Raw genomic sequence first — 72,089 nt, 5'->3', positions numbered from 1 at the left:
GCGGCCGTCCGGTATCGTGCTCCCGCGATTTTTTAATACCTATCATTTTTTTTTTTTCCGAAAATTTCGACTTTTGAGTAGCCGTTCGTGCGGTCTTGACGTGTTTTTCGCGTCCTTGGTGTGCTCTCTTTTTACGCGTTTGTTTTCTCCTGGTCGCGATCGCGTTGACCGATCTCCTGAATACGATTTCACGGCCTTTGAGTTATTTTTTTGAATAATAAATCATGTTTTATCGTTATTATTATTGTTATATATACTATATCGTTAAATACCTACCTAAAACTTAACAAGATATATGTTATATAATTATTTAGATATATAATAATATAATATAATATATATTACCATTGATTATAAATACTATAGATAGCTCACTGCAGTACAAAATACGCTGCGCGCTGAATGGCGAGTAACGCTACGGGGGCTCCGCTCGATATTTAGTTATGGCGTGTACCGCAATAATCGCTAGTATAGTTCATAGGAGTAGGGATTAGTCTTGAATTTTTCACTGTAGAGACAGACGTACATATTGACCTATCTTGGTTTTAATTCTCGGAGCGTCTACTAAGACATTAGACAATACTCGTATAATACTATAATGTAAACTTGGTACCTAACTTGTCGTTACACTGGCGCACTACCAAGGATTACAAAATAATAAATATTAAATACCTATCCATAATAATATAATTCTAGATGGGTGGCCTCCTTTTTGGCCAAAATGTACCCTTTCCATTTCAGCTAGTAGTACAGTTTTCTTTACAATTTACAATTATAACAATAGAACTTAACAATTTAATTAAATATGGTTGTATCCAGAAATGTGATTCTTTGATGAAAATCATTACCTACAACTGCTTGAAAAAAATGATTTAACTTTTGATTATTAACATTGATACTAAATATTAGTATTATTATTACCAAAGTAATTGTCAAAGTAAAAATTAATGTTTGTTTATAGTCTTCACTTTTCAATGTAAGCTGTAAGTTAAACGGTAACACCCCCCCCCCCTCCACCCCATTAAATAGGTTGAATATTTATTTTTAAATTAGTCCCTAATTATTAAAATATATTAATTAGTTATTGTATAGTCATATTTATGGTTATAGTATGCATATTAGTATATTTGTTTGTTAAAACACATTAGTACATTACGCATTTACACATAATATTTACTATATTATAGTCATTGTCATCAATCATCATATATATTTTCTAAATTGAAATATTATTCCATAAATAAAAATATTATTATACCTGCAATAGACTTCACGTTACACTCAATGCGAAGTATTTTCGGCTCTTTTAAATTATACCATTGATTATAAATAGTATCATTAAACTATTTACTATTTATAATCAGTGCTTGTACGCTTGTACAAAATATTGGAATTATATTATATTTATTCTGAGTACACATGCGGAAAACATGCGCATTACGGACGTACAAATTGAACGATACTCGTTGATCATTCAATTTTTTTTGAAGACTTAGTTGTTATATTTATTACTTAAGTATCTCGTAATAACTATAGAATTGTGTTTTGTTATGTTATTTTGAAATCATTTATACGTCATTTCTACTGTGTTGTTCTCAAATAATTACAATGTCTAGTGACAAATGTGCATATTTTAACTGCACAAATACACGTAGAAATACATCAAATATAATATTTCATCCTTTTCCATCAAACGAAGAAAGGTCCAAAATATGGATAATTAATTCTGGTAAGTAGCCAAGTAGGTAATTAACATTCGTAATTTATCTATAATATAGGTAATAAAATCTGCAATAATATGGAAAAACATTTTTTAATTTAGGAAATATTAAACTAGAATCTCAAAGTCCTAAAAAGTTAAAAAAGAAGTTTGTATGTTCATCTCATTTCGAAAAAAATGCCTATTCTAATCCCACAGACCCAAAATCACGACTAAACCGTAATGCAGTACCAAACAAATATATAAGTAAGAAAAAATCATATTTTTGTGTATTTTCATTTGTTTTGACACTTTTATTTATTTTTAGGTGCATACACACAAGTTGATGAAACAATCATAACGACACCAAAAAAATCACGACATCGTCGTCAACAATTTACAGATGAAATGTTTGAAGGTCAGTATAATTTAAATTTATAGTTAATTTTTAGTTGGTACTAAAGAATGACAACAACACGAGTATGATAAAATCTATTTTACCATACTTATATTTTTAATTTTTAAAAATTTGTAAATTTTAGATTCAGAGTGAAGTGATGAATTTATTGATTTTACAGTGATGTGTGTTTTTTAAATTTTTTAAAATATGCAAATTATTTTGAGTTAGAAATTCATAAAATTTTTCCATTAAAATTTAAGATTTTAAAATTGAATACAAGATTCATTGTTAGGTCATCTAGCTTTATCAAAAAAAAAAAAAAAAATGTCTGTATGAAAGTCAAATTAAATTTTACAACATTTGGATATTCACCCGATTTCTCATGTAGCAATTTTCTTAATTTGTTTTAATTCAATGACGAACAACCGTATTAGACACTTGAATTAATTTACACAACATATTATTTATACTATATAATGTTAAATAAATTTTAGTTGTCGTCAAAATTAATATAAGGCTCCTGATATATTGTTACAATAGCAGTTGAAAAATATTAAAAATACATAGGCAAACTTTTTTTTTATAATCATGAATTTTAAAGTTAGAATTTAACAAAATCTCGAAAATTATCAATCATAGTAATTAAAATAAGCAGGTAAGTGGGTGTCGCTCTGCTGTACAGTAGGTTACAAAAATTTAATATCATAAAATATTATGTCTACCTATTAATAGTAATATTATAGGCTGACATACCGTCTTCGCTCAGAATATTTTTTCGTATACAACAATATTATATCATTGAATTCAAATTTAGTTCCATCCATTTCAGTAACCTACTGTACAGCAAAGCGACATCCACTTGCCCACCTTTTTCAATTAAATGTTGTGAAAAAATTTAAATCGTTTGGTTTAATTTTGGAAGAATTATTACAAAGTTTTCGGTAATATTTCTTGTATATATTTTTAATTTGTAAATCATTTTGTTTAAGGGTTGACACCTTCACCATAAACATTGAAAGTAATGACACCAAATCGTAAATATGAAGTTTCCGATTCTTGCTCAAATATTCGAGCACCTGGTTCACTAATTTTTGAAAACAGTCCATCGAGTTCAATAGCTACACCTACAACTAAATCTTGGGTCTCAGCACTAATCGATTATCCCAGCCCTATGCCAAAAATGAGACAAATAAAAAGCCCAAAAAAAAGCGCACTTCAACAAGAGTTAATTAGGATTCGAAAACTTTTAAAAAGAAAACGTTCTATTATTTCGGCATTAAAACAGAAAAAAACAAACAAAAAGCAGAAATCTAATGTGAATGATTTATTTAAAACATTTAATTTTCCATCTAAAAACTCAAGAAGTTTAGTATCAATGCAATTGTTACACAAGAATCGTAAACCTTGGTCAGCTAATGAAAAAAAAGTTGCGCTATCATTATATTATAAGTCACCTTCGACTTATAAATACATGCGAAGGACTGGAATTGTATTGCCGGCTATAAGTACAGTGACACGTTGGCTACGGTCGATTAACTATTCCACTGGATTTTCGGCCAAATATTTAGAACAAATAAGGTTAAAAGTTTTAAATATGGATTATAATGAAAAGAAATGTGTTCTTCTATTAGATGAAGTTTCTATAATGAAAACTTTAGAATATAACAAGATTTTGGACGAAATAGAAGGGTTTGAGGATTTAGGTGATATGGGACGTACTGAAAAACTTGGTTCTCACGCGTTAGTAATTATGGTTCGTGGTCTTTACAAAAATTGGAAATTGCCTTTATCATATTTTTTTACTGGCAGTGGAGTTAAAGGTGATACTTTAGTCGAAATTGTTAAAAATTGCGTCAAAAAAATTGTGGATATTGGTTTATTGCCCACTTGCATTTTATGTGACCAAGGGACACAAAATCGTCGGATGTTTTCGTTGCTAGGTGCATCTCAAAATAATCCTTCAACTGAAATATGTGGCAAAAAATTATTTCTTATTTACGATATGCCACATCTTATCAAGAGTTTAAGAAATAATCTACTATCTGGTGATTTTAAAATTGGCAATAAAGTTGTGTCTATAAATGATATTAAAAAAACGTATGAAATTGACAGCCAAAGTAAAACAGCAAGAGCTATGACCAAAATAACACCAACTCATCTATCTCCTAACCCTTTTCAAAAAATGTCCTGCAAGTTAGCAATCCAACTCTTGAGTAATTCTGTATCTGCAGCTATAAAAACATGTGTGGCTACTGGGCAACTAAAATCGAATACAGCACTACATACTTCAGAATTTATTAATGTCATAAATAATATATTTGATTCGGCAAACAGCAAAAATTTATATGACCGAAATCCAAACAGAAGACCTTTAAGTCCTAAAAATTCAATAGTGTTCGACAACTTGAAAAAAGCACAAGCATTATTTAAAGAAGCGGTAAAAGTATGCCATAAGACAAAAAAAATCAGTACGCCCCCTTGTTTTATTGGAATAATTTGGACGACAACTGCTATTTTAGAACTATACGAACAAGAAAAAGTAGACATGCAAATCTATCGGCCAAATAAAGACAATTTTTTAATGACAAATCGACTAACGCAAGATATATTAGAAAATCTATTTTCAGTGATACGACAAAAAAATGGCTACAACAGAAACCCCACAGCCCGCACGTTTCGCTGTTGTTTTGGGCATATATGTACATATAGTTTGATGAAATGTTTGACAACATGTTGTAATAATTGTGAATCGGATGACGATGAATTTATAACTGTTGAAGTATTGAAGGATGTTCCTGTAGAAAACTTAATTTTATCAGAAAACGGTGAATTGTCAAATGAAAATTATGTTCACGAAACAACCGATTCTGACAATAGTTCAAAGTCAAATGAAGGAATTTATGATGTTGACTTATCACTGGAGACGTGTTCAATAACTTATTTTTCTGGTTATTTAGCAAAAAAATGTTTTGATAAATTTAATTGTGCCAACTGTAATTTAATCAAACCAAATGAACACTTAGCTGACAAAAAAGAACTTTTAATTATACACAAGGTGTTCGATTATGTGCAACAATCACAAGGCTTAAAAGCTCCATCTGATGAGCTAACACAAATAGTGACAATATGTTTAAATATATTTAAAAATACATTTCCTAAAATTAAGAGCTCAAAGCAAATTTTAAAACAACTTTTGCATAAAGCCGAAAGACAAATAAATAATCATTTTTTGGTTTTACAAAATTCGTGTAAAGATCACTATGAATTTATTTTACAGCTGCTGTTTAGGACACGCATTTATAAGGAATGTAAGTGGATTAATGCAAACCTTGGAAAGCGAAGTTATCAAAATGCAGCCAAATTGCGAATATTTAAAAATAAATAAATAAATAGGTAAATTATAATTTTGTAATTAATGTTTTGTTATGTATGCAGTGTACAAAATAAGTAATTTATTATAATATTGTTACATAAACAGATTTGAAATAATAGGTAAATAAAGTTGAAAATAAACTCAATTGTTTTGTTAATTTACAATTCTTCTTGTATTTTTATTATGAAAAAAATATGATATTTTTGCTTGAATTTTATTAGAAGTTAAATTTTAATAAAACAATAAATTGTAAAATACGCTTAGTCACTGGTCACAGGCGTAAGTACGGTGTCACAGTTGGAATATAAGTCAATAACAGTAAAAAAAAATATTTATTTTGCAGGGTAATGATGTATTTATTATTTCCAGTGTACAAATTGCATTAGTCGTAAAATCAAAAAACATTTGAATGAGTTTAATTAGTTTTTTTATTTTTTAAACACTTGATTTTTGAATATGTTGATGAAAATATTTTAGTCATGGTTTAAGAAATCCTTCTAGTTTATTCATTTTGTTATTACTTTTGTGTTATTAGTTTCGACGTATTTCAAAAGTATTTTAAATGTTCACAAGCGAGTAGGAAATCGAATTTCAGATAAAAGCTTTTTATGTGAGCAAATTTCGGGCGAAATTAGCTGGTCTGAACTCGTCGCTGAACGGTTTGTATTCTGATTCCTAGCCGCCAGCGGCGACGACGTCTGTAAATGCAATCGCTGAACTACTGGCTACTGCGGTCTGCGAAGCCGCCGCCGACGATGTTTGACGACGACGCACGACAACAGTTGTCCGCGGTGACGATTACGGCGATTAGAAATAATTATTTTATTTTATTATAGGCCGAATTCCTTAGCGCTCTCTATTGGGAGTAATTACGGCGCAGCGTATTATGTACTGCAGTGAGCTATCTATAGTATTTATAATCAATGATATTACGCTAAATGTGATTAAAAAAATTACGATGTCTCGACGGACGTCGTGGGCGAAGAAATAAAAAAACACGTTTAGAGTCGAATCGTACGGATTTCGTGGGTAAAACGGTGCTAGACGCCCGATTCGTCGCGGCTCGGAAACGGCTCAAGTGCTCGAGATTCGACGTCGGTTTTCAACTCGAACTGTAGTCGATAGGTTTAGGCGTTAGGATAGGATACAGGATTAGGCAGGTTTAACGAGAACGAATCCCGCTCCGGCGGTATTTCCGGCGGCGCTTTGATGGATTAATACGGCCGCCCACATTTTTTGCACTTTTTTTTGATTTTTTTTTTTACGCGATTTTATATCTTAAAATTTCGACATTTTTTTTTTCCGTCATAGATCATTGAATCATTATGATTTAATAATAAATAACCTCATTATATTAGTTTTACGTACGATTTTATTTTACGCGTGTACTCATTGCCGTCGTCGAGAGTCCAGTGATCTGTCGATAGCGGTGTACTAATATATCGGAAGGCTTATTCGTCGGTAAATTTCCTACGACTTTATTATATATCACACATATTTCGTTTTTTGTACGTTATAGTTAAGTCTGTTATATATACATAATAATAAAATATTTAAAAGCACGTTACGTTTAACAATATTAATAGGTTTAACTATATACATATAATTTAATATACGTCCACAATATATAAGTGGGAAATCGTATAAATATATTTGTGCGTGTGTATGTGTGTGTTTGTGTATATAATGTAAAAAAAAATGTGAGTAGGTATAAAATATAATTAAAATAATTAAAAAAAAAAGAATCAAATACATTATTAATTACAATAATAGTAAAATAATTTTAAACATAAATTATATAACTTATATATTTTTTTTTTTATCATAATAATTGTACATAGTTCTGGTGGACTTCAACGTTACAAACATGATATGTTATAACTTATAATTATATTATATGTGTAAAACTCATACTCTCCTCATCTGTACACAAATTATTGTTACACCAATTATGTAATAAACATTAAATAATTAAATAAATTATATTTCTAATGTTTTATATAATATCTACCTAATAAAATACATGCGATTGTATGTAATATTTAAATTTTTTAACACGATACATTGCAAATTTAATCACGTGTATTATATTTAATAATAATATATAATATTAACGAGTGTATTGGCTGATGTTAGTATTTAATATTTAATTTTTAAATACCCATTAGGTATATTATGCTGTAATGGTCGCGATCAGATTGCCTACATAGGCTTTATTATACATAAACTGATTTTCACCGTTGATTGCTGATCACTAAAAGTACTTTGACTTTCTTACGAACAAATCGACATTCTACTATCGACTTCCGAGGGAATTGAAACGGGGGTTAGAGAAAAGTTCTTATTTCACTGATTGCGTCCACGTGTCTGCGATCCGACGAAGTCGGATCGCCTACCTGGTAGGTTTATTTTCGTGTAAACTGATTTTTACCTTTTAAAAACTTTTACTACGCACGATTGTTTTTATTTCAAATACGATAAATTGTCGTAGCGTTGTACACTCAATATTCAATACATATGATTTTCACCCGTGCGCCGACATTGTCTGCGATCCGACATAGGCGGATCGCCTACCTGGCTGGTTTGGTTTCCCTTAAAGCTTTTTGAAAGTTGAGTTCATACAACATTTTGATTTCACTTATTGCGCCGACGGGGTCCGCGATCCGACGCAGTCGGATTGCCTACCTGGTAGGCATAGTTGCATATAAATTTATTTTCACGAGTGATTACTGATTATTCAACGCTCAAACGACGACATTCGACTATAACATTTTTTCCTACTTTCGACGCCAGGAGGTCAGACAATCCGCCGTAGGCGAATTCCGCAGCCGGTTATCGAATTACACCGGTAGAGGGCTGATAGCTAGACACTCAAAAGTCTACGTATCAATCTCGACTTTCAAAAACTTTTCACATTCGAAAGAAGACCGCCGCCAACCATCCACAACACCCACTTTATCATCATCCCGATAGAAGACACGCAGTATTACCAATCAGTGGTACCAACACCGCGGACTTATTACCGCCAAATCTTCCTTTTTTTGAAAACTTTCCGCTTTCAAGCTCTTCCATCCGTCCTAGGGTATTCACTTACAGCGAGTTTCACTCAAAGCGAGGCACACTCACAGCGAGGCACACGGGCAGCTAGTTTTAATGAAAATGATACGTCCGGCGACCGTGGATCATGAAAGACTGACCCGCGCCTTGACCAGTCGCGGGTCGCGCTCTCGCGAACTTAGATAAGCAGTCGCGGTCGTTGCGATAACGACCGCGACAACTTGTATTAAATAGATTTGATAAAAGTAAAGTAACAATTTATCGATAAAAATAAATAAATATAAACCAAGATTTAATCTTAAAATAATTCTGAATTATATTGATTAATGTTTGGTTATAATTAAAGGATTCCAACGTACCTAACGAATAATTTGTTAAAGAGGGGACACTTTTTAACCACTATTATAGGTAGGGGGAAATCCCCCTGCGTCCCCTTTCACCTTAACCCCTGAATATAAATAATCATTACAGGAAGAATTATATTCACAATAATATTATATAATATTTATTTATACTTAATCATTAATTTTACTTTTACCTGAAATTATTTTTTAGATTCTTGATGTAATGATGTACGACGTGTGTGTCTGTAAATTGCACTTTCATTGCAGTAAAAATAATGTTCATACAAATGCGCATTTTTCTCTGAGAATACCAATCTATAGTTACCCATATTTTTGCTTTCCCATAAATTATTTTGTTGCTCAAAATGTTCTTTGCACCTTAACGTTCTTTGTTTGCTAAAAATTATTTACATAGCATTATATAACTTTAAAAAAAAATTTAATATTTTATGTTAAACATATTGATATTATTATAGGTTAATAAACGATACTTAAGATAGTTACTTTAGAACGATACTTTGCGTTCAGCAGAATCAAATTTATGCTGTTAGCTTTAATATTAGAGTCAATTTATCTATTATCAAACTTAAAGGTAATAATATTATCTAGGGCATCTCATAGGCTTTTATTGATAATTTAATTTTCTAAACGAGTTACGAGCAATTTAAAGTTTTAATATTTTACTTAACAATAACTCACTAAAAATTAAGATATCAATAAAAGCCTACGAGATGGCCCAGATAATATTATTTCCTTTAAGTTTGATAATAGATCAATTAACTCTAATATTAAAGCTAACAGCATCAAATTAGTTCTGCTGAACGCAAATTTTCTATGTATTACGTCCGTAAGACAATAACATCACATGCGGGTATAACGCATGGTCCTCTTAAAAACGATTAAATCTAAAAGTACTCTATACTTAATTATTTTTAAAGTTCCGTAGAAAATAAAATTTACTATTAAATTAATTAGGTTATATTAAGATCTTACATAATTAAAATCAAGTACATACATAATTTAAAATATTGTACATATTTAAATAGATAAATATATTTGCCTTTATTTCTTTAAAAATAATTCAGTATTATAAAAAAAATTTCAGAGTTTAAAAATCGTGATAGCTGGTACAAATATAGTATAATGGTAGTGGTGGTTATGGATACACAATTATTAATTAATTTTTGGACTAAGATTATAGTCATAATAGTTGACCGACAAAATGTTCAAAATATACAATTGATTTAACAATTTATTTATGCGTGGTACAATTACTTAAAAATATCAAAGATACAATTTGAGTTATACATTCGTAGAAAATTGTTTAATTGTCTATATAGGAATAAGGTTAACAGCAACATTACATTTTTATATCCAGTTCAATAAATTACCGATGCAATCCAATTAGTTATTACTATGGTATTTTAATATGATCAACATATTGAATAAATAAATAAATGTAAACGAATGGACAATAGTTATCAAACATACTAAACGTTTTTATCAGCATTGATGGTTTGTTGTTGAGTTTTCCATTTATCCTCTCCAGAAACGAATTTTTTTAATGTCTTATTCAATTGCAATAGTTTAAACGTATCAATCAGTAGTTCTCGTTTCACTATTTTATCAATCGAAGTGTCCGTGTGGAAATCTGGCGAATGATTGACCTAAGCACAATACATTAGGATGTTTAAAAATGAAAAATTAATCCATCGCATGGATCAATGATGTAACAATATCTGACTTCCAAGAGATATGGCTTGCAGTTTTCATCTAAAAGTATGTCGAATCCCAGGATTTCAAAACATGCCGGCATGTATTTATGACTGGAGAAACATGTCTGATAGCTGCGGTTGACAAACGGATAGGCCAGGATTATGGTTTTAATAATGACATCATCAATTTCATTCCATATTTTTTTCTCATCGTAGCCTTCTGCGTGTAGCCAATTATTGAGCGTTGTAATTCGGCTAAATTCAACGAATCATATTCTAAAATAAAAACGGATTCTTGTTTACTTTTTTATAATCTCACCGTTTACTTCCAAAAATTTCGTTATCGATGTACATTTTATTGCATTTGTTCACTGAGTAATTAGTTAGGTGCATATACCGATCGTTTACATTGTTGTGCGTAGGCGTTTCATAAGGTTCCGTTGCTAATCTATGAAATCATCATATATGGTATAAGTGAAAGTTAAATTACATTATCAATTGAACTATTATTATGGCATTTGCGCATCGCTAACAAAATTTAAGAAAAATAAATTATTTATTGCATAGTATCACGCATATAACTAATAAGTTAATAAATATAGGGTAATATTTTATACGTTTATAAATACAATAACTTATTAACTCTAAGTGTACCTAATTTTTTACAGCAAGGTTTTAAAAAACTTCCTACATACATTAATAATTATAGAAAAATGCAATCTGCTTGAATAAATATATAGGCTACCAACATCAATTTAAATAAAAATGTTGAATACTGACATTCAAACTATTTAAAACTGAATCGGGTCAAAAATAATCATTCATCGTGAATTTAAAATTTAAAATGTCAACATTAATATTATTTTTCATTGAGATAAGTATCATACTATTATACTTATGAAAGTGTTTAGACTTTACACACATTCAACTATATTATTAGGTACCTACCTATAATCGTAGCTGTTAACGTGTAGTTACAACAACTTTAATAAGTCGAAAAACGATTTTTTTTTTTTTTAACTCTTTCCGGCACGGTGGGATACACGTAATCCCACCAAAAAAATAGCCCGTCCGACACGGTGGGACAAATAGCATACCACCTATAATCTATTTTTTTTCTATTTTTAATTCGTCTGTTGGTTTAATTTAAGATATTTAATATGTTTTCTATAATATATAGCTAATGAATATAAATTCTTAGTAGGCTAACATTATTAAATATAATTTAATTAATTTTCTTAAATTATTATTTTTAAATATTTATTCTTAAAACTTGATGTTTAGTTTTCTCCTTATTGACTCGACCGATTTGCTTGATTATTATTTCATTGAATTCCAAATATAAAATAGATTATTTTGGTTTTGGTTTTAATTAGCTATTCTAAGTATATGGCTTGATATTTGTGTAAAAGTGAGCATCCATTATATGTCCCGCCGTGCAATTACGCGTGAGTATTCATAGTGGACACCACTGGTGGTACGCGTACTGTGCGATTTCGTTTATTGTTGGATTTATTGTTTATTATTCGTCGAAGTGTGCGATTTTATTATTTTTTAATTATTTTATTACAATGGCTAAACGTTATTCAGACCATGAAGTAAATGAAATGTTATTTGAAGATTTACCGTCAGATGACGAAAGTTTATCGTCTATTGATGATACCGATGACGACGAAACATATGTTCCCGAACCTAATAATAATACATTATTAGTTACCGACTCCGATTCAGACAGTGATGAAAATGTAGAGATTTTAAACATAGAAGAAAATGTTACTTATATTCTCCCAAGTCCGCAAAAAAATCGTTCGTCAAATCGTCGAAAAATTCCAAATAAATTCACACCAAATGCTTTCCCTAACTGTCGTGGTCGTGAACTTTTTCCTAGTATTGAAAATTATCAAATAAACGATGAACTTGCTGTACCTTTACTAACACAAAATATGTCAAGGGAAGTACAAACTTTTGACTCAAATTCAAATTTTCAAGACGAGTTTATGGAACCTGTTTGGTCGTCTAATGAAAATATAAATATTGAAATTTCTTCGTTTGATTGTTTGGAAGGACCTACAAATATTGTAGAAACCTTATCTGAAATAACTCCATTTTCAGTTTTTAAACTTTTACTGACAGATGAAGTTATTTCGTATATTACCTTTCACACTAATTTGTATGCAAATCAAAATTACATGCGAAATGGAAAATCATACACGGAAACAAATAATAACGAAATAAATGCATTTATTGGATTAAATCTATTAATGGGGATTAAAAAACAATGTAGTTATAGAGACTATTGGTCATCCGCCCCAGATTTACATGATACATATATAAGTAGTATTATGCCATTAAATCGTTTTAGTTGGATACTGTCTCATTTGCATTTGAACGATAATTCGGTTATTCCAAAAAGAGGTGAAGTAAATTTTGACAAGTTGTATAAAGTAAGACCATACCTAAATTTTATTTTAAAAAATAGTCAGGCATTGTATAATCCTAATCGAATAGTGGCTATTGATGAATCGATGATTAAATTTAAAGGTCGTAATTCATGTAAACAATATATGCCTAAAAAGCCCATAAAAAGAGGTTACAAAGTATGGGCTTTAGCTGACAAGCATGGGTACTTATGGAACTTCGATGTGTACACAGGGAAATCTGGTGACATAACTGAAAAAAACTTGGGTGCTCGAGTGGTTAAACATTTGTCTGCTCCGCTTCAAAATAAAAATTATTTTTTATACTTTGATAATTATTTTACGAGTTATCCACTTATAACTTATTTAAAATCAAATGGTATTTACGCATGTGGAACTGTGAATATGTCAAGAAAACATTTGCCTAAGTTCAAAGATGATAAATTGTTTAAACAAGGAGATTACGATTGGCGTATTGATCAATTTTCAACATCAATCATCAAATGGAAAGACAAACGTATGGTAAGTCTTTTATCAAATTTTCATAACCCAAGAGATACCGAAAATGTGCAAAGGCGAGCTAAAGATGGAACAGTTTCAATAATACCATGTCCAAAAGTTTTGAAAGATTATAATCAAAATATGAACTGCGTGGATAAACTGGATCAAAATAAAAAATCATGTCAAATAGATCGCAAAAGTAAAAAATGGTGGCATAGAATTTTTTTTCATTTTCTTGATATTGCAGTTGTAAATTCGCATATAGTATATACACAAGCTACCGGAAATAAAATGACAATGAAAGATTTTCGTCGAAATATTTCGGGACAACTTCTAAGTACAACAATTGTTAATAAACGTAAATTAAAAAACACAACAAAATCACCAACAGAAATAAAAAAATTCAAGCCATCGGTTCCCGATTACATCAGACTCGAAAAATCCGATCATCAGCCAAAATTGTCGACTAGAAGGAGATGTACTCGATGTAGCACAAAACAAAAAGAAGTTAGAACAGAGTGGATTTGTTCAATATGTGAAATTCCCCTTTGTATTACAAAATCTAGAAATTGTTTTTCAGATCATCATAATGCGTAAAAAATGGTAAATATTTAGAATAAAAATAATTAAAATACAGAAAACTCATTATTTTATATGGTTGTTGTTTCAGTTTTGAAGAATACATACTAGTATCAACGTGGACACAAAAAAAGTATTATAAGGAACGATTTTTTTATAAGTGTATAATTATATTAAAATATTTATAATAAGTATTGTATAAACATTTTTTGCTACTATATTTTGTGCATCAGCAGTTTATATGTTTTATTTTGCAGTTAAGTTTTAATTAGTATTAAGCTATCCTGGTTATTTTTTTAAATTCATTATATAATTTATTTTAATTGTTAATTATATGCATATAGATAATTAAGCAAATTGTCAAATTAAAGTTATATAAATAAATTAATTCGTATGAAATGACAGAAAAGAATAGTTACTCTATGTAGATGTATAAAATATATGAAACGTTTATTGCATGGTGGGATTTACGCTGTCCCACCTTTGGTAACTTCCTAAGTTTTTAAGTATTTTTTGTTTTATTTCTAAAATCTATGTTTAATTATAATTCTAAATACAAAATAGTAACGAAAAAAAAAAAAACATAAAAATTTATATGTCCGTGCAACAAGGGTGTGGAACATACTCAAAATCTCGTGCATTAAAGAGTTAATAGACTGTTACGTTATAGTTGCTCATACAAAATATTGTTGGATTTATGAAGTATTTAACATTAAAACGTTATTTTTACCTGACAAGACCATCATTATAAACGTATATCTTAAGTGGATCACATGATGCTATCAAGGTATACACACGCATGTCAAATTTATAGCCATCTAATAACAATGGCTAAAAAAATATAATATTATATAGTTAAGTTATTATTTTTTTTTATGTTACATTGCTTATAATTTAACAATTCGTTTTTAATTTACTTTGGAAATATAAAGCTGACAAATCATATTTTTATATTGATTAATTTTTTTGGGAGATTTTGTTATATATATCCCGGTTCCTCGACTTCCTGTTGTTGGTTTTAAAATATATGTTGAACTTTTATGTTGACTCATATAATTTTGAAATTTTATATAACTAAAATTAAATCAGTTCTATTTATTGTAAGTTGATTATTTATTAGAAAAAATCTTACTCTGATGGTAAATACCATGTCATAGGATAAAAGTTATAATCGTCTCGAAAACTAGTAGCCATTGTGTCGAGGTTGCGAGCTAATGAATCCTTACGACAAATTTCTGACATACCCAGAAAATGATTCGTCTTCTGAAAATTATAAACTTTATAATCGTAAACCGGTTTAATTTATTGTTTCGTTTTAATATTTTACAGGGTTTAGTACTAGGTACTCGGTGTCCAGCGAGAAAATATATCGATTTATATATTGCTACTAAATCTACACATTGACCAATTAAAATTAGATTTATATACAAATAATATTAAGTTAAGACTTCAAAATACATAAATCAAAACGATGGAATGATTGGTTTTATTAATAACCCAAAGACACAAGTAATTGACTTAAATAAAGTCTAGTTTAGAAATTAATTTTAAAAAGGAGATTCAAACAGTTTATGGAATTTATAGATCACCACAAGTTGATATTAATTAATTTTTAGATGAATTTAGAAAAACTATCCTACGAAGATCTAAAACAAAAAATATATACTATAATAAAATGTGATATAAATATAGATATAATAAACACAAATTTAGACTGTAATAACTATCTTAATTTAATTAACGAATATGGATTTATTAATCTCATTAACTGTAATACTATATCAAAATAAATAGGATATTTAGATCATGTACTTTTAAACCCTTATAACATATTAACAAATATAAAAATAATCTGCTATAAATAAATTCATAGACATTTAAAAAAGAAGAAGAAAATAACTGTTATTAAAAAAAATTAAACCTTAGGTACAACTATAATTATTTTATCAATTCGTCAAAAAGATAAATTACACTTAACAGTAAATAAACATCCATTAAATGAAAAACTTAAATAATACTATTTAAAATATAGGAACATCTTAAGAGATGTTAGCGCGCTTTTTGTTTACTCTCTCTGGCCCACGCCCAACATAGATAAAACGCATTTACGCAGAATCATTTTTTCTATGATTTTAAGTAATCTTAGAGTAAAAAAAAGATAAATAGGGAAATACATATACGGTTTTTAAAAAAGTATGGAGTTTACTAAGCAAAAAGGCAGTAAGTGATCTCACTATACGACTTTTTTACTTAGTATGTGTTCACGTACGTCTTTTCCGCTAAGGAAAGACATCTCTTTTTCAGCCGTATGTGACTATTTATAGAAACATTAATAAATATTATTATGATTCATGATGTTTACTTCACGTATAATTCTTGTTATTGGTTATAATTTCTTATTTGTGATGTAATATGATTTGTGTTTATCGTGGATTTTAAACTGTATTATTAGTATATTGGTTATCACAAAATGTTATCATTGTGGATTTGTGGTTTTTCCAAAATTAAATTTTTAACGAAAACAATCACATTTATTATCTCATTCATAAATGTATCATTGTATCTATGAATCATAGACTACAATTATAATATAACGGTCTCGTGCGGAAAAATTAATTATTTTAGCTGAGAAATCAAAAAATTATGAAAAAATTTATCGAGGTAAGATTATTTTCTCTTTAAACTAATATTATAAATTATTAGTCAGTGTATATATGTCTAATAATATTGCCAGTAAAATATATAGATGGTCATCATTGATGTGGTTAGTTAGAAGGCATCCAATTAATATTATTTTTTTAACCTAGATAATGATAAGAAAGTTACTACTAAAACTAAAAGAGATGTCACCAGCAATAATTTACCTCAAACAGGGAATCCAATTGAAAATAAAATGTACAGTTCAACTGGTAAGTTATAGTTTATGTTTCATTTAAAATGTTTCATAATCTTAAAAGTTAAAATGGCCTAGTATTATGAAATAAATACCTATTATAATTTTTTAAATTTCAACTCAATTATTATTTCCCTATTTTTTCTGTTAGTCACCAACATGCTTCATAAAGTTTTATGTATGGTGTATACTTAATCTTGGAATAATATAATTTGTGTGGTAGAAATTTTAAATTATTATAGTTAAAAAATAATAATTGTGTTTTCTTGAAAATATATTATAATCACAGAAATAGAAAAACTGAAAAATATTAATAAAAATGAATACATAGTCTGCAATTCGACGCAGTCGGATCGCCTACCTAAGCGATTTAGTTGTGTATAAATCGATTTTCCCAAAATATAGGACGTTATAACACTTCGTTTGACTTAAACTTTTTCCCCTACTATACGACATCAGACTTTCGACGTTAGGAGGTATAACAATCCGATTTGCATCGAATGAGGACTGATAGCTAGACACTCGATTACCATTTTTCGTACTTATTTATTTTTTATATATATTCAAAAAAGAACCGGGCATGCGACAAGTCACGGTATTACACCGGTTAACGACTGATAGCTAGACACTTAGTAACCATTTTTCGTACTTATTTATTTTTTATACATTCAAAAAAGAACTGGACAAGCCTCGAGACAAACTATATATGTGATCGATTTCTAGACACCCGACTACCATTTCTAACCGAATTTCCCTTGAAACAATTTACACTCGACCCCCTCGAAGGCGCTGGAGGCGGCTTCTACAACCCTAGGATCTCGAAGGCGGCTTCTACAAGACGGGAATCGAGGCATATATAATAATAATTTAATAAATAATATTATTATCGACGCCACGAACGTCTTATCAATTCCCGACAACAAGCGCCTTATCATCATTCATCCCGATAGAAGACTCGCAGTACTACCAATCAGCGGTAGGTCTTCCTTTTTTGAAAACTTTCCACTTTCAAGCTCTTCCATCCGTCCAAGGGTATTCACTTACAGCGAGTTTCACTCAAAGCGAGGCACACTCAGAGCGAGGCACACCCGAAGCTAATATTCTTAATAAAACATCTACTGGGAACATTACACTTAATATAGAAAAAAGAGGTAAACTAGTGCCTCACTATAAATATCAACACACAGACTTGGTTAGTGAACATATTGAGACATACCATCCAACAATATCTCACTATAGCATGCTCCCAATACTCGGTATTTACCAAGTGATATAAATGTAAAAACGATGCATCAAGATTTCATTGAAAAATATCCTGAGCGCAGCATTTCATATGATTTTTACAGAGGTAAAATAAAGGAAAAAAAATTTCTTTTACAAATTTAGGACATGAGAGTGTGAGTCATGTGAGAAATTTGAACTACACGATCATGATAAAGAGTTAATAGAAGAAGACTGTGATACATGTGCTAATTGGAAAATACACGAAGAAAAATTCATGAACGCAAGAAATCTATACACAATACATGTAAGTGAAAAATATAATTTTAATGAATGTCTAACGATCTCTGCAGATTGCAGAAAGCAATAATGCTACCAAGAGCAGAAATGTTCAAAATGGTAATTTTCACAAGGTTCATAATAGCATATCATGAGAATTTTGTTCCTGTTGGTAAAGTTAGTTCTCATAAACCACTAGCTTATATATGGCATGAAGGTATTACAGGAAGAAATAAAGAAGATTTAATAAATACATTCTTTATGTTTTTAAAAATCAAATGAGATATACCTGTTATTAAAATTTGGATGGATAATTGTGCCAGCCAAAATAAAAATTGGTTTCTGTTTTCTTTTCTTGTATATATTGTGAATTCATATGAAATATCAACTAATGAAATAATTTATTATTTTGAACCAGGACACACTTATATGAGTGCTGATAGTTTTCACCACCAAGTGGATATGGCATTGAAAAAACAAAATAAGACCTATGATTTCAATGATTTTGAAGATGCTTTTAAAAGTACTAATAAAGCCAAAGTTGATGTGAAAGTAATGAAACATGACTCACTCTATGATTAGATAGATTATAAATTTTCTTAAAAACTAAAACAATGTAGTGTTCTTTTAAAAGATATTGTTTGTATAAAAGCTGAAAGAGGAAAGTTTGTTTTGGAACATAAAACCAAACTAACTGAAACGGAATTTAAGGAATTAGTCTTTATCTGCAAAAAATATATGAAAAAAAATGGTATTTTGATGGTGTTGCCATAAGTTAAACCATGTAGTGAGGCCAAAGAAAAGGTAGAGAGTATACTCCAGAACTTGAAAGACATTTTACCAGAAAATCGTAAACTGTTTTGGGAAAATCTCAATATAAACAATGATTGATCATTATGTATTATTCATAGATTTATAAGTTTATGGTATTATTATTATAATTATAGTCATGTAACAATTATAATTAACTATTAAGTTTAAAAACATTGTTTATCATATCTTACTATCATATTGTTAAAAATGTATATTGTTCGACGGACCGTATCTAAAATACACACGTGGTATTTATTTCGCGCGATTAAAATATTTAAAGGGAAAATTGATTTGAGGTATAACTGTATAAGTTACTTAAGTACTGTTGAAATTGAAGCCTGAGTGAACTTAAATATTGAGGTATTTAACACAAATGATAACACGACTTTATGATTATAATAACAGTATAATATAAATGTAACATAAAACTAGATATAGACACACAGCGTACCGTGTCTTAGAGTGTCCGAGAGTGACCCAGAGAGAGTGGCTCTTGTACACAAAAATGAGCCCTATATATACGCGTCATTGACGTCACATAACCATATACCTATACCTATATGTGTGTGGTATTAATAAGTATTGCTTCACATTACAATAGAAAGTTAAACTATGATATATTGATACGTGCACCCGTGTGCTTACAATGTATGCATACTAATATTAATTGTATATTTCAACAAGTACATTTATAGAAAGGTTATAAATTTCTTTTGATGATCACATTATTTTTACAGTATTACAATTTATTTCAGGGTAGTTTATAGGAAAGACAAAAAATAAAAATATATAAAATATATAAATTATATTTAATATATTAAATAATATTATACACTATTAATTAAAGTTTACTATAGTAAGTAATGCTACATATGCAGTTCAATGAGTCAATGCACACTGTATTAGCTACTGCAATAGTCGACTTTATGAATTTATATACATAATTACCAATGAAGTATATTATTTATAGCTTTTTAAAATAGTTAATTTAAATTAATTGATAAATTGTTATCAAAAAAAAATTAAAATTGTTTATTTAACAAGCACGTTACACTCAAATACAAATTAATCTCACACAGTCGACAGTGTGTACTGGAATGTCGAAGTATCCTGCTTTTATTTATAATCAAACATAAAATATGATTTTGTGCTCGGTATTTGGTTGTGCGTCGAATAACGATCGTAAACGTAAAAATGTTGATAATGACAATAATTCACATTATTATACTTTTCCAAAACATGATAAATCAACATTATGACATCGAAAATGGGAAAATTTTTGTAAAAGAAAAAAATTTAAGCCTAGCGGTGGGTCAGTTATTTGTTCTAAATTTATTTTTCCTGCTTGATTTCAATCAATTAAATGTTTTGAAAAGACAACTTATGTCAGATTCCAAGTGTATTGTAAGATTAAATCCTAACGCAGTACCTAGTATTCAAATTAGTACAAACAATTTAAAAATATCTATAAATCCTAGGCAAGAATCACTGCATATTTAAAAAAAAACGCCAAACAGAAATAATTGATGATTAATAAACACTAGAACACCGAAGAATTCGTCGTGTTATGTAGAAATTGACGATATGTCAGCTATTGAGGAGCCAGAGGTCAATAATAAAATTCAAAACATAATTTTTATATAAAAATATATGTATATAATATTAAACGACGATTCAAATCAGAAAAATGTGATATTTTTATTTTTATTTTTATATTAAATTTGTGATATTCGAATAGTACTGTATTAGATCATCAAAGCAATAACGTAATACCTACTGATGGTGTGGAAATAATAAATACGGTTATAAGTTCTTCAGAATCTGAATTTCCTAATTTAACGAAAGAAGAATTTAATAAATTAATACCTACTGATAGTGTGGAAATAATAAATAAGGTTATAAATTTAGAAAACTGATTTAGATTATGGAGAGTTTGAGCATAAATTATTACATTTTCGATCTCTTTTAATTTCCAAGTATCTATAATGAAGAAAAATTCACCGCATTAAAACTTTCAGAAATAATTTATAAAAATGATTTTAAGACGGTGTTTCCAAACATAGAAAAAATTTTGAGAATTTATATTTCAATACCTGTCACTAACTGTACTGCGGAAAGATTATTTTCTTCTTTGAAGCGGATAAAAACTTATGTACGTTTTAAATTAGGACAAGAAAAATTAAACTCCTTAGCGATTTTGTCGATTGACAGTGAAATGACATAAGAAATACAATTAGAAGACATAATTCAAAATTGTGTAGAAAATAAAAACAAGACGCTAACAAATGAAATAGTTTATTTTTTTACATTATTTATATGTTGTATAATAATAAGTAAGAATTTTTAAGTTTGATTATTAGCTATTGTTTTTAGTAATAATATAATTTAAATTTGATTAAACACATTATAGTTTGTTGAAAGCAGTGGGGTAATTGTGGTGGGGGAAGAGGGGGCACTTGCTCCCCCTGACAATTTTTTGAAAGCTAAAGGTATATATTTTAACCGGGAGGGAGGGGTGTCAGGGTTTTGATAATAATAAATATATTACATTCATTATACATTGCCCCCCCTAGATTTTTTCCCAGTTACGCCACTGGTTGAAGGAACTTAATTATATCTAATATCTATACAATAATTATATTTAAAAGTTATAGCTTTCCAAAGTTTGCGATTTTACATTTATACGCATGCGCGCAACACTACTTTAATACAGCGTGGAGGTACTTGAGTTTGGCGAACGGAGCCACTATACACTTATTATTAGAGCAAGGACTTTCATGCATTTACATATTTTTTCTGGTTAACTTTATCGTATGCTTGTTAAGTACAAAATACATTTCATAACGTTTATGATGAAATACTCAAAGTTTTTAGTGCATATTTTTGCATATTTGGACATTTTTTGGTTTAAGGGGCATATTTTTTATTATAAGAGCATATTTTAAGCTTTTAGTGCATATTTTAATGGTTTGTCGAAAATCAAGCTTTTTGGTGAATATTTTTCATGAACTAAGGTTAACAATTGTTATACACTCATAAAGACGATAAAGATAAACGTTATCTTGAAATAATAATAATGGTCAGTAGGTATTTATTATGTCTATTTTTGTATTTTTAACGAATAGTAGGTACGTGGTATAAACACGATAGTATCAAGTGTCTACAGTCAGTGGGTAGATTAGATTCGCATTAGTTCTAGAACATTCACTGCGTGTGTGTTAAAGTTTCGTGTTTAATTTTCATATAACGTCGTGTGTAATTTTTGTCACTCTATCAATATGCCAAAAGAAAAATCGACAAAAGCTTATCGTTTGCGTAATTTTGTAATCGAGTTTGGTGAATCTGTATTTTCAACGGATAATCTTATTTTATTTTGTAAAATCTGTAACGTGAAAGTAGCAAGTGAAAAACGTTTTAGTATCATACAACATCTAAAAACTGACAAACACATCAGAAGTGCAGCACGTTTAGAAAAAAATAAAACAAATAATGTGCAACAATTGGTTACAAATCAAAAATCAAAACTATCGGAATTCAATTCAGATTTATGTAAAACTTTGCTATCTGCAAATATACCACTCTATAAACTAAAAAACACTCATTTTAAGAGTTTTTTATAAAAATATATGCAAAGAGATATACCTGACGAATCGACACTTCGAAAATATTATGTAAACGATTGTTATAACCAGACAATGGATAAAATAATGGTCACTGTCCAGGATAAAAAAATATGGGTGTCAATTGATGAGACTACCGACAACAATGGAAGGTATGTAGCTAATGTAATAATTGGTACACTAGAAATTGATTGTCCTGGAGAAATTATGTTGTTCACATCTGAGGTGTTGGAAAAAGTTAATCACTCGACAATAGCAAAGTTATTTGATAGATCAATGGCTTTATTATGGCCCAACGGTGTTCAGCATGATGATGTTTTACTTTTTGTTAGCGACGCAGTACCATATATGGTTAAATCGGCATCTGTAATAAAAGTTTTTTATTCTAAAATGGTCCACATTACATGTTTGGCTCATGGTCTTCACAGGGTTGCAGAGGAGGTTCGTAACATGTTTCCAAAAGTAGACAAACTAATTTCAAATGTTAAAAAAACTTTTTTAAAAGCACCATATCGAGTCCAAATTTTTAAAAACGAAGCTCCTGAAGTAATGCTCCCGCCTGAACCTATAATTACTCGTTGGGGGACGTGGTTAGATGCAACAGACTATTATTGTAAACATATACAAAGCATTCGAAATGTTTTTATGAAGTTGGATGACGATTCAGCTTCTATATTAAAAGTAAAAAATATTTTGGATGACCAACAATTAGACGCAAACTTGGTTTGTATTACAGCGAACTTTGGAATTATATCTAAATCGATTACCCAGCTTGAAAAACGTGGATTAAAACTAGTCGATTCAATTAACATTTTAAACAAAATTATAGACGATATGAACATAATTGATACACAATCGAAGAGTATAAAATCGGTAGTGGAAAAACTTAAAAAAGTAATAGAAAAAAACAAAGGTTTCAATACGCTTCGTATAATTTCAAATATTTTAAATGGCACTGAGGAAAACATTGATGAATTAGGAGATTTGAATGCTAGTGAAATGGTTTACTTCAAATATGCACCGATCACGTCAGTGGACATCGAACGAAGTTTTTCGCAATATAAGAACCTGCTGACAGATAAAAGACGTTCTCTGCTATTTGAAAATATCAAAGAAATGTTAATAATTCAGTGCAATTCTAATTTAGGTAAGGTATTAAAAATAGAATAATTATTTAGAATAATTCATCAATTATTTTAAAATACCTTTTTTGTTTTATTAGGTGCAGAATAATAATTAAGAAGAATGGGATCCAACATTCAAAACAGATTCCAAATCAATTTAATAAATAATAATATAAATCTAGTTAAAACTTATATAGAATAATAATAAAATTAATTTTTTTAAGGGCATATTTAACCGCATATTTTTAATTTTTTGATGCATAAGTGCATATTTTTAAATGCATATTTGATGATTTTTTAGTGCATGAAAGTCCTTGCTCTACTTATTATACTTCAACTGGCCATCAGACCAGGGGGTTTCATCGATTCCGCCAGACCTTTTTATACTTGGGTATAAGGTTTATCGATTCCGCCAGCATCGATTCCGCCAGTGCAGGTAGTCTAAAAACGACCTATCGATTCCGCCAAGGAAAAAATAATCTTCCCAAACATTTTATATTTTTAGCTATATTATATGAAAATATGAAATACCTGTTTAAAAATGTTATCGCTAATTGATGATAATCTAACTTGTATACTCGTAATGATGCGAAAAACGAATAATAGTCTAGTCTGGTTAGTCTCAATTTATCATCGTGTCATTATACTTCGCAATAATGAATTTCGAAATCGTAGCTGGTGAACGAGAAAATGACTTAGTTATTTATCAAAATGAAAATTATTTTAAAACAAACTTTGTGAAATATTTATGTGCGTATAAGTGGAAATGTGTTAATAAAAAGTGTAACGCAAAAATATACATAAACGAATCCTTAACGGAAATTTTAAAATATGATATTGACCATAAAAATCATGAAAAACAGCCAATAAATGTATTGAAAAAAAAAACTAATTTCAAACCAACTCAAAAGAAAACTTACTGATGTAACAGAAAGTCCTTCGAAAATTATAAATCGCGAATTACTAAAAAATCCTCAAATTGAAAATATCATGGAAAATATTAATTCACATTGCATTAGTTTGGCATCATCATACTATAATAAATATCATTGTATAACTTAAAACTATATTTGACTAAATTAATTAAATTAATTATTGAACTATTTTGTAGATACCTATATTATTATTATTATTGTAACATTTTATTTATTTAACTGTATTGTATTATTTGATAATGATTATTAATTTATTTTTAATATTTAAATGAATTATTGTATTTTTTTATATAAATATTGTATTGTATTAATTATTATACTGATTATTAATTTATTTTTAATATTTAAATGAATTATTGAATTATTTTTTAGATATTATTATTATTATTATAACAGAAACAGATTGACAGCAGCAGTTGCCAGGTCGAGGTAAAAATTGGTAGGAGGCGGAATCGATAGGTTGTTTTTAGACTACCTGAACTGGCGGAGTCGATACTGGCGGAATCGATGCTACATTGGCGGAATCGATAGGTCCCCCAGATCAGGTGACCGGAGCTGACAGGTGCTCGTCACCCGACTAGTAATTACCCTGTGACCTACTTAAGGTGGTGTTGCATAGTAAGTCGAGGGATATTTTTGATTTGCGGAGCGGAGCGACGGCGCTGATGAGCGCAGCGACGAGTGCCGCAAACTGTGTAATCACTGCCCATACAGGCGAAGGGAGCCACTATACACTTATTAAACTTAAACTGGCCATCAAGCCTGGTGCCCTGGTGCGTTGCATTAGCCTATCTACCTGATATAATTATCATCAAGATAATTGAATATAACAATATTAGTAATAATATACAATTTAGTAATAATGAGATAGTTATAAGATAGCAATATTGATATAAATATAGAACGAAGACTAATTAAAATGTGTAATTTTGTTTGTTTTTTTTAAATATCCTAATTATAATTTATAGCAGTTATATTATAAAATATTTAATTTTTAAAATAATTATAAGGTACTTAGTACAATAAATACGATAAAATCAGTCTGCCCAAAAGTGCAATAGTGAGTAGGTCATTTTTAAGAAATTCTTATTTTAATATATTTAAACAGTTTACTGTTATAATGTCAAATTTAAATCTTTTACAATTTTTTAAAATATTTAATTGCGAAACCCCCGGGAAAATTAATGAGAATATTATTATTCTACTCCAAGAGTGGAATTTAATTCCAAAAAGTGGAGAATACAAATGCCCTCATAGTCATAATTTAAAAGTAGTGTCACGGAATGATACTATCGATGGCTTTGTTTGGAGTTAAGTACCTATCTGGCTATCTAGTAAGTACGTTCTAAATCGATCCTTTTTTAACCCAGGTGCCGTGAGAAATGTTCGGTTAGGAATCAAAAAGCTACTAAGTGTAACTATCAGGTATCAATGAGGAAAAAAACATTTTTCGAAAAGTCACACCTTTCAATATTTAAGATAGTTGCGTTGTTCTATTTGTGCTTCCAACATACCACGCAGTCATTCATTATGAGTGAGTTAGTACTATTGTTGATTGGTCAAATTTCTGTCGAGGAGTTATGTATGATGGACTAGTTGCTCATAAAGTTAAAATCGCTGGAGTGGGTGTTGAAGTGGAAATTGACGAAAGTAAATTTGGAAAGCGGAAATACCATAGGGGGCACGCAGTTGAAGGTCAGTGGGTATTTGGAGGTGTCGAGCGAGGGACCAATAAATGTTTTCTTGTCCCAGTGGAGAAAAGAGACAAAATTACATTACTCAACATTATAAAAGAGTGGATTTTACCAGGGACAACGATCGTTTCTGACTGTTGGAAGGTAATTATTTAAAATATAAATTTAAAATTGAATAGATAGGTAATCTATATTTTTGAATACTTAAATATATTAGGCATACGACTGTTTGAATGAAGAGGGATATGTGCATTTTAAGGTTAATCATAGAATTAATTTTAAAGATCCCGAAACTCATCAGCATACAAATACAATTGAAGGCTTATGGAGACATGCCAAATTTTCACTACCTCAATACCATAGGAAGAAAGATTTTATAGAAGAATATCTCTCCAAACACATGTTTTTAAAACAAATTAAAAATAAAGATTACGCGTTAATTGAGTTTTTTAAATTGGCTGGACATTTATACAACACGAATGTCCCAATTAATGTTGAGCAAAACTCAAGTGACGATAACAGCGATACAGACGAGCGTCTCGGGAGCAAAATTGCGCAACCAATCAGAAGTGTTCACATTTCTTATCAATATTTGTGAAAATCACATTTCTTATCATCATTGATACAAATTTGAAATTATAACGTGATATTGTTATATGCTGTGGTGATATTATTTTATTCTGTGATATACTCTTCAATCATACAGATTACAGGTGTTATACTTAATAATTAAATATATTATTATTTTAATTATAAATTATAATATTTATACATAATAATATGGAAAAGTTCGGAATTGCAACCAGTAACACGGAAGAGCTTAAGTGCTTAGTTTGCAATAAATATTTTAGTTATAAAAGAACTTTAAAGAAACACTCAATTACTTGTGGCTCTAAGGAGTCTAAAAATATTAATAGCGTGCAATGTCCAGATTCAGCTTGCAATAAATCATTCACAAACAAAAAAACGTTAAAATTTCATATAGAGGCAGACCATGGCGTGAAATTACAAAACGAAAAAAGAACGTTTGCAACTCTTCGTGGTAAATGTGATTTACTGAATTTTAATTTTACTTGAAATATTCTGTTTTACTATACCTAAGACTAGTATGCCACACTTATAGTTATATTGTATTATGAAATATATATCTTTAGATTTCAAGGAATGGAAATTAAAACTGGAAGATGATAATTTATGTTTTTATGCGTTAAGTGCTCGTAAGACTGTAGGACAGAATAAAACCATAACGTATCTGGATTGTCATCAAACCGGTAATTTCCAAAGTAGATCAACAAGTGTCCGTAAAATTAAAAGTCAGGGCACAAACAAAACTGGATCTACATGTCCATCTTATGTCCATATTATTATGTATAAATATTATAATTTATAATTAAAATAATAATATATTAAATTATTAAGTATAACACCTGTAATCTGTATGATTGAAGAGTATTTCACAGAATAAAATAATATCACCACAGCATATAACAATATCACGTTATAATTTCAAATTTGTATAAATGATGATAAGAAATGTGATTTTCACAAATATTGATAAGAAATGTGAACGCTTCTGATTGGTTACGCAATTTTGCTCCCGAGACGCTCGTCGATACAGATGATAATGAAAAAACTGATGATAATATTGTTTATTAATATAATATTTTAATTGTATTGACTGTTAGGTTTTTCATAATGTATATAAGTGCAATAAACAATAAAATAAAAAAATTGAATTTGAATTTTAAATTTATTGTCCCCGTAAAAAGAATTTAAATAGGTTATACACGCTCCGCGCGGCAGTAATGTAGTGGTGTTGCGCGCATGCGTATAAACTTAAAATCGCAAACTTTGGAAGGCTATAACTTCCAAAATAATGGTTTCCGCACAAAAATTCAAACAGTTTTGAAATTAGCGTTGAAAAACACGTCTTAAAAAAAAAATTTCGAAATTCGTGAGGGGCGTGGTAAAGTGCATTTGTTCCAAATATTGTATTAGTATACTATTTACTTGATTAGAACAGTTTATTAACATAACCAATAATTATTGTTTATTATCAGTATTTATGATTTATTTTTTTAGTAGTTATGATAAATAAGTACCTACTTAAATATACGTTTTCTCGTTGACAAGTTTAATGAGGCGGCAATTGTGTAAAACGTCTCTGATCACACATTTTGAATTTAGATATCACTACGTCTACTTATCCATAAAGTTTTAAAATTTCAGTAATAACACAACTACTTAAAAAAGGTGAAAAATCTAATATTGAAAATTATTGCTCAATTTCAAGTTCATAGAATATTGCTAATCTTTTGTAAAAATCGTTAAAAAACAATTAGTCAATTACTTTGAAAATAATAATTTTCTAGCATGTTTTCGATTTGTTTTCAAACCGAGTTTTGAAGCACAGAACAAGCAATTGCTACTGTGTCAAATTACATTTATAATTACTTTGAAAAAAAAATGAGCTACTGTTTATTTAGATCTAGTAAAATCATTTCATATATTAGATTAGTATAAATCATAAAATATTCCTAAATTGCTACAAATTTCAATACATTCGGTATGAAAGGAACGGTTTACAATTTGTTAAGTTAATGTTTAAAAAAAAGAATATAACACATGCAAATAAACAATGAACTAGCCTAAACTAACTTAGGCCCTAAATAGAAGAAACTTTAATAATATGTGGTATGCCTCAAGGGACTACTCTATTGCTCACATAATATTTAATAATATTAATCAAATAAATTATTTGAATACACGTGGTAAACGAGTTTGTTATGCAGATGATATAGTACTTTTTGTTGAAGGTTAAACTTAGAATGAGGTCTTTACTAACGTACATACCAACTAGAGAAATATACAAACATAGTTATGCAAAAAAAATTAACTTAGAAAAATCTTATATTTTATTAATTATTTATACGTACCTAGTTGTATTTCTTTGTATTGTGTTATTTTACTGTACCTACGTTTTTATTTATAATATTACATTATATTTTATGAATAATAAAATATATGGATTCGATTGTATTAATGTTTTAGTTACATAAGAAACATTTATTGTAATTATTTTTTTTAATCGTACTTTATATTTATTAAATTTATACTTTAAAAAATGAACTAGTGGGGCCCACATAAACACGTTTAATCTTTTTGAAGATTAAATTAAAATTAAAATAAATAAAAAATGTTACGGCATAAGTATAAATAGGTACCGATAAATCCATTCTACCTAAAATTATCTTCTTTCTAACTAACACTTATATTATAAAATACCTACAATATAAATAAAAATCAGACTGATCGATTGAAGTGTATTTCAATACATAGATATAGTGCTAAAATTACGGCTAGTTTTAATCGTATTGAATAGGGAGATATACATTTTAGAATAATGATAGCTCTTCATATATCAAAAATTATAAAAGAAAACTGTCAAGAACTTAAAACCATGGTTGTTTAGAATTCTTCAGTATTTTTTGTCTTTCCTGCACCGATAGTTTAATGTAAGATGCGAGTTGAAATATTAGAAAATGATGACCCTTTTCCGTCCATTGGACTTGGGCAGTAAAGTCTTTTAGCCTTTTTTTCCACCCATCTAATTATTAAGATACATATAAGAAACTTTTTACTTTTAATCCTTAAAAGTACAAATTAAATTCAATGTCCTGCTAGAAAAATAGAAAATATATTGAAATTGAAGTTTTGTCTACTACAAAAAAAGATGAAAAGAAAAAACACATCATTGTAAAATTAATACATTCATGTGACTACGGTCAGAATTTCAAAAATATTTTTGCTTCCTATGTATTACTCGTATAATTAAATTATAATACGTTTTATGGCTTACTTGGTATTTCTTTAAATATTTTGCTTTTTTAATGTCCATGGGTGTATTACACCACCACAAATCCCACGATTCTTCAGGTTTTACAACATTCATGCCCATTAATATTGCTACATCATGTACAATAGAATAATTACAATTTTGCAAGCATATCGCACCCCTATGTAACAGCAAAATATTTAAATTGGTATGTTTGATTCAATGACTATATGAGATGGAGTAGTGTTATCAAATATAGTTCAAAATTCAGAACTTATAAAGACACTATCTATACGAAAATTTGAGTAGGTACTTTACAATGTATCAGCAATAAAATATAGTAACATTTTCTCTATCTAATTTCTGAATTGAACTATATAACATAGTTATTACTTATGAGAATAATATTGAGTATTGTTATTTAGTATTTACTAACAATTATTTATTTAATAAAAAATACTAAAAATTGCCAAAATTTAGCATTTCAAATATTCATTACTTTATTATGTAAATACTCTAATAAACCACAGTTCCAACATTCTAGGTATTTTTAGTATATTATTGATTCAATTACTTTTTTTGTAAATTCTTTTCCTCAGTAATCTGTTGAATAGAACTTGTTTTCTCCATCGTAGAATCTAAAAACAAAATATAAAAATTAAATAATTAAATTAAACAAAATTTGTATAAGATTATTTTTTTTTTGGTTGTTATGAGAACGATTGTGGCATAAATAATTATAAGTTTGAATCAGTGAATCTATTAATAATTTCTACATTACTTTTTAGTTAAATACATTTTTGTTTATTCAATCTCAGATATTATGGAGAAATACTATAATATTACCTATTACTATAATCTAGAATGTCAATTTACTTCCACTGTTGATAAATAAAATAGTATCTACTGCCGACATATAAACATATTATAAATAAATATTATTATTAATATTGTTATTTGTATTTAAATTAAACTAAGCCAAGCTTTTTAAAATATAAAAAAAAATATTAAAATAACTAAGGTACGCACCCCAGATAACATAAAACTTAAAAACAATATAATAAATTAGAGAAGGTAAGTCTTAATTGCAATATAAGAATTAGTTTAATATAATTTAAAATAAAATATTAGTGTTGGCCAACGATATCAATATCGTGGGTATTTTCCGAATAATTTCGATATCTAAAAATAAATATCGGAAATATTGCGATATCGGCTCGGAACAATAAAGTTGACGGATATTCACTTTTATTACTTTTATCTACTAGATAGCTCATTACGTGAGCTGTGATAACTGTTTAGTTTTTATATATTATTTAGAATGGAAGTGCAAAATATTATAAGTGAAAAACAAAAGCATTTGAAAATAATTGATAATTATAAGTTCTGTTTCCATAAATGTTTGGCTAATAATATTCAACGTTGGAAATGTACGGTGAAAACGTGTAAAACATATTTAAAAATTAACGAGAATGATCATGTTTTACTTAACGTGAGCGACGCTGCCCACAACCATGATGCACTATCTGAAGCAATTATAAATCGGCAAATTGTAAGTAATTCTCTTAAACGAAAAGGTACACAAGAGTTATATGAAAGACCAGCTAGTCATATGGCTTAAATCATTATTTGGTATTTCTTTTATCGCTCCAGAAGATGTTGAGGATGCTTTTGTAGAACTTATCCAAAAAAAAAAAGAGGAGCGGTCTCTACCGTAGTACACGAGTCACAGAGTTTGCCCATTTTCTTTAGCCAGGGCTACAGACCTAATGAATGGACGAATTGGGCCGTTTGTGGTATCGATAGATCGGGCATGATGTGCAAATTATACCTTTGTCATTTTTGAAAAAAATTGGTTGAATAATACCGAATATATTAGCAAAAAAGTGAAGTATTTTTGATGCAAAAATATATTGTATTCGATCGTTTTAGTTATAATGTTTCACGTAGCAGCGCCAGTTATATTACATATACATTTTATGAATGCCAAAAAAAATTAAACATTGGATCTAAAGCTAAAGATAGAATTCGAAAAATCAAAAATTTTTCAGAAACACGGTGGACGTCTCATGATCGTGTTATAACAGTAATACATGATAAGTATGAAACTTTAAAAAATACTTTAGAATTGCTATCGGAATCCACAGACAGAGTAACTGCTTCAAATGCAAAATCATTTTTTATTAATTCTTAAGCTAATGAAAAGTATATTCGCAATAATTACACCAACTTCATGTTATCTGCAATCAAAAAGCATTGATTTTATACAAGCTATTAAATTGGTAGATGAAACTAAAAAAAGATTATTAGAATTGCGTCCCGACAAATATTTCCAAGAACTTGTACAAAATACAAAACAATTTTCTAATGACCAGAATCTATGTGAAAATGATTTTAAAAAACTCAGAACGAGGAAAAACAAAAGAATTATTATTTAGTAAGAGCTTAAAAGAATTGATTATTGGAATGGAATTCCCAGATAATCAATCTAATAAATCATCTGATATTAACTCTGAAGAGGATTCATTGGAAGACGAACCGCTAAATACTATGAGTGAACCAAAACAGAACATAACACTTGCAAGTATAATAAATGTTCTCTCAAGTTTTGACATTATGAGTGCCTTTCCAAATTTGTATTGTGCTTATAAAGCATTATGTACAATTCCAGCCTCGTTACCCTCAGCTGAAAGAAGCTTTTCAAAGGTATAATAATTGCATTACAATTTTTTCTATTAACTGGTAATGTTGAAATTCTAACTTTGTTCCATTTAGGTTAAATTGATCAAAATTAAACTTAGGTCGAAAATGTCCCAACAAAGGTTTGAGAGTTTGATGTTGATATCTTGTGAAAGAGACATACCAATCGATATTAATGAAATTATAAACAAATTTTGATTGTCATTAAGTATATTGAAAAAAGAATTAATGTTTGGATAATTTTAATAAAACAGTATTTATATAATTAATAAAAGTAATTTTTATTGTAGTTCTCGTAAGATGAATTTTTAGAAAGATAAATTGACTATAGAACTATATTGGGGGGTGTGGGGGGGCATAGCCCCCCACGGCTCTGTACAAATTTAATAGGTACATTATCTTGGTTTAATACAAGTAAAAAATAGGTATTAGATAACTATTTATAATTTACAAATATTTAAACAAATTAAAGATAGTATAAAATAAAATAATATTCTCTGTAACATATTTTATAAATTATTACTTATTAGTTATTAGTCATTATTTAAATTTTATTTAATATTCATAGTCGTTTAATATATTATTTAATTAATTACAATTTAATGTATTTAATGTAATTTAATTTCAATTAATTATGCTGGGGGGAGGTTATTAATATATTTTTGGCATACAAATAAATAATAATAGTTTTTATTTTAAGTATTAACACACAATTTAATAGTTACACTTATCTAACTTTACATTACTTTATTATTATACTAATATAGTAATATGTAATATAGATTTTAACATGCACCTATTTAAAAATGTTTTTATAAAATATGTTAAATAATGTTTTTAACATAAACTAGATCGTAATTTACCTAACGAGAATATTGATATTTAAAAAAATTGTAAAAAATCAGCCACTGGACTTAAATAAATGTTTTTACCATCTAATTTTTTTTTTAATTAGATTCACAAATTAACTATTTTCGAATGTTTTTGAAATTTTTTTATCAATTTTTTAGTTTTTATTTTCGGTATTACAAAATAAAAAATGTATATTAAAAATGTAGTGCAAGCGCCTATGAATTATATTTAAAAGAAATTTTATAAAAAATATTAATTAGAACAAAAGTTATTTCATTATTTAGATCTCCGTGGGACACTGTATATATATACAATGTATTTACGTATATATGTTTTTATTTAATGTATATTATTATAAATATTGTGTATGTATGTAAATAAATATTAATAATATTAATAATTACCTCATGTGTTATTCGTAAAAATTTAATCGAACCACTTGTATTTATTGAGTGGTTATGGTTTTCATACAATGATATTTTTGCACAAAGTGTGGGGTCCCTTTGTAAAAATGTATCATTCCTTCGAGTATTGCGGTTATTTTTTTTAATTAAGATGTCGATTTTGGCATCACACAATGTGTTTCTAACAGTTTTTGTATCTTTTGTTTTGTTTACTTTACTGTGCTGACATGCCCAATACTTATGGAATACAACTCTGAAAAAACTTAAAAATTACTACCAAGCAATAAAAATTAATTTTACTGAAGCACTTACCTTGATGGATTATCTAGTTGTCCAATACGAATCCACTGCGTTTTTGTAAACTCTTGATAGAGCATGATAACATTTTCAACTTCCTTAACATTATTAATGTTAGCTCTAAGTATAAAGGCTTCCGAAATTTTGGTAGACAATAATTCATCGGATATAACAGCAACGATATTATGATCATTTAAATAATTTATTAACTTATCCATTATTAATTAAATGAGAATAATTGACTAACGATGTACCGAAAGCGTATAGCATATAAGTATTAGGCAAATATGATATAATTTATGAAAATATTTAATAAACACTGAACGCGTAAAAGTCAGCGACATATAACAAATGACAACTAAAAATAATAACTATCAAATTATAATCGCTAATATAGAAATAAGAAAACAAATAAAAATACGTGTAGCAGAAGAAACCTATTCTATAAATAGAATATATATATTGGCTTAGCTATTGTAGTAGACTATATAGTATTGTCATAACTCATAAATCACAAATAACAATGCTGATATCAAGACAACGAAATAATTACTTAAATGTATAGTTCTGAATAAAACTACAAATTGCTTGTAATTTTTTTTTAAATTGCCTTTTTTATATTTTAATAATAAAGAATAAATTTCATTATCTAAATACTATCTTTCATTTGTTTTAATATTGTTTTAACATATTTACAATATTATCAGTAATTATATATGTAGTAATTTGGTATATGTGAACATGTGGTATAGGTACGTATACGCGTATACCTATTACTTACAGATGTAAGCTTGAAAATGGTCAATTGCATTTTTTTGTAAATTATAAATAGTTATATAATACCTATTTTTTACTTGTATTAAACCAAGATAACATTTATAATTTGTAGTAACTAATAATATGTTACAGAAAATAGTATAATGTACATTGTACATGTAAGTGCATATTGGGTAATACTTATTTAGAAACACAAAATAATTTTTATAACTAGGGATACCTCTACTGCTTTATCATATTTTGATACAGTAAGTACTATTGTGAGAGTAGTTTCCATAGTATCACAGCTACATCTACATGTGCATAACTATTATTGTGTAAGTAGGTAGGTATATCATAAATTTAGAGTTTAATCAAAACATATTTGTAATAGTATAAACTAAATTTTAAGAAAAGTATCTAATATATTTATATGGTATACAAATATTAAAAGTTGTAATTCGTTATTTATTAATATTAACTAGGTCCTATTATAATAGGTAACTTATATCAGTAGTTATACTCCTACATGGACTTATACTTAAACTTAAACGTATACGGTGTAAAATTGTATTTACATCACTAGGTGTATACTAATCATGTATACTAATATGAAAATTTATAACATTTAAGTTTCAATATTAAATAATTTGTTATGTTTATTTTGATCTTATTTCATAGGACATGAATATTACCCACATAATAACGTATTACGTATTATTATATTTAAATAATAATAAATTGATATAACATTATTATATTAGTTTATTGATAATGGTTAATTCTGATGATGTAAAATGGTTAATTAATTAATTAAATAATATATTATAATATAAATATGAAAATTAATAATAAATAATTTAAATCGTAACTTGAATCGCGTATTAATTTATAAATGATAGAAAAACGCGCGAAATTTGAATTGGGTCAATGAGAACACGATATTAAAGAGCCGCGCTGTGGCGTCCTGGGTTTCCTAATACGCGTACCGGCGCGTTAATTACGTGGGTCGAAGAGAGTCAGGACGTTGCGAAAGAATTAGACAAGAAAACGATTAAAATAATAGGTTATAAGATAGGTTCATTACTTGGAACTATGATTTACTTTATAAACTTATAGAGATGCTTAATTTAATACATAGTTTCTGCTTAATAAAATGAGGTTCGGCTTGAGTGCGTCTCGCGTAACGACTGCCGGGGCGGTCGTGACCAGGGGGCCTCTCTATGCAACGGCCAGGGTAGGAATTGCTGGATCGGCAGATTCCTGGTGGTGCGTCCAGTCCCATGGTCACGTACGCCACTATACATATCATATTACTTATAACTAATAACTATATGCTACGCTTACATATAACAAACTGCTGCACCATTATTGCCATAGCCACTGCTTGTATCACACGTTAGTTTAACATTGTCATTCGCAGTACTTTACCGGATTTCCACCAAGGTCAAGTTACCTCTTCCTCCTTCTTTATTAACATTCATTCATTAAGTAAGTAACAACGACGACATTATTAATATTACCGTGATAAATATACTGTCATATAGCACAGATATCTAATAAACTATTTATTTTCTTGTTGTAACGCAGTGGCGTATATAAGGGTATGATTTATTGAAAATACATAGCAGCCTCATACTTATACAACTTTCCGATAGTTTCAAAAAGAAAATTAAAATTTAAACTCGTTTTTCCTGGTTAGTATATTTAACAAATATAGAAGGTGCGTTTTGTAAAATGTGTGTATTGTTTTCAAATTAAACATCGGGAAAAGGTAGCTCTGTAAAAGTTGGTACATTAGTTAATAAACCATTTATTAATTGGAAAAATTCTCTCGAATGTTTTACAACGCACTCAAATGCTTACTATCATAAATTGTCAACGTTAAGAGCGGATGAGTTTTTTAAAATAATAGAAAATAATACATTATATGTAGCTTCACAAGTAGATTCTTTTAAAAAAGCTCAAGTTAACGAAAATCGCTTAAAATTAATTCCAATAATAGAAACTATTATTTTTTTGTGGTCGTCAAAAGTTAGCAATGAGAGGTCACAACAATAGTAGCCCTATTTTTAATTGTGAAAAAGATAATAATGACTGTAACTTTCGAGCTTTGTTAAGATATTGAGCATTAAGTTGGTGATTTAACACTAAAAAGTCATTTGATGAATTCATCGGGGAAATCGGTTTACATTAGTCCCATAATTCAAAATGAAATAATACAAATATGCGGTTCTCTTATTCAAAAAGAAATTGTGTTGAAAGTAAACCTATCAACATTTTTTACTATTTTGGCAGATGAAACTTGTGATATATCTCGCATCGAACAAATGTCTTTGTGTGTAAAGGCCCCCATACACGTCAAACAAATTTGCGCAACCTCTGTTTTTGTGCAAATATGATGTTTGTACAAACTTTGGACACACAGGTTCAAATGGCTTGTGCCGACTTCAGTTCAATTTTTGATCTTGTCAAAATATATTCAGTACATATTATAGAAAAATATATTAATATGTCTGACACCGATGATACTTGTGCGGCGGTAGTGATTGCTTGTTTGACGGAAAAGAAAAAAGTAAAGCGGAAAAGAAAGCAGAGGGTGTGGATGAAGGAATGGCTAAAGAAGAGGGATCAATTTTGCCATGATCACTTAGTAGCAGAACTTAAAATAAGTTCAGCCGTTGATTATAAAAATTATCTACGAATGGATGCAGATACCTTTGGTGAGCTATTGGAAAAGATAAGACCTTTAATTGAAAAAAAATGTACATATATGAGGGACCCAATTACGGCAAAACAAAGACTATCCCCTTATCTTAAGCCTGTCACCACTTCCACTGGTTGTGATAACATATTTGCTAGCTTTACTTTAATCTTTGTTCCATTTATACTTGCCTCTACAAGATTAATTAGCTTTTTTTAGGAACTTAAATTCCCTAAGAATATTGATTAAGCTTGCCCTGTGGATAGAGTCATAGGCTTATATTAGTATATTAAAGAATTGAAACTTTTTTCGTTAGAAATATTAAATGATAGAATATATGGTTTTGATTATGGATCAAAAAACAATAAACCTTGTCTGCTTACTATGGACCATATTAACGCAGGAAAAATTAAACAATCAACATCCGAAATGATAACTTTGATTAGGTCAGCCAATTTGGGATCTATATTTAACTATACGTAAAATTGTGGACATTGTGTTATCAACTTCACTAGAAAAAAGTAGTTGTTTCTTACTAGCCTTTAATAACGCGCGGGGGGTAAATAATGACCCCAGTCCTATTTGATATCGTAATTGCATTATTATTATTGAAGATAAGATTGTGTCATTTAGTGTACCTTTCTAAATATAGTTTATTAACGGTAGTTTATTTGAATTCAAACGGCATTTGCGCGGATAGCCTCGCCGTAAGCCCTCTCTCAATCACAAGTTGACGACGGACGACGCCGACGCGCGACGATCCGCGTCGGAACGTCGGACCCGACGCGACCGCGAACCGGCCCTAGACTAATTAGTCATTTCCACCGCATCGTACGCGACACAACGCCCCTCGCCGTACCATGCCCACTTCCATACACTTGAATCTACTTCGTTTTTTTTTTTCACATTGGTGTTTTTTTTTGTTTGTATCATTCGCCTACAAATAAAGCCACCCCTTCGTACCCAAAGACTTATGTTTTTTTTATTTATTTTTCTCCCGTGCTCCCCGTGTGCCGTTCAACCACCATCCGACGCGACCTCACCATCACATAGTGACAACCGTAGGTACGCGTCAAATTGGCTCCCCGAACTGGAATCACCGGTAAGTGAAATATATTATTACCTTACCACTAACTACCACCATCAACCCCCCATTTTGCGACTCGCAAAACGTTTCCGACACCACACGACAAAAACGTGGTTTGCGAGCTATAACGGAAAAACCGGCGTTACGTAACATAACCATAAAGAACGTAACGATAGCCGCGCCGCCTATTTACGGACACACCGACTTCACCGCGCGCGACGCCGCAAACACACGGGGAATAGGATTGGTAGGACATTACATTAAAAACTAAATGGAAAAACATCAGAGATTATTATCAAGCTGAACTAAAAAAAATTATCATCAGGGGGCTGGTGCTGACGAAGTAACCACTTCCGCGTGGCCATTATTTCCATGCTTAAATTATTTAAAGGATACAATGCAAACTCGTCCTCGTACTACAAACTTGACACAGAGCGCAAGAAACTCCGTCGAAAATGCTTCACAAGACACTTCCGTCGATTTTTCTCTATTCAATGTTGACGAAAATAGCGTAGAAGAAATATGTGAAGATGATAACGACATTATTCAATCTACGGAAAACCACAAAAGAGAAAAACCCATGCATACAACCCAAACGGCAAAAAAACTAAAACATCAATGGGCAATTTCAGACAAGAGTTGTTAAATCTTGAGGAAAAATAAATAAAATTACTTCAAAGTGAATAAAAAGACAATGAAGACTTAATGTTTTTAAAAAGTCTATTAGGTACCTGATTTGAAGTCTTTATCTAGAGCACAAAAAATGAGGACAAAAATAAAATTTCCAGAAATTTTATACAAAGAAATTATGAATAATGAGCCTACAACTTCTACACAGTATTCAAGCACACCAGCATCAGTTTCTACACAGTCATCAATTTCAACTGAAGATAATTCTCATTGGCAACCATGGCAACGTATCAATTTTAACGATACCAACCAGTTCGTAAATGGCCCCAAGAGACTAGTAAACTAGTCCAAGAACAGGGTAACATTTTCGAAAATATGTAAAAAGTTTAACAAAGTTCTGACTCAAAAAATTTTTTTTCATTTTAGTTATATTGTCATGTAAAGGAATCCATTTTTAAGTTTTTTTTAAAATTATATTATGTCAATAAATAAGTTTGTTGAACAAGTATCTTATTCATTTAATTTTAGTAAAAACTAAATTGTTTTATTACAATATCTGTTGCGTAATATGACTTAAATAAGTATGTTGTACGTTGGGTTGGTATGAATAAAACTTTAGAGTAAAATGTAGATACTTATAGGTATACTATAGGTAAACTATGGGTAAATCGGTGTTTTGGAAACCTATTTTAAGCCAAATGAACTTATAATTATTTTATTTTTAAATAAATAAATAAATTCTATAATGCTGCTCTTCAACAATATTTTTACAATAACAATTAAAATTTGAGGCACAAAACAAATCATTTAGAGTTTGTACAACAATTATTTTTATAATTAAATCTAGAAACATATATTATTGTTGTACCCGTTGATTGTATCGACGAATCCTATAAAACGGCACCCATAAAGTATTTCGGTCCTTTGGAGTGAGGTTGAAAAACCAATACTTCCGGAGAAATTAATTTTTTTATATTTTTTTTAAAAATTTCAAAAAAAATAATAATAACTCCATAAGTATCGATTTTTTGACCCACTTCCAAATGACCGAAAACACTCCCCGGGTGCCGTTCCGTAGGATTCGTCGAAAAAACTTCTTGTTCTAATTTTTTTTAAAAAAAATTTTTTTTTTCATGACTCCTACTAGTAAAACATGGCAGTATTTTAAACGCAATAAGTCCAATGATTCGGCAAACTGTTTACTTTGTGATTCTGTGTTGATGAACAATGGATCTAAATCATCTTTATGGACACATTTTAATGCGTGGCACAAAGACACAAGCAGTACACCACAATTAGACGGCAAAAGGTAATTAAAATTATATTTTTATTAATTTTAAATTTTTAAATTTTTAAAGTTTTCATTATGTATAAGTATGATTTAACTATAGTGATGGGAGTAATGGAATGAAAATGATTATTAAAATAATCGAATTAGTTTCACTATTGAAATTATAATTACAGATATATTTATTAAAATTAATGTTTAATAAAATACGGGGTTCCACAAAGATCTGACAATGAAATAACTTTTGTTATAATCAATATTTTAAAAAAAATTATTTTGAATATAATTCATAGACACTTGCGCTAATTTTTTTAATATTGAAAATAAAAACTAAAAAATTGATAAAAAAATTTCCAAAATATTCAAAATTGCCAATTTATGAATCTAATTAAAAAAAAATTAGATGGTAAAAACATTTATTTAAGTCGAGTGGCTAATTTTTTACAACTTTTTTAAATAACAATATTCTCGTACAGTAAATTCTAGTTTATGTAACACAATAAAAAAATTATATTTTTTGAAATTATAATGTTTCTAACATAAACTAGATCGTAATTTACCCAACGAGAATATTGATATATAAAAAAATTGTAAAAAATCAGCCACTTGACTAAAAAATTCTTTTTACCATCTCAATTATTTTTTAAATCAGATTTTCAAATTGGTTATTTTGAATATTTTTTATTTTCGGTATTAAAAATGAAAAATAAAAAATGTATACTAAAAATGTAATGCAAGTGTCTATGAATTATATTTAAAAGACATTTTATAAAAATATTGATTAGAAGTATTAGAACATAAGTGATTTCATTATTTAATTTGACAGATCTCCGTGGGACACTGTATTTATTATAATTATTTATAGTTTATTATATAATTCATTTTACATAAGACACAAATAGGTACCAAAAAATATTTATAAAAGAAACACAAACATAATAATAATATAAAAACTAGACAATTTGAATGCTCAATAATTCTTAATATACTAATTCAATTAATTTTTTTATAGAACTCACGATACGAATGCATCTTCGCAAGAAAAAAATGTTTGTTTCCGTGTATAATATTGCTTATGTTTGGCCCCTTTTCTGCAGCTAATATAATGTGATAAGGATAATATTGATAATAGTAAATTTAAATTGTAATAGTTAAATAAATATACTTTATATACTACGATCATCATTTAATAAAATATAATAATACACAATTCGTAAATTCGCATAATGTACGATCGTCATTTAAAATTTAATAATACACAATTGTCAATACGCAAATTCACATAATATAAGTAATATACAATTCAACAATAATATTTAGAAATTCATTTTTTATTAATACTGTAAGAGTGATCGTCAGATGAATGAACATTTTCTTATTATATTACCTTCACTCGAAGACAATTGAGGAAATTCATGCTTATTACTTTTATTCTTAGTGAAGAAACGTGGTTGTTTTTCAATATTTTTTTTTTATTTTAACTGTATTCTTATTTATTGGCATAGGTTTTGACTCATTTGTAAGTAATTCAATTATTTTATTACAATGTTTTAAAATATGATTTTGACTTTCTTCATTTATAGCTCAGCTCGATTGTGCATACCAATTATTATCTCCATTTTTGTATTAATTTCATCAGTTAAAGATGTTGATGAAGATATTCTAGCAGTGCTCCCAAGTATAATATTTTCATAAACAGCTGGTAAGGGTATTACATTATTTTCATGTTTGATATTCATGACAACATTAAGTTTGGCAATTGCATGTATATGTTTACAGGTATTAAAATATAAAACATTATCTATGCATGAGCATTTAAATGTATGGACACAGATATTACAAGAATGACAACGTAAAATACAATTATCACAAATAACATTACATTTTTCAATAACATATTTTATATTTAATTCAATTTCAGAAGTAACTATCCATATATTTGGTTCAATTTCAGTAATCATGTTTGATGAAATATTTACACTTTTATTATGACTAGATATAATTTTTAGTAATTTGAATGACTTTTTTTGTTTAGTAATTTTGATGGCCCTTTCGAAGAATTCGTCTTTAACTAGTAGCAATAATGCATTTATTGATGAATTCAGTCTTCTAGATTGTTTACCTTCTAAATAACAATATTTGATACTTTTATGAAGGGCTTCTAAGAACATGTTAGTATTAATACCAACATATTTCCGATTAAAAAATTCCAATTTTACATATAAAAATTACAACAAAATAATTACAAAAATCAGCAGTGTCTAAATCACTTCTGAGGTAATTTAATATTTTTAATAATTCAATATTAAATGCTTTTTTATCAGTTTCATATAATAAAGATTTTAATGTTTTAAAAACTATAGCTTTTTTTTCATGGCAATGTATTTTAGATATATTCTTGTTCCAACTTCTGAGTACATGCCATGTACATAATAGTTGTTTTGAAACTGGACCCATAACAGAACACCAAGCATTGTAAAATGCTGGTTCATCATCGGACATAAATACATATGATTTAATAAAACCAACTATTTTTTTTACAGATTTAAAAAATAATCAGTGGCGTTTCCTGACTTTCGGCGTCAGGCGTTAATGTGTGATTTATTAAGAAAACCCCCTTTATAGAAAACAAATTCTCATAAACTATTAACATATTATTAAGATTATTTATTTTACATACTTTTTAAATTTTTAAAACCATAAAATATCTATAAACTAAATATAAATTTTAAAAATTAAATAAAATACAAAACTTTTTTGTACAAATGGATAAACTTCTTAACTGATTTTTACTTGAATTCAAATTCTACTCTTCTCTCTTTCTTAATAAATTGGTTTATAATATCTTCATAAAACTTATTTCTGTTTGCTCTTAATTTGAAAACCAATTCTTTTTCGATAGATATTATACTTAAGTTGTTCATTCTTTCTTGTGTTTGAGTTGAACGACAATATGTATGGATTCTTTTTAACGATGAAAATGATCTCTATACTGAAGCGGTTGTTGTTGGTATAGTAGATATTAATTGTGCTAATTTATATACCCCTCAGAAAATCCACTATTTAAGCTCATTTCAGAAAGATAATTCATAATTTCGATAGGACTTTTATCGGCTGATTCATTTAAGGTGTACCAAACATGAAGTTTATTTTGTAGTTTACCATAATTGAAAAAATCACCATAAATATCTTGCAAATTTTTAAGTTAATTGGATGGAAAATTATCTTTTTTTTGCAAAACATTTTATTTTAGTAGGATTTAGTAAATCAAAATATTGCAATTTTTCAAACGATTTGAAACGAATATCAATTTGCATTTGTATGTTGTCGATAATTTCAAAATAAAGACGTCTATAATAATCTTTTTTGTCGATTTCTGTGTTTCTGACTGCGATTGCTTACAAGAAGTTTGTTAGAATTTTCAGTAAATGACGCCCATAGACTATCAAAATTTTCCCTTTCTTGGTTTAATTGGTTTTTAAAATCAAGTATTTTTTGACTACAAAATAAAATATCAATATTTTTTGATTGTAAAATATTGAACAATACGTCTGTAAAAATAAGAAGATTAGATAATATTTTTATAATAAAAATGTTTTTGTTTTCTTGAAGAAAGTTTGCAAATCCTTTTGCTGTCATTCCAGTAACATTATCAAAATCGCCACTTTCATAGATAAAAATAAAAAAATCAACCAATGATGTTCGATGATTATGAACTGTATGAACTAATCGTGAAGTAAAGTTCTAACGAGTAGTAGCCAATGTGGGTAATTTTTTAGTCATAAATTCTGAAAGTGCTTTTAGTCTTTTAGGAGAATGAGAAAAAAATACAGGCAGAATTAAGACCTCGAAAAAATATTTTAAGTTCCTTGTTGCATTCTAATGATTGTTGAAGTATTAAATTAATAACATGCGCATAACAATGAGTACATAGCTTTTGGATATTTTTCTAAAACTTTACTTTGTAAATCGTTTAAATGGCCAGACATTACTGCGGTCCCGTCATATGTTTGTGCCACTAATTTGTTTTCAATTTTAAATTTGTCTACCACTTGATTTATGTGATTAAATAAAGAGGATGCAGTTTTGTCAGCACTCATATCATCAAATCCAAGAAAATGTTCAACAATTTTATTTTCGTTTTGTGAAAAATATCTCAGTACTGTCGATAATTGAGATTTATTACTTATATCAGTTGTTTCGTCAAGCATAATTGCCACGTATTGTGTATTTTGAATTTCATTAAAAATTTCATGTTTAATAACATCAGCAACAGAATTTATTAAATCGTTTTGTATAGAAACAGAAGTGCCTCAAAAATAGTAGAAGTATCTAAATGTTCTTGTAATAATGGATCAAATTCTTGGCTAGAAATCAATAACTGTATATAATTTCCCTTATTAACTGAATATTTATTTTCGTTATGTCCCCTAAAAGGTAATTCCTGCTTAGCTAAATAACATACGAGGTGTGGCAATTAAATAACGAGAATTTTTAATTTTAAAATATGTATTTAGTATTTACAATGATTTATGCACCCATGCCTTCACAGTACTCTTCTCCGAGTCTAATACACTTGATCCAAAGTTTTTTCCATTTCTGGAAGCACTCCTGGAAGCCTCCAGAAGTTAAACTCTTTAACACCGCCGTTACAGCACGTTGAATATCCTCCAAATTCTCATAGCGATGTCCTTTCATTGGTTCCTTTAACTATGGAAATAGCCAGAAGTCCAGTGAACCCAGATCAGGGCTGTACGGTGGGTGGGGGAGCGTTGTTATGTTCCTACTGGTCAAAAACTGTTGAAGTTTTAATGATGTGTGCAAGCGCATTGTCATGGTGAAGGACCCCATTTTACCATTTAACCATTTTTGGCTAATTCCGGCCTCACACGAGACATTCTATGACACAATCGCTTAAGAACGTTCATTAGACATCATTCGGATTGTGAGACGTCGATCTGTCCGCAACAACACACTTAAACGTTCGACATTTTGCCCAATGTGCACGATTTTAGGGCCACCTGACCTTGCGTCATCTTGCATTGATTCTCGACCTGATGCGAAACGTGATCCTCATTCATACACACATAGTTATTATAAGCAATCATTACCGAACACACGTTGCAATTTACGAAAAATTTCGTCCGGTTTTTCACCAGAAATTTGATGACGATTCGTTGCCCCGTTTTTCACGTCACACATTTTTGTACGTCACGACACTACACTACTAACTTTCAAAAATCGTAGAGCATAAAATAAAACACCGATCACTATCAAACTTGGCAAACTTGTGTATAATCTCGTGAACTTTAAGTCAACAAATTTTCAAGGTATCAGGGTTAATACTATAGAAGCTAGATACACATTCTAGTTATTTAATTGCCACACCTCGTACTGCATTTATTAATCTTTTTAATATTTCTCTATTTTTTGCTACTTTTTCATTATGTAATTGAATATCTATTCTTCTTTGTTTATCTAATAATGTATCAATCCTTGCAGTTGATGATGATAAAAATGTTTTAAGTTTAAAATATCCAGATACATGAATTTCTGATTCAGTATGTTTTTTAACAGCTGTATTTAAATGATTTAAATCACCATACCCTTGATCATTCCAAACAGTATTTTTTTGTAGAAAATAATAAACAAGACCAACAAAAAAATGTATTAGATACTTCACAACCGCATAACCAATCAGATATATCATAAAGTTCTTTACAAAAATGTCGAGTGCATAACGCATTATCAAGTCTTCTTAATTTTTACTGTTGTTAAAATGTCAAGATCTGGACAAGGTCTACCATTTTTAACTAAGACTTTTTTTTCAGCAAATAAAAGTCTTGAAAAGCATTTTTGTTTTAATCGATTTACAACTTCACTGTGATTATACATATTGCAGTACAAATGAAATAATTTTAATTTAATTAAAATTAAACAATATTATCCAGTAATATAATAAAAACTATACAGCACGTATAGTGACAAAAGAGTATTCTATAAAAAAAATTAATACCTTACTGTCATCGCTGTCTTTAATTAAAATCATTAACCCAATAAACTGATGCACAAAGGATACTGGATAGGCAACCCGTAACAAACTATTTGAGTTGTGGCTAGACGTTAATTCCATTTTCAACGCCTTGGTTTAGTATACACATTGCACCGAAGTTAGCCGACAATATCACGACAAATTACGATTATAGAATTTTAGAGACCACGAGTCGTTGATCAAAAAATTAACGTCCTACACAACATAATACCTATATATTTCGTTATCTTATCGACCGCCGTCGTAGCTACAAGTGCTGCAACTGTCGGTACACGGTCGACTCGGTTGAGTTAAAAATAGTTTATTAGTTGATTATTATTTTTATTTATAGACAATAAGAGCACATACAAAATAATTATCTAAAGATCTTGTAAATATAATTATATAACTATGTAATATGCATTACACTATTACAATATTAGTATTATTACACACATCAATGTGACAAAATAAGGCGTTAACACACGACTTGCACACCCAGAGAAAATGCCACTGAAAATAATATGTATGTAGTAGTATCGGATTTATTGCTAAAACAAAATGCCACTGGAATACCATTACCATATTCATCTACAACAAGTAACGTGTACAGCTGAAAACTGTAACTGTTCAAACCATGGGTCCCATCAACACAGATTTTGTCATTTCCAAGTTTGACCAGCATTTCAGCTTGGAAATCAGTCATAATAATGATACAAAAATCATCTTTTCCTAAATGTGTTGCAACATCATCCTGTCCTTGGTGTTTAAAATACAAAACTGGATTATAACTACCTTTTGCTAACTGTTCTGCCCATAATTGAACACTCATTAAATCATTTTCATGTCTTTTTGTAAAACATTTGTTAATATTGTAGTCCCTTTTGATGTTGTGCAATTCTCGTTTTTCTATTAAATGTAAACGCTTCAATGTCGTTCCTTCCACAGAATCTCGAACATCATTTAACACTCTTTGAATTGGAACGCCCATAGATAACTTACCTATTGAAGAGTATTATCATTGAGTATAAATGGTACAATAGTATAATATACTGAATAAAATATAGTAAAATAAAATTATATAACTACCTGCCAATTGTGCTCTATCAGCTGTAGTTAATCTCAATTTTCCAATTTCATTTTGGTGCCCTAAATGAGTACTGCTGTATTCTACAATTAATTGATTGTCCTTCTTGTGTAATTTAATATATGATGGACATATTTTTCCTATTTTTACTGATCCACCATTTTTTAAGCTTCTTTTACCCTAATTCAAATTAATATGCTTATTTAAATTTTACTTTCTCATTGATTTCCTAACTTTGCCAGAACTCCTTGGATAAAATTATCTATGACAGTAATAGTATGAATATTCTATATTGTTAACTTTTTTTTTTTTTTTTTTAAACATTTATTGGTAGTTTTAGAAGATTAAATTTTGTTAAATTAATTACATAGTGTAATATTAATTATTAAATATTTAATTATGTATAAACTACTGTAAACATTATTATTACCTTCAAATATTTCAAAGTTCAATGTGTCATTATTAATATCCACCGTATGTCTTATATTTATGTGTAACTGGTAAGTCTTAAACGAACTAAATATTTTATTTCATTCTTCGAAAAAGCAAATAAGTTTACTCTTCAAAGCACGAACTAAGATATACAGGACTGGAAACGAATGTTGATACGAGTACACGTTAATATTATGATTGTGCGGGGGACGAGGGAATTTCGGTTCTAATCAACACTAGCGCTCTCTTGGCCGGCGGCCGTTATTCGAATTCCGAGTTTACAGTTAGTTATTATTATAATTTTATTATATAAATATTATTATTATATATATTATAGATATTTATTATAATTTGTAATAATTTATTGTGTAATTGTATTTAGACATTTAGTATATAATATAATGGAAATAATTTATTAAGTACCTATTATGTAGTAATAAGTTTTGATAATTTTTTTTTCTTGTAACTTTTCTTTTTTAATTGTTTGTTTTGTGACAAAGTAAACTGTTTCATTCTCATAGTGATGTAGTATTGGAAAATATTAGTCATTATTTCAGTTTTATGATCACTACAAGGAAATGTCAGTAAATCACCATGTTCTTCAAGAACATAATCAATTGTTTTGTTAAAAACGTCTGAATCTGTACTATGTTTGACATAACCTTCCTCTATGGCTGATATTAGTTTGAAAACGTTGTGATTTGGATATATCAGGTAACAGTGGCGTATCCAGGGGGGGCACAGAGGCCATGGCCCCCCCTCGTTGGTCGTATTTACTAGATTTTGTTTTAAAGATTTAAATTTATTCGTATACATGAACGCAAATACGCAATGAACGCATACTACAATAATATGCTTATACCAGTATTCAGTTATCAGTAATCACTTTTACCGTTATCATGTTTCACTAACGTGGTTCTAGTTACAACGGGCGCTAGTGAGTAGTTACACAGCTGTTTTGGTGACACGGACAGTTTAACGATCTCCGTACCACAATATTCGTTGTGTAAATAGTGTAATCAGTTATCACATATCAATAATCAGAAAATCTACAACCGTATCGTTAACGTAAAATACGTAAAATGTGTATTATTTCACGAGTATAGTCATAGTGTAAATTATTAAATTATTCAGTTAGCAGTAATTTTTTTTTTTGTATTCAAAACTATAAACTAAGTAGCAACAAGTATGTCTGAAAAGAGAACTATGTTATATTCAATTTTTAACACGAAGAAAAAAAAAGTTGAACATTTTAATGACACGGTAAGAATATAATTTTGTATTATTATAATATATAATTCAACTTTTGAAGTTTTAAGTCTTACTATTTTATTTGATTCATGTTTAGTCCTCAATTATTGGTAATGTGGACGCAGTTACTACGGATAATTTAAAAAATAGCCAAGAAGATGTTAGTATATTATGAATACAATATGTCAATATACATTTGATTGTATATAAAATAAAAAAATATATATTTATTTTAATATTTTAGAATAAAGAATTGCATGGTTCTGCCTCAACTACAACTCATAATTTGCACGATATTGCTTCTTTTGTAGTTAGTAGATCTTTGAATAGCTCTGAAATAACTGCTTGCTTGAAAAATGCATATATACCGCCACCTTTTTACGATTTTCCTATAAGTATTGAAGGTAAACGGAAACGAAAATTTCAATATAAATATTTACCATCATTTCCATGGCTTGCTTATAGCGTAATTAAACAAGGTGCTTATTGTAAATGGTGTGTAGTTTTTTCGACTACCGGAGGAAATCAGGTAAAAAGTAAATAGGTAAATTGAATTAATAATTTTTATAGTTATTTAATACAGATATATGCTTTTAGTGTTTAGGTAAATTAGTAAAAGAACCGTTAGTCAAGTATAAAAATATAATTGTTGATTTACAAAATCACGAAAAAAAAGAATATCATCTTCTCGCAGCTCAAAAGGCGAATAATTTCATACGTAACACGGAAAGTGGATTTGAAAAATCTGTAGACGTATTGTTGAATAAACACAAACAGCAAGTAATTGAATACAACCGTAAACGACTTATTCCCACTGTCAAAACTATTATTTTTTGTGCTAAAAATAATTTATCTTTGAGAGGACATCGAGAGTGTGGTTCAATGGCATCAGAAAGTATAAGTAACAGTTGTTTGTCCGGTGAACAGGGTACCCTACGAGCACTTTTAGCGTTTCGCGTAGAGAGTGGTGACAAAGATCTTTTATCACATTTTGATACTTCATCCAAGAATTGTACAAATAGGTAATCTCGTTATAAAAAAAAATAGTTGTAAGAGTAAAAATAGCCAAATACTATTCTATACTTTGTGATGAAACAACTGATGTTTCTACACTAGAACAAATGACAATTTGCGTTCGTTATGTCGACGTAACGACTTGGGTTATTCGAGAAGATTTTCTAGGATTTATTGAAATGGTTTCAACTACTGGTACAGTAATTAAAAATACAATCGAACAAAAGCTAGTTTCTATAGGTTTAAATATTGAAAATATTCGAGGCCAAAGTTACGACGGTGGTAGTAACATGTCTGGACGGATAAATGGTGTTCAAGCTCTTATTCTGAAAGAACAACCTTTAGCTTTTTACACCCATTGTTTTAACCATTCTCTCAATTTGTGTTTATCCAAAGCATGCGATGTATCCGCAATAAAAAATATGAATGGAATTATTTCTACAATTTCAACTTTTTTTTCTGCTTCTGCAATACGTGTCAATAAACTTAAATCTATAATTGAGTCAGATGAAAAAAATAATATAAAAAAAAATAAACTCAAGACATTATGTGAGACTCGTTGAGTTGAGAGGCATGATGCATTAATTACATTCAAAGAATTGTTTTTGTACATCATAGAAGCTTTAGACGACTATGAAAATAATAGTAGTAAATCAGATTCATCAAGTAAAGCAGCGATGTATGGTAGTGCAATCAGAAAAAACGATTTTCTTGTTTCATTAGAAGTAGCAGTTTTTATTTTTTTTATACATTAAATTTAAGTCAAATTCTTCAAAGTAAACAACAAGACTTATCAAAAGCTCTAAATGATGTTATAAATGTACGAGAATCTTTAGAATCTATTCGTAAAGATGTTGATAGTCATTTCAAAAATATATTTAATGAAGTACTTAAAATTGCTTCTAAAATAGATGTCGATATTAAAATACCTCAACTTTCTGGCAAACAAAATCAAAGAGCTAATGTGATCGTTACAAATCCGGAAGATTATTACAAAATAACTATATTCATTCCATTTCTTGACCAAATCATATGTGAATTAAGAACTCGATTTGATCAAAGGCTAAGAGAAATTATTCCACTTGAAGGATTAATCCCATCACATTTCAATAAATATGATACTAAAACTATTTTAGAGGCTGCAAAAATATACGAAAATGATCTTCCTTTAAATGCAATTGTTACATTAAAGGCTGAATTAAGTATATGGCAAAATCAATGGAAAGACGATGGACAAAATAGCACAGTGAATAAACCTCAAACCGCTATTGAGACTTTACCTTATTGTACAGATATTGTGCCTAACATTAAATTGCTTTTACAAATATTCACAACTCTTCCTGTTACAACAGCTACGCCAGAACGTACTTTTTCTACCTTAAAACGACTGAAAACATACTTAAGATCAACAATGACTGAAAATAGACTAAATGGATTAGCTTTAGTAAACATAAATAAAAAAGATGTCATTTCAGAAACTGAAATCCTTGAGGATTTTGCAAAAAAAGCCCCAAGAAAACTGCAACTCGTAGATTGGTCAAAATAATTTTTTACAATTGTTACTATTGTTTTATACACTCATAATTTTGTTGAGATTAACCCGTTTTTATTATTAAATTACCATTACTATTTATTATTATGCAAGGGCGTATTTTTTTTTGGGGGGGGGGGGGGCGATGGGGCGATCGCCCCCCCCCCCCCTGAGCCTCTGTTTTTTTTCTTTTTATTATTTTAATATTTTCGTGATAATATGACGACTTATGAATTATGATACACAAAATGTACACAGAATATATAGTTAAATAATTTTAAATTTTAAAATATGGTGACACTGCAACACTGTTTATCGCACTAGACAGTGAGAAGTCTATGGTTAACAGAAACTGGTCTATGACGGTTAGAAATATCGTGATTGTAATTGTGATTAGTGGTTATCAATTTATCATACAGTTTATATTTTTCGTTTATCATCTGGTTAACGCTGTTGACGGTTGTGTATTACAATGTAGTTATTGGTTAATATTATATAGACTAATACGTTTTTTGTGAATGTCAATAATATAGGTACGTTTTTAAAATGAATAAACGAAAACAGTCTACGCTCTTAGAATTTTGTAATAAAAAAAAGAACAATAGTTCCAATTCTACAGTGGTAACTGCGGATGCCGATGATACAGTTGTAATATCCGAGGTAATACCAGCGTCAACAACAACTTATAATAAAGTAACTACTAGTAATATTGAGGTAGAAAATGATATTTCCTCATTAGTTATTAGTAATGATATCGGCCATTATATTAATTCATCACATGTTATTGAAGATACTGTTAAAATAAAACTTTTGGAAAATAAGTGGAAACCAACCCCAAGCTTTAAATATCCGTTTTCAATTCATAAAAAACAGGGAAAAGAAGAAAAACGGTTTTTGAGGTATAACCATTTTGAACAATTTCCATGGCTTGTTTATTCGGAGTCATTATCTGGTTGTTTTTGTTTATACTGTAAATTGTTCTTAGTTCAAAATACTGGTGGAAAACAAAATACGGAACAATTAAAAAAATTAGTTAAAGAAGTATGCTAAATTACTAGGCAAACATGGTGATTTGGAAACGCATAGTAACAATGAATATCACAAAAATGCTATCTTACGTTCTGAAGATTTTGTACGAACACATTTCTGTCCCGACAAACGAGTAGATAATTTATTAAGTACCGAACGTTATAGACAAGTAACTGAAAACCGAAATCGGTTAAAGCCAATTGTCGAATCTATAATATTTTTGGGCCGCCAAAATATTGCGTTTAGAGGACACCGTGACCAAGGAAATTTAACTGATAAACATAATTTAAATGAAATTAAAATATCATCTTCTGTAGTTAACGAAGGCAACTTTCGTGAACTTTTGAGATTCCGTATTGGATCTGGGGATGATTGCTTAAAAAATCACTTGCTTACAGCCCATTCAAAAGCAACATATATCTCACATACCACACAAGATCAATTGATTAAATGTTGCAAAGAAGAAATACTAACGATTATTTTAAAAGACATAAAAAAAAGTCAATATTACAGTATTATATTTGATGAGACCACAGACATAGCTCATATTTCTCAAATGAGCTTAATTTTAAGATATATCGATGAAAAAAATCAAGTTTTTGAACGATTTGTTGGATTTTTGAATTGTCATGATAAATCTTATGATAATGCAAATGTTGACGAAGAACTTCAAACGAACCCAAATTGACTGGAGAAAAATTAGGAGATATTGTAATATCTATTTTAAAAAGCATGTCACTAGATCTTGAAAACTGTGTTGGTATTGGAACAGATGGATGTTCGGTCATGATCTCTCAACTTCGTGGTGCTGTTTGTAACGAGACAAACAGAGTGTCCAAGGCAAGTGGCAAACTCTCTTGGCTCGTCACACACCAATATATATAACGCTACCGACGCGCGCTCTTGTGTACCATCGACGCAAACTACTAATCGCACGTATAACATTTCCAAATCACAACATAGATAGCGCGGAAGAGTAAATACGTTGGAAACATACGCCGCCTGACTGGAAAACCAGATTTCCCCTTTAAACCCGGGAATGTAGAACTAAATTATTTATCTAGTTAAATTCAACTGATTGAAATCTATAGGATTCACACAATCAAATAATGATATGCATCGAAGAAAATGATTAATTTCGTGAATTTGAAATCATCATACTGCTAAGGAAATCTGGGCTACAGATAGCACAAATAGGAGCCAGCAACCTTGGTTCGATACCCCCCTTTTGCTCCTTGCTAATTGTAGTGGGATTGTGAGCCGGACGGTATTAAACCACCGTTATACACGGACACGATTCACTACAACTTGAACAGCTACATTATAGACTGCACAAGCCGGCCGGTATTCACACCACCGGCATACACGGAAGTGCTACAGTCTATCCACGACCATCATTGGCCGTCCCTCCTACATAACTACAAAGTGAGAAATTGCCACCATTCAGTGACGGAACACGCTGTATCAGACTTCTACAAGTCATAGCTACCACGAAGAAGTGCACCGCAAGAAAAACCGTGAGTTGTATGTTCAATGATTCCCACCCCTTTTATGTAAAGTCCCTATACCTTATTTTTAATGTACACTCTTAAGAGTATAAAATATTTTGTTGTAAAATTTTAATAATGAAACTATTGTATTATTTGGTGTAAAATAAATAAAAAATATATACAAATGTGATTCATTATATGTTCAACAGGTCCAAAAACATTGTATAAATGCTGTACACAGTCCCTGTTCTAACCACGCATTAAATTTATCAATTTCAAAGTCATCAGACGTACAGCTTGTAAGAAATACAATGGGTATTATAAAAGAAATAATATCATTCTTTAAATTATCATCAAAGCGAAATTTTATTTTGAAGAACAATCTTAAAGAATGCAAACGTTCCATAATTAGTTTATGCGAAACAAGGTGGGTTGAACGTCATACTAGCATTTTTGAATTTCAGTCTTGTTTGTCAGAAATTATAGAAAGTTTAACTGACATATCTGAATGGACTGACCATATTTCTTCGTCAAAAGCTAAAACACTTTTAATGGCTGTAACTTGTTGTGATTTTATTATTACCTTATTTGCATTAACCGACGTTTTAAGTGTTACACTACCAGCCAGTAGACTTTTGCAAAGTTACGATAGAGACATTGCAGAAGCATCTGATATAATCGATGGTATTATACTTACCCTCTCTGGAAAACGATCTAATTGTGAATCGGACTTTTCACAATTATTTGAACAAAGTAAGAATGTTATGAATAAATTGGACATTGATTTAAAATTACCAAGAATTGCCAAACGCCAAATACAAAGATCTAATACTCCTGCTCAATCACTAGAAGAATATTATCGTCGAGTTTTATATATTCCATTACTTGAAAACATTTCAGAAGACTTGCAGTCACGTTTTCTTAGTACAAAAACTAAAACAACATTTATATTGATGCTGCTTATACCATCCAATGTTTTAAACATATCAAATGACAAAAAACACGAACTTCTTCAGGCTGTAACAAATCACTATGCATACTTGGATATAAATATTTTAGAATTTCAAGGAGAAATAGAACTATGGAAAACCAAATGGATTGAAAGTAAAAATGAATGTAAGTATTTGATTTATATTTGTCTTTATGTTAATATATTATTAGTATAAATATTTATATTAATAGTAATTTATAAAATTATAGGTAAAACAATTCCTGAAAACGTACTAGAATCAATTACTCAATGTAATAAAATACTATTTCCCGGGATCAGAAAAATACTGATAATATTAGCTACTTTGCCAGTAAGTGTTGCTTCCGCAGAGAGGAGTTTTTCGACGTTACGCAGGTACTTCCATAAAGTTTGATAAAAAATAATAATAGATTAATTGAAATGTTATGTAAGTCTTGATTATTTTTGCTTATTCATGCTTCTTATGCTTTATTGCTTTATGATTTAATGTTTATTAGATTAAAAACTTGGTTAAGAAGTCAAATTGGACAGGAAAGATTGACTGGTTTGGCACTGTTGCATGTACATCGCGATATAGAATTAGATGCATGGAAAATAATAGATCGGTTTGCAGAACACAAACGCTTTAAAGAATTTGTTTTATAGAATAAAAATAAATAATTACTTGGGGGCTTAATTAAAATATTATAATTAGATTTTTTTATTATTATTATGATTATTAACTAAAGGTTACATATTTGTATTTTTTTTTACCTATAAATAATTTGTATGAATGAAATTTGCAGATCAAAATGACTTGACCAGCAATAAGTTACTAATTACTATGTTCACTTATAAATTAGAATTTAATAAATTGATTATACTTATATTATTGCTTTTTTTTAAAAAAATTGTATAAAAGTCGCCCCCCCCCCCTAAAAACAGGGCCAGAGACGCCCTTGTTATTATGTATACATATTAACATAATGACTGACAGAAAATATAAATAAACTATTTGCATTAAAAACATTAAATATTTGCTTTATTTTATTTTTTTGTTATTGGAAGTAGGTAGTATATATGGTAAAATTTTAGACAGTGTGTGCCCCCCCCCCCCTAAAAAAAATCCTGGATACGCCGCTGTCAGGTAACCTCTTGTTTTCAAATTAGTAAATGCAGCTTCAGGTTGTTTTACATCCAAGTCATTTCCTAGAGTTCAATATTAGTAAATTGTAAATAACATATATGTTTTACCAAAAATAAATAATAAGTAAAATAAAACATAAAGCTACCTTTTAAAGCATTCATACAGTTTGTGTGTTTTTGTATTTGCTTACATAGATAACCACATGTATAATAAATCACACATTCTTTCGCTGCTGCTTTAGTCTGTATGCAGTAATTATGGTCTTCAAATGCAACATCTACATTTGAATTCCAATTATTTTCGGTGACCATATTATTTAATAAATATTTTAGCCTTTCAATTTTTTCATGTCTTTCTGATGGTTCAGATTTAAATATTTCTTATATGTCTCCTATTGTTAATTTTGGTGTTGATGAATCTAAAATTTGACAATTGCCAGTTTTGGGGGGCTTAAGTATTGAATAAACTGAAAGTAGTTTATAAACTTGTAGAAATGTTATAGTAGTAGGATGATCATTTGGACCATTGGCTTGCCGAATAAAACCAAAAAATTGCTATTGAACAAAAAACATTTTTAAATTAATTTTAATATTCTGGAAAAAAATTTGAATCAAAAAAGTTCTTAACCTCTAGACGATCCTCATTCATCTTATTTGTTAACACATAACTGAAATCTTCTAATAGGTATTGGGTTAAGCCAATTGTAGAGCTTAATGTTACGCGTAATCCGTTGGCAGTACTAATAGTTAAAAATTCATCTTTATGAATTTTTCCATTAATAACGTAATTTTCCCATTCATCTAACCACTGTAATGTGTCATTTAAAACCTAAAATGTATGATATAAAAATGAAATAAAATTATCTGTTTAATATAGTCTACAGACTTCAAAATCTTTGCTATTTTTCCTGATACCTTCAGCAGGATATTTTCGATTAAGAGCTTCAAATGTTGAGTTAAAAATTAATGTGAATTTCTCAGTTTCTTCACTGTTTTTTAGTATGTCAATATTTTGATTTTCTCTATAAAACTGTATCGCCTTCGCCATAGAATCACTTAATACCTGTAAAATTAATTCTAAAAATAATTTTAAGCATACAAAAATGTACCTGTTAATAATTTTTATGATTCTAATATGTTTACCTGACAAGCAAATTTCACAGTCATTTTAGAAAAATTATCCAAATTCAAATGTCTATGTGTAATTCTTGGACACAAACGGTAGGATTTTGTGAAATATCAAGTTCATGTACAGTTTTATAATGGTACCAGCTTAATTGTGGCTTATTTGGATGCACCTTTAATTATTTGTTTATTGTATAAAGTATTTGTATACTTATTAAAGAATTATATTTACCCTGAGAAATTTTTTATCATGAAGCTTGTTTCTTACATTTTTTAGTAATTATGGAGCATCAGAAAAAAAGAAAATTTTTCGTTTACTATCTATTGGGTGAACTATATAGTTTTTAACATTATTAATTTCGCCACTTATCCCAAATTCTGACCACATTCTTCTATTAGTTTGAGCTCCGTCAGATACAATGCCATCAACTTTGGCACCAATAGCTTCAAGAAGCGATATAGCTTTTATTATCAATTGAGCTAGTAGGACTACACCTTTAAAAGTTAAAACCAAATGAAAGAGTTTTACCCTCACTTTACTGTTATTATTTAGTATCATATGGAACTCATAAAAACATACAAATTACAAGCTTTAATTATAAATTTAAATATATTTCACAATAAACATATACATTTAACATAATATATAAATAGGTACATTTGTATAATGTATGTACATATTATAAAATTTTAAACCATAAATTATCACATTAAATGCAAAGTAATACAAGAAATTTACTACATGTCTACATAATTTATTAAATTAATTCAATACGTTATTTAAGTTAAAAATCAGATCATACTGAACATAATTCATGCTTTACTAGACAAGAATACTACTATAAAATATCATATAATAAATAACATAAAATAACACAAACATTTAACTATTTATTTTAGTACTATTATTATTATTATATGAACACATAAAAAAAAAAAATAATGTATTTTGTTCACTAACTACTATTAAAATTTTAAATTACAAAATATCACATTATACATAAATAAATATAATAGTATATATTTTACAACTGTTAAATACCTTTAATTGAACCTTTTGCAGCAAAAACTCCTATTGGCTGACAAAAATTTGATCCTAAACTCTGAAATACAAAAACTAAACTATGATTAGCTTTCATTTCAATACCTGTCTGGTCAGATGATAAGTAATTGCCCAGATTTTCCAAACCGCTATAAGTAAGTGTGTTTGAGTTTACTCCTAAACTTTCACGAAGCATGATTTCATCAAATGCAAGTACTCCATGCTTTTGCTTTTCAGATAGCAATGATAATTTTTTTTTAAAAAGCTAAAAAAAATATTCATCAAAACCACAGGGTGACCTAATAAGTGATAAATATCGACGAACTGTTCGAGGACATGGGAGAGGTAAAATATTTTGCTCTCTCAAGAATGTATACGCAGCCGATGATCTAAAACAAAGTACAAAAAATTAATAAAAATGTAATATTAAAATAAAAAAACACTAAACATATTTTCAAACCTAATATGAAAAAGAACACATAGCAAAATCCAGTTTTCAGAATATCTTCTACTTTTTGAATTATTCAATTTACTTGTTTTAAAAATTTCTTGAACTATGTTTTTTTGTGATTCATTTAAATTATTGTTATTGACTATGATCTCAAAAGAAGTATCTGTTATGTACTTCATTTGATTTTGTTAAGTTCCAAGCTTGTTATTAAGGTCTTCAATTTTTGACAAATATCTTGATTCAAATAAATTATAATTAATTTGTATTATGAAAAAGTTGTAATAAAACTATACCTACTTTAATATGATGTACATACCTTTAATTTGTTTTAATTTGTTTTATTTTGTTTTTTAAAATACCATAATAAAAGAGTCTTCTATTGGGTGTAAGTGAACCTTCAATTCGTTTTTTAATACATTTTCTAGCATTGTGTTTTAATTTACTATTATTAATCCGAAATTTTGCTAATAGTTTTTGACATTGTACACTCCTCTTCCGTTTCATAGAAATTATACGGGGACAATTTAAATGAAGCCAAACATTGTTCATTTCTAATTTAGAATTTCTATCGGTGATATCTTTAAAGTTTAAATTGTATACATAATATATATTTAGTTTTTGTGAAATAAATGTTAAAAATTTTTATATTATTATTAACTTGTTACTTGGGTAATTTAGTGCATTTGGTCCGCCCACACAGAGTTTTTTTTGGGGAAAATATTATGATAACTCTTTCTATGTCTGTTAAATTAAATGGATATAGTAAATTAATCAAAATTTGTTCTTTATCAACTAATTTGTCATAAGCATAAAAATGTATAATAGATTCTGATGTTAAAACAATTTGTCATTCAATTACAGCTTTTACTTCTTGAATACATTCATGTTTTATGAAATAATAAGTAACTGCTGTTTGGTCATAAAAATAATTCCAACCAATAGGCAAATTTATGTTGGTTACATTTTCCAACAACCTTTTGAATGAGTCAATTAAACCCACCTAATCAAATAAATAAAGATAAATTCAATATTTAAAAAAAAATAATAACTTGTGTGATAAAATATACTTACCTGCAAACTAGTCTCTTGAGATTTATAGTCACTAATTGATTTATTTAAAGACAATGGTTGAGGTTTAATTGTAAATGGCTCATCAGACCAATCAAGTTTTTTACAGCAAGCTGTTGGAGATTGTGGAACTTTCTGTGAATATTTTACTACAAATATTGATGGAATTGCATTAGTGTTTAGTTTAGGCTTTATAGTTGTGTGTAAAAAATCCTGAAATTTATAAATATTTTTAAGTATACAACTAATAACTATAAAAGAACAATATAAGTATGTAAGTATTTAAGTTATACTTCCTTAGTTTCTGCTGCTTCAGTTGACTCTAGAGTGGTTTTAGAACTGGTACTGCTCCAACACGAATATGTCCGAGATATATCACATTTATTGAAATGTAATTCGCACACTCGTGATGTTGATAATATATCGTTACCATTAACTTCAGATAGAATGCTGATCCATTCTTTGCGAATATTTGGACTTTTTGGTAACGTAAATAATGAAACTTTTTAATTTTTTTCATTATGTGAAAGACAATTTATTACACAACACCTTACCATAGTTGTGTGTAATTTAAGATAAACAGAATAAAATTAAAATCATAAAAAATATTCAGCATGAACCTATCTTAAAAATGTTGAACATCTAGTCATCAAAATCAAGATAAACATAGACACAATTAAATTATGAATTATAATTATAATATGTTAGGTAGGTATAAAATATATTATAATATTGTATAATTATATATATTACGAAGCATGAAAAAGGCGGGAGATTTATAAAGATTTATAAATCAAGGAGGATTTACCTCTCACACCCTCCAACCATATCGTTTCCAGTCCTGTATATCTTAGTTCGTGCTTCAAAGTGTTAATTTGCATTTCATGTCTTATATGTTTTATGAGATCTAATTTTTTTTTTTTTTATATATCTTTTTTTCTTTTTCGTGTTTAGTCCTCATGTGTTTATAAAAACCTGATTTTGAATTATATTGTAGTCCACACGTAGTACACGTAAACATGATTAAACACAGTTAGGAAAAAAAGCAGAAAATGTGTATATAAAATGTGTCAGGCCGAGCCGCAGAAATAAGCCACGCCCATGCGCACAACTCGGCCGCCGAGGTCCGGTCTTATTCTGAATAGACTATAGTTATGACACGGTACGTTACGGTTGCCAGTACAAAGTACAGGCACCGCAAAGACCGGTCTGCACCTTATCAACCACCACTACGGGCAAAGTCGGTCCGACATAGTCAACTCTCCCACCTTCAAAGGGGTAGGGCGGGACGGGAAGACAGGTCGGCCCGGACGAGTACCGGCCGCCCGGCATCGCAAACGGCAGCGTGCGGCGGCGGTTGACAACGGTGGTGCACGGTGGCGGCTGATGACAGCGGCGGCTTACGATGACGGCAGCGGTACCGGTTTGAGTATTCTCACCTGTACGCTGCGCTGTTATCTGCGGTAGTGTCACGGGACGAAAGACAAGTGTTTGATGGGGTAGTGTTATATAACGTTATATTATAATTACTTCCCACAGCCGTTCACGGTTATCGCGGTCGCGACGGAATTCCCCTTACGTACGACGTACCAGAATACTTCTTACGTAATTCTAACTCGGGAATCCTAGCTAACCGGAAAACACAGACCTGGCTAAAATAACTTAATACTAATATAATAAGCATCTTTCCGAGGTATGTGTCAGCGTGAATAAAACTCTTACCTTTACGCTGACTTCTGACTTGTGATTCCTCTGCGGGGAGCCAATTTGACACGGCTACGGCAGTAGTTGGAACTGAGTGTTCCTTAGTGCAGCGTTTCCCAATGAGTGTTCCGCGGAACCCTAGGATTCCGCCGGACTATCAAGGGTTCCGTCAGATGTATGTGATGTTGAGAAAATTATTTTATATTATATATGGATTATTTATATAAAAAATATTATTTTATATTATTTAAAAAAAGTTCACCTAAAATTTAAATAATACCTAGTTATTATAGTATAATATCGTTATTAAATATTTGTTGTATGTACTTGTGTTGCGCCGTCAGCACTTACATAAGCAGTTTGCTGAACGACTCGCGGATGTGTGGGAGCAAAATTAGAACAAGCAAAAATGGATTGTGGTACAAAGAATATATATAATAATCAAGTGAAATGTCACCACACAATATAAAGAATATAAAATGTTACAACGCCGAAGACGTCTCTTCGAACGCTTGCAATATAAATAATAATAATAATAATATACAATAAGATTAAATATTAAAACATAAAAAGGCACAACAGATGTGCAATATGGATTACTAAATATAAATAATAATAATATAATGGATTAAACGATACCGCCGATCACAGCTGGTTGGCGTCGGGATCCCACGACGATTTCCGCGATGTCTCCAAAAACAGGTCCCGAAACAACTGTGCAGTGGACAGGTCGCCGACCTCCCGCAAGACGCGTCACAACGCCGCGACGTGAAACAGACGTAGACGAAAAATGTGGACACGTGCAACTAGCACGCAACGGGTGATGTCTGCGAATCACCCCCGCACACACAACAACAATATAGCAAAAGGGGTTCGGCGATCGGAACAAATGTACGGCCAAAGTTCTGGTCGACCACGACAACAACGTGGTATATGCAACGACCAACACCCGCGGTCACGGCGAACAATCCCGGACGGCGGTGTGTAAAAGACAAAAAACAGGCGATGGACAACCGGTGGTCAGCGACGCCGGTCGCCAAAGTTCGCGCAAGCGCACGTCGGCGTCGGATAGTCAGCGGGGTGACAAGACAGGTGTCAAACAGACACACTGTTTGTCACAGGCGCAACAAAGGCTCAGGTTCAAATAACTTGAAATTGAACAGAATAAAATTATAACACTCATGTACCTATAGACGTTGTCATTAACGACGTAGATTTATAGAATTTAGATAAGCGTGTCAACGCGATTGCCAGTAAATTATGCGATAACTTATAAAAATAACTTATGTACACGCGTTCGCGTTCGATACGATTGATACATTATATCCGTAATCGTAATGAGTTAAAATTAAGAGATTATTACTCAGTTGGCATATAGTTGTCATACGCAGTGGCGTATTTACAATTTTTTTAGGGGGGGGGGGGTGTCATATCATAATGAAATAATTTATAAATTAGAAAGTATAAAATACTTAAACTCAATTCAACTTATTTTTATATTAACTATAGTTATTTTAGAATTAAAATTAAAAATCACAAATTATATTATAAAATCTAGTTTTCTTTTTTTCTTTGCCAATTCATCAATAATTTCATCGGTCTGACTAAAGTCAGTAAAATCGGTTCATCTAAAGTCTTTATTTTTTTTTTTAATGGCTCCATTTCACTGTATAAATTGGTAACCGTAAGTATTAACTACCAAATATAAAATCAAAATAAAACCACACGTTGTGTGTCACTCATTCGTCACGAATAACATAATAATACACAGATAAAATCTGCAACATCTATAATATAATATAAAACGCGTTATCGGGGCCCAATTTGCGGAAACGTATACAACCGATAAAATACATAGTGTGATCCGGGCCTAATAATAATAAAAATGATTAGTATTTAGTAATCTTTTTTCTTTATAATTTGCCCGTATTTCAACTTGTCATAGCCGAAAACCCTAATATTATTGTACACTGGTTTTATTAAAAGTTTTAAACTAAATAGTTTTATATAATAATAAATAAATAAAATTGAACACTCAATTAAATGTGACATTTTTTTTCTTTATTATTATAATTTACTATAATTATTATTATATTATTGATATATTTAAAATTTAAGGTCTCCAGACGCATTCAATAATTCTTTTTGGGGGGGGGGGTTTCCCCCACCCATAAATACGCCACTGGTCATACGACATACTTCGTGTACGTTGTTACTGCGTTATTAATTATTATTTATTATAAATACAACATAACTACAAATAAAAAGTTTGCCATGCATAATTGGCTTAGAACAGGATGGTTGTTGGCCAAAACAACAATTAATAATATTGATGAGACTGTGGCGTCTTCATCAACAAAATCTCAACAAGTTATATTGAAAGATGCTATTCCTAGTTGTTCGGTAAGAAATTTGAATAAAATTAGTTAATTTTTAGTCGTTTCCAGTCTTGTTATTATAATCATTATAATTATATAGTATAATATTATATTGTCATTATTATTATTTAATTTATTTTAGATTACTAATGTCATTGAAAATAATTCTCATAGTAATATTTCGGAAAAAGTATAGTTGTACCTGAAATTATTGAGTTAAAACCTTCGAAAAAGAGAAAATACGATGAATCCTACCTTCAATTTGGATTTATTCCTGTTGATACTGTAGAAAGGCCTGATGGACAATGTGTTATTTGTAAGGTAATTCTTCAGAACAGTTCTTTAGCACCTGCAAAACTTAAATGACACCTCGAAACCAACCATCCAAATTTGATGAACAAGGAAATGGGCTATTTTAAAAACCGTAAAGAAAAACATAATAGCAGCTTGTCTGCCTTACATAAATACGCGAAAAACGACAGTGAAAATGCAACAGAAGCATAATTTATTTTGAGTTACAGCATTGCTCGTGCTGGTAAACCACATACAATTGCTGAATCTCTAATTAAACCATGTATGACTGAAATAGTTCGCTGCATGATTGGAGAAGAGGCTGCTAAGAAAATTGCAACTGTTCAATGCTCCAACAACACTATATCTGATCGGATATACATAAAATATCGGACCATATTGAAGATCAACTAATAAACAGGTTGAAAAGTTGTAACATGTTTGCTATTCAACTTGACAAAAGTACTGACGTTGCTGGACTTTCAATACTGCTTGTTTTCGTGAGGTATATTTTTGAAACATCTATCGAAGAAGATTTATTGCTTTGTACTCCTTTGGACACAAATACCACCGGTGGAGAAATTTTTAAAGTCATCGATAGTTATATGAATAAACATCAGGTTGATTGGGTTAAATGTATCGATATATGTAGTGATGGAGCTGCAGCTATGGTTGGAAAAATTAAAGGAACCATAACAAGGATAAAAAATGTCGCACCAAAATGTCACAGTAGTCATTGCGTTTTACATCGCCACGCTCTTGTTAGTAAGAAAATGCCATTGGAGTTAAAACAAGTTCTTAATGAGGCTGTATGTATTGTAAACTATATTAAGAGTCGTCCACTCCAGTCTAGACTTTTTAAAAAAATATGTGAAGAAATGGGTAGTCAGCATTATTCACTTCTTCTTCACACTGAAGTCAGATGGCTTTCAAGAGGAAAGGTTCTAAATAGATTGTTTGAACTGCGCGATGATTTAAAGATATTTTTTTTCGGGACAAAATCTATTTATATCTATGAGTTATTTCGAGTTATTACATGATGGCCAATGGCTTATAAAATTAGCTTATCTCGCAGACATATTCAGTAAACTGAATGAAGTTAATAAGTCTTTGCAAGGAAAAACAATAACAACATTCGTGGTCAGAGACAAAAATATAGCATTTAGAAACAAACTTAACTTTTGGATATCATGTGTAAATGAGAAAAATTTTGAATGCTTTCCTCTCTTGATGGATTTTTTTAAAGGAAAACGAATTGCAACTAACAACTAATATTAAAAAAATTGTTATCGAACATTTGGAAAACCTCGAAAAATCATTGTTTCAGTATTTTCTTGCTACTAATAATGACGTTGATTGGATACAAAACCCTTTTGTGAACCAAAAAAAACCTGCAATGTTATCCATGCTCGAATATGAGCAGTTAATTGAAATTAAAAGCATGTCATATTTAAAACAGAAATTTGAATCTGGATCTTTAAACGAATTTTGGATTGAACTTAAGGACGAGTACCCATCTCTAGTTGAAAAAGCTATTTTTACTCTATTACCGTTTGTAACAACCTACCGTTGTGAGGCTGGTTTTTCCTCTTCTGCGTATACAAAAAATAAATACAGAAATAAATTGAATGCCGCTCCAGACCTACGAATTCAAGTTTCAGATATAAAACCTAATTTTAAAAATATTGTAAATTAAACAATGAAACAGTTCCATTCTTCTCACTAAAAATATTAATAGTATGTATATTTTAAAATCCAATTAATTATAATTTTTTTTAAATAAATATTTGTGATAATTAAATAATAAATGTTTTTTATTTAAATAAATAAAATTTTAATTGAAAATTGTTTTTTAACGAATTGTAATAAACAATAATCATTAACAATATCATTAAAATATTTTTTGTAGTACTGTTTTTTTTTTAGAAAAAAATGGGGTTGAGTTGGAAGTAAAGACATTAGGGTTCCGCAAAACACAAACTATTTCCTAAGGGTTCCGTGATCCTAAAAGTTTGGGAACCGCTGTTCTAAGCAACCATCAGTCTTACCGAAAATCAGACAAAAGAAACTTTGTAAAAGCTGTTTCATATCATCAATTGTCCGATAGTATCATTTGTGCTATTGAGCGGATTATAAAATCTTTTACTCTTTTGTCAACTAACTGAAGAGGCTTCCAAGTTGTCACAAGTTTTATTACATGTGCAACATCACATCTAACAAAATTTATTGGCAAATCTTCCTCATCGTTCTTCAAAACTTTGAAACATGCAGATATATAATTCTTTAAATTATTTTATTGTGTAAATGCTCTTACTACAGCTACCATTAGGGCTAAAGACATGTCAGTTACTACTTATTTAGGACACGGAGCTCCATCTCGAATCCACTCTATAAGCCAATAATATATTGAATTATTGTCATGTCTCTCCGAAAGCATGTGACTCACCGAATACTGTTTTATTATATTTTTATCATGCACAGTTATTTCATAGTTTCATACAATAAAATACTTTTAGTGGTTCTATTGGTTACTGACGTCGGTTTTTTCACCAAACTGTCGGTTGCGTCGATGCATACTGTAGTTATTTTGTTATGTTTTGTATACTGTCTATACACATTAATTTCAAGAGCGGTCCAATAATGAACGAAAAATCGATCATATCTAATGTCTTTAATTATATTTAAGTATGGATGCATTATGCATATGCTTCATTTTGCATCGTGCTAAAACTGGATCATCGTCCACTTGCTGTTGATTTATTACTCGGCATTTTAATATCCTCAGTGCATTTTCTGTTGGTAAATGACTGGTTTCATCATCACCAAACTCCATTAAATTATTCGCTTCACATCTACGTAGCATATCAGCTGACATTTTCTCGTTCACTAATTTATTAGTATAATATTGTTTTTTTTCAGAGGGGGTTCGACGTTTTCGATTTTCGTGACATTGTTGAAAATTTCCTTTATAAGTACAGTAGAATATAGCTCTATTATCAACTGGTGGTTTTACATTTAATATCCCTTTTAATTCACTGTGACATAACTTACATTTACCGTAAAATACACAGAAATGAAGTCCAGAATCGTAAATTTTAGCCCTTTTATAAACGATTGTGCAAGCAATTTTGGTTTGTTCCCAAAAATGGCTGTGAACTATTTATGTCCATTTCCAGGATTCAAAGTTTTAGTTACGATTTAGGTAACTTGAATTATTTGCCTGATACTTTTTTTCACCATATATATCTGCCCATTCTTCTTTGCTCAAAGTTATTTTAAAATTAATATTTTCAATATCATTGTCAAAGCTGTTTTCAATTTGAAAATCACTTGAATCGTTATTCATTAATGTCATTTTTGTATCATTCTTCATCATAGCATCATCGCGTGGTTTTATATGCATTTTGTTTAACACGTCGTTTCTATTAGGTACACTTTAGTATAGTGTATAGAGATTTCTCTGATATTTCTCCATTTAACTTTTGTTTTATATCTGCCCAAATTGGATGCGTTGGACCAACTACCATTTTATGTCCGTCAAAAATTGTATTTTTGTATATTGAGGGCTTCAACTATATCATCAAACGGTATACTCATTTTTCTCGGCATGATTGATATACTATGGGACATATTATTTATATTATATTTATTATTTATTATAAATTATAACTCATTTATATAATTTAGTTATCCAGCTTAACTAATTCAAATGTACCTAATATTTTTTTATTAATAAATAAATATTATTTTAAAAACGTAGTATTTAAATAATAATAATTTTTTTGGACTGTTATTATAAAAATACCTAGGTACTTAATTTTTCTGATTCTGAATGATAATTTTTAATTAATAATAATTATGAATACATTTTACAATGACATATTTTTTTAATTAAACACTTTATAGGAGTAATTTAAATTACTATTTTTAGATTCTGAGTGTAGCGATAAATATACCTATTGACTTAAGACTGGGCATTAACGAGTTAAAAAATTAAAGTTAAGTTACTTAACGAGTTTCTTTTTTTTTTAAGTAACTTCTAATTTAACAAATTAATTTATTTTACAGTCACGTTAATTAATTTATTTTTCCCCAATATAAATTTCATAAATTTAAAATTTAAAATTCTATTTTGATTTTTACAAATGATTTATATATATATATAAATATATTATTTAAATTTTATATTACTATATTAGTATATTACTGTTTATTTAGCATTTGCTATTTAATTTGCTATAAATTAAATACATAAAATATAACTTATATCTATTTATTATTATTTTAAGTATCTATTAATTATTATTATTTTTTTAAAATTATAAATGACTATAGTAATTGATATTTTTTCTAATTTTTTTTAGTAGTTAATTATAGAGATGTTAAGTTCGTGAACGAATAGTTCATTTGAACTATTCACTTTGATGAACTATTCCGAACTATTTCAGTACATGTAACCTAATAGTTCACAGTTCATAAAATAAATTGGTCACATTGTGTTCACTGTTCACTGTAAATTGTAAAATAGTTCGTGATCGTGATATCGTGATATCGTGAACTTCAGATAATAATATTTAGTTCACGTCCAAAATCTCAAAAACAGCTGTACATGACTGCTATAGTTACTGATTAGGTGATTTTGATAATATTAAAAAAAAAAAATAGTTGATACTTGATACTTGATAATTTGATATGATATTTGAAAATTGTGCTTGTTAACTACACATTGTTATTTGAACAAACAGTAATAATTTGAACTTAATGTAATTTATTTCTTAAAATATTATATTAACTTGTGATACCGTGACCAATGGTCATCAGATGAAATACTTTTAGTACCTTAGTACCTTTAGTACTTTTAGTACTTTTAGTACCTATAATCCGTAATGGAAGTTATTTTTGTCAAAGAAAAATAAAACATCAACTAGATAGTTTATTTAGTAAGTTAGTGGTTACTAGTTACATATTACAGAAATAAAAATAATAACTATAAATAATTGCTTTTTTTCACCTTAAATACAGTTTTGATAATACAATTTTAACCGACACTAAGAGGCCTCGAGGACGCCCCAGACAAAGATGGGTGGATAGAGTAAAGGAAGACTTGAAACTCCTGAACGTAAGAAACGCAGAAGAAAGTGCAAATGATAGAGAAGAATGGAAACAATATGTTGTTGCGGCGATGGGCCTTAAGGGCCTGTAAAAGCCCAGAGAGAAAGAAGAAGAATACAACTTTTTTATAATAAAAGGTTTAAGAAAGATTATTGTGTAAAAATATTAACTGTGAAGCTTTTTTTGTGTTCAAGCGATTTCTTTTTTGCGTAATAATTTGTCCAGCTTCTGAAAATATTCTCTCGCAAGGAACACTAGTTGCTGTCACACAGAGGCGCTTCATAGCAAATTCATATAGATGAGGATAAATATGTTTTCGTTCATACCACCATTTTAACGGATCATCTTTACGGTCAATTAATGTTTCTCCGAGGTATTTATCTAACTCTATTATTCCTGCTGCAGTTGATGACACTGTGGATTTGAATTTCTCAACTTTATCTTCATAAATTTTCCATAACAAAGATACTGGAGGTTGTGATGTTGAAGTTGTTGGTGCTTGTTCGAGGTTGTTAGATGGTGTTGACGGTAATCGAATGTTTCCTATTCGTGTTCTTAAATTTGTATAGGCGTTTTTATATTTTACTTCATCAGTGAAACCATACTTTTTAAATCGAGGGTCCAAGATTGATGCTTGTGCCACAATTTCAGTCTCTTCAATGTCTTTAAACCGTTTTTGTAGTTCATTTTTCAGTGAAACTGCCATTTGATGAACTGCATGAGGCAAAGATATATCGTCAACATAAGTATTTACAGTTGCTGTCGTGGAACTAACTAAAACTATTTTTTTTGATAAAGATACAGTTTTTTCTGAGCTAACTTCTATTGTAACCTCATTAAAAATTTGTAATATAAGAATGGCTTTATCAACTATATCCCATTCTTCTGGAGTCAAAGTATCAATACTACTTTGTAATAGGGCTAATGTTGAAATTACAGCATCTTTTTTACAAATAATTCTCTTCAACATATCAAATGTCGAGTTCCATCTCGTCACACAATCTTGCTTCAATTTTAATAAAGGTAAACCCATTTGAGCTTGTGTTGATTGGAGTTTTGTTAATGCGTTACTGCTGCGTTTGAAAAATTCGACTATTTTTTTTACTTTTGAAACTATTTCTGAAATGTTTTCTAGTGAGTTTTGAACAACAAGATTGATGGAATGAGCAAAACATCCTATGTGTCGAAAATGTAACTGACGTACTGCTGAAACCATATTTGCTGCATTGTCCGTTACAACAGCCACAACTTTATTATTGATTTTCCATTCAATTGTTATATTTTTTAAATACTCTGCTAGATTAATTGCTGTGTGCTGTAGAGGAAAATGTTCACAACCAAGGCAAACAGACACCATTTTATCTTTATCAATAAAATGAGCTGTTACTGCAACATAACTTTTATTATTTACACAAGTCCAACCATCTGTTGTCAACGAAACTGCTTTTGCAGTTTCAACTTTTTTTTTTAAATTTTCTAAAGTTAAATTGTATAATTTTGGGATCAAATTCTTAGATATAGTTTGTCGGCAAGGAATCTCATATCGAGGGTTCAACATTTTTAATAGTTTTCTAAATTCTTTGTCATCCACCATAGAAAATGGATAAAATCTAGATCATAAAATAAGAAAAATAAGTATGTATTTTTGACTTTCATTAAATTGCTTAGTTCACTGATAATTAATAAATATTGTACTTTGTATAATACATAAATATATTAATTTATTTTAGTTATTGGTATT

General features: G+C 29.3%; 8 protein-coding genes and 2 pseudogenes across 8 annotated transcripts; 7 read left to right on the top strand and 3 right to left on the bottom strand.

Moving 5' to 3' along the window:
* Window positions 1-1,608: 1,608 nt before the first annotated feature.
* LOC132925779 (uncharacterized) lies at window positions 1,609-2,252 on the top strand. The gene is made up of 4 exons (XM_060990143.1): window positions 1,609-1,729; window positions 1,823-1,966; window positions 2,028-2,117; window positions 2,242-2,252. Exons 1-4 carry the CDS (start codon window positions 1,609-1,611, stop codon window positions 2,250-2,252), a joined length of 366 nt encoding a protein of 121 aa, XP_060846126.1.
* Window positions 2,253-10,563: 8,311 nt separating this feature from the next.
* Window positions 10,564-15,327, bottom strand: LOC132925778 (tubulin polyglutamylase TTLL6-like). Its single transcript, XM_060990142.1, has 5 exons — window positions 15,218-15,327; window positions 15,003-15,159; window positions 14,816-14,916; window positions 10,908-11,036; window positions 10,564-10,843 (listed from the first exon to the last, which is right to left on the bottom strand). The coding sequence occupies exons 1-5, from the start codon at window positions 15,325-15,327 to the stop codon at window positions 10,564-10,566; spliced, it is 777 nt and encodes a 258-aa protein (XP_060846125.1).
* An 11,223-nt stretch (window positions 15,328-26,550) lies between these two features.
* On the top strand, window positions 26,551-27,262 carry LOC132925776 (uncharacterized). Its single transcript, XM_060990141.1, has 2 exons — window positions 26,551-26,808; window positions 26,882-27,262. Exons 1-2 carry the CDS (start codon window positions 26,551-26,553, stop codon window positions 27,260-27,262), a joined length of 639 nt encoding a protein of 212 aa, XP_060846124.1.
* A 182-nt stretch (window positions 27,263-27,444) lies between these two features.
* Window positions 27,445-28,320, top strand: LOC132925775 (uncharacterized). The gene is made up of 3 exons (XM_060990140.1): window positions 27,445-27,706; window positions 27,819-28,032; window positions 28,224-28,320. Exons 1-3 carry the CDS (start codon window positions 27,445-27,447, stop codon window positions 28,318-28,320), a joined length of 573 nt encoding a protein of 190 aa, XP_060846123.1.
* Window positions 28,321-32,887: 4,567 nt separating this feature from the next.
* On the top strand, window positions 32,888-33,382 carry LOC132925774 (uncharacterized; the record flags this gene model as incomplete). The annotated part of the gene is made up of 2 exons (XM_060990139.1): window positions 32,888-33,205; window positions 33,275-33,382. Coding segments are annotated over exons 1-2 (426 nt in total), but the record flags the coding sequence as incomplete, so codon positions are not given.
* A 4,638-nt stretch (window positions 33,383-38,020) lies between these two features.
* Window positions 38,021-40,275, top strand: LOC132925773 (uncharacterized; annotated as a pseudogene).
* A 14,049-nt stretch (window positions 40,276-54,324) lies between these two features.
* On the top strand, window positions 54,325-56,984 carry LOC132925772 (52 kDa repressor of the inhibitor of the protein kinase-like). Its single transcript, XM_060990138.1, has 5 exons — window positions 54,325-54,432; window positions 55,292-55,381; window positions 55,460-56,198; window positions 56,283-56,427; window positions 56,550-56,984. Exons 1-5 carry the CDS (start codon window positions 54,325-54,327, stop codon window positions 56,695-56,697), a joined length of 1,230 nt encoding a protein of 409 aa, XP_060846121.1. The 3' UTR covers window positions 56,698-56,984.
* Window positions 56,985-58,364: 1,380 nt separating this feature from the next.
* Window positions 58,365-59,974, bottom strand: LOC132925771 (uncharacterized; annotated as a pseudogene).
* A 5,699-nt stretch (window positions 59,975-65,673) lies between these two features.
* On the top strand, window positions 65,674-70,439 carry LOC132925770 (zinc finger BED domain-containing protein 5-like). Its single transcript, XM_060990137.1, has 3 exons — window positions 65,674-66,045; window positions 66,483-66,787; window positions 70,259-70,439. The coding sequence occupies exons 1-3, from the start codon at window positions 65,674-65,676 to the stop codon at window positions 70,437-70,439; spliced, it is 858 nt and encodes a 285-aa protein (XP_060846120.1).
* A 48-nt stretch (window positions 70,440-70,487) lies between these two features.
* On the bottom strand, window positions 70,488-71,705 carry LOC132925769 (E3 SUMO-protein ligase ZBED1-like). The gene has a single exon (XM_060990135.1). The coding sequence runs from the start codon at window positions 71,703-71,705 to the stop codon at window positions 70,488-70,490; it is 1,218 nt and encodes a 405-aa protein (XP_060846118.1).
* Window positions 71,706-72,089: the final 384 nt, after the last annotated feature.

Source organism: Rhopalosiphum padi, chromosome 3, assembly GCF_020882245.1.
Source record: "Rhopalosiphum padi isolate XX-2018 chromosome 3, ASM2088224v1, whole genome shotgun sequence".
NCBI lineage: Eukaryota > Metazoa > Arthropoda > Insecta > Hemiptera > Aphididae > Rhopalosiphum > Rhopalosiphum padi.
This window is presented reverse-complemented; position numbering and strand designations above follow the sequence as displayed.

Excerpts from the sequence above, each read along its gene's own strand:
- LOC132925770 (XM_060990137.1), top strand. The coding sequence starts at position 65,674 with ATGTTTGCTATTCAACTTGACAAAAGTACTGACGTTGCTGGACTTTCA. Across the intron at positions 66,046-66,482 it reads AACAAGTTCTTAATGAGGCT|GAAAACGAATTGCAACTAAC; the intron begins GTATGTATTGTA and ends ATTTTTTTAAAG. Across the intron at positions 66,788-70,258 it reads GCTATTTTTACTCTATTACC|TTTTGATAATACAATTTTAA; the intron begins GTTTGTAACAAC and ends CCTTAAATACAG.
- LOC132925778 (XM_060990142.1), bottom strand. The coding sequence starts at position 15,327 with ATGTCAGAAATTTGTCGTAAGGATTCATTAGCTCGCAACCTCGACACA. Across the intron at positions 15,160-15,217 it reads ACATGGTATTTACCATCAGA|TTATATAAAATTTCAAAATT; the intron begins GTAAGATTTTTT and ends ATTTAATTTTAG. Across the intron at positions 10,844-10,907 it reads GAAATTTTTGGAAGTAAACG|CCGAATTACAACGCTCAATA; the intron begins GTGAGATTATAA and ends CGTTGAATTTAG.
- LOC132925772 (XM_060990138.1), top strand. The coding sequence starts at position 54,325 with ATGTCACTAGATCTTGAAAACTGTGTTGGTATTGGAACAGATGGATGT. Across the intron at positions 56,199-56,282 it reads GATTGAAAGTAAAAATGAAT|GTAAAACAATTCCTGAAAAC; the intron begins GTAAGTATTTGA and ends ATAAAATTATAG. Across the intron at positions 56,428-56,549 it reads AGTTTTTCGACGTTACGCAG|ATTAAAAACTTGGTTAAGAA; the intron begins GTACTTCCATAA and ends AATGTTTATTAG.
- LOC132925779 (XM_060990143.1), top strand. The coding sequence starts at position 1,609 with ATGTCTAGTGACAAATGTGCATATTTTAACTGCACAAATACACGTAGA. Across the intron at positions 1,730-1,822 it reads AATATGGATAATTAATTCTG|GAAATATTAAACTAGAATCT; the intron begins GTAAGTAGCCAA and ends TTTTTAATTTAG. Across the intron at positions 1,967-2,027 it reads AGTACCAAACAAATATATAA|GTGCATACACACAAGTTGAT; the intron begins GTAAGAAAAAAT and ends ATTTATTTTTAG.
- LOC132925775 (XM_060990140.1), top strand. The coding sequence starts at position 27,445 with ATGGAAAAGTTCGGAATTGCAACCAGTAACACGGAAGAGCTTAAGTGC. Across the intron at positions 27,707-27,818 it reads AACGTTTGCAACTCTTCGTG|ATTTCAAGGAATGGAAATTA; the intron begins GTAAATGTGATT and ends ATATATCTTTAG. Across the intron at positions 28,033-28,223 it reads TCTTATGTCCATATTATTAT|AAATGTGAACGCTTCTGATT; the intron begins GTATAAATATTA and ends AATATTGATAAG.
- LOC132925776 (XM_060990141.1), top strand. The coding sequence starts at position 26,551 with ATGTATGATGGACTAGTTGCTCATAAAGTTAAAATCGCTGGAGTGGGT. Across the intron at positions 26,809-26,881 it reads TCGTTTCTGACTGTTGGAAG|GCATACGACTGTTTGAATGA; the intron begins GTAATTATTTAA and ends TAAATATATTAG.
- LOC132925769 (XM_060990135.1), bottom strand. The coding sequence starts at position 71,705 with ATGGTGTCTGTTTGCCTTGGTTGTGAACATTTTCCTCTACAGCACACA.